The sequence below is a fragment of the Dromiciops gliroides genome, chromosome 2 (genome assembly GCF_019393635.1).
Source record: "Dromiciops gliroides isolate mDroGli1 chromosome 2, mDroGli1.pri, whole genome shotgun sequence".
NCBI lineage: Eukaryota > Metazoa > Chordata > Mammalia > Microbiotheria > Microbiotheriidae > Dromiciops > Dromiciops gliroides.
Genome location: NC_057862.1, coordinates 13,155,635 through 13,227,723, shown reverse-complemented (window position 1 = coordinate 13,227,723; position 72,089 = coordinate 13,155,635). Strand labels below are relative to the sequence as shown.

The 72,089-nt window shown below is 43.5% G+C and overlaps 1 protein-coding gene across 2 annotated transcripts; it reads left to right on the top strand.

Annotated features, from left to right (window-relative positions):
* Positions 1-39,608: 39,608 nt before the first annotated feature.
* MINPP1 (multiple inositol-polyphosphate phosphatase 1) lies at positions 39,609-68,642 on the top strand. 2 transcript variants are annotated; one of them, XM_043983586.1, is made up of 5 exons: positions 39,609-40,203; positions 45,942-46,139; positions 51,956-52,053; positions 54,091-54,224; positions 64,360-68,642. In XM_043983586.1, exons 1-5 carry the CDS (start codon positions 39,609-39,611, stop codon positions 64,754-64,756), a joined length of 1,422 nt encoding a protein of 473 aa, XP_043839521.1. In that variant the 3' UTR covers positions 64,757-68,642. The 2 variants fall into 2 exon arrangements, with proteins under 2 accessions (XP_043839521.1, XP_043839522.1); XM_043983587.1 differs by lacking the exon at positions 39,609-40,203 and adding an exon at positions 40,708-40,864.
* The last annotated feature ends 3,447 nt before the right edge of the window (positions 68,643-72,089 follow it).

The following is a 72,089-nucleotide window of genomic DNA, read 5'->3' as shown; positions in this document are numbered from 1 at the left end:
CTCCCCCCACACTAAATTGTAAGCTCTTTTAAAGTAAGGATCGTTTCATCTTTGTCCTTGTAACCTGCTAAGACTCACAGTAAGTGCTTAATAAAGCCTTTTTGATGAACTGGCCATCTGGTGCTGTAACTGATCATAGGCCCAAGGCTAGCAGAGACTTCAGATGTAATCTTGTCCTACTTCCCCATTTTACAGAGGAGTCAGAGATGCAGAGAGAGGAAGTGGTTTGCTTGAGGTCATACAGGCTATTAGTGGCTGAGCTAAGGTGGAACAGAAGTTCTTTGACTCCAGACAATAGCCCTCTCACCCTATATTTAACTGGACAAATCTCCCCCCTCCTCCGCAGAGTCAGGCCTCTGGGTTCATGTTGGAAGACTTCTCAGAATGAGCTGGTGTCAAGTCAGTACCTGGGATGGGCAAACCCAATAGCTGCTTGTCATTATTGGGTATTCATAGGAACCAGGTGCCTGAGGTTAAGGAGCATCTGAATATATTGGGTGCTTTGGGGCACCATTTCTGGTCAATTAATCAGTCACTAAGCATTTATTAAAACAGGAACAATGCAAAATTCTTGGGTTATAAAGACAATGAAACAGTATCTACCTCCAAAGTACTAGAGAAGACAGCATATACACATCCCAATACACACAAATTATATACAAAATGAATAAAATAATTTGGGGAGAGGGCACTAACAGTTGGGAGATGAGAATCCAGAAGACCTTTCTATAGGACATTATGCTTGAGATGGGTTTTAAAGTAAGCTTGGAGTTCTGAGGTACAGATGAAAAGGGAGTGTATGCCAGGCATGGAGCACTGCCTGTACAAATATACAGCGATGGAAGGTGGAATATTGTATTCAAGGAACAGCAAGGTGGCCGCTTTGGCTAGACCACAGAAGTACTGAAGAAGAGTTGTGTATAATACATTTGGTCTCTCAGGCTGATGGATAAAGGGGAGATGCCAGTTTCTGCTCCTGAGTCTCTGTGGAGAAGCCAAATGGTATCATGGAACAAGTATCATCAGAGACATGGGACTGAATCCTGGCTCCAGTGCACTGGCTGTGGAAGCCTGGGCAGATCATTTCAACTTGTGCCTTCATTTGTTTTCCTTCCAAAGGGCCAAGAGCTGAGAAAGATCACATCACCCAGGACAACTTAAGAGGCTCAAAGAGAGCTTGAAGAAAGTGCAGAGTGGAAAGTGGACCAGCGAGGAAGGGAACAGGGAACTGGTATCATTGACATATGAATCTGAATAGAGACACATGCACATATCTGCCATGCATATTTGATGCCATCTTTAAGGAAAATGCTACCAAGATAGTCCACACCTCTAACAAAGCTAGAACAAGATGAAATTGGCTAAGTCTAAAAATAACAATATTGCCTATATTAATTGCTCATGGGTAGGCCATGCCAATGTAATAAAAATGACAGTGCTACCCAAATTAATATACTTCCTCAGTGCTACATGAATCAAACTACCAAAAGATTTTTAAACAGAATTAGAAAAAAGAATAACAAGATAAATCTGGTGGGAACAAAAGGTCAAGAATCTCAAGGGAAATAATGGGGAAAAAGTGGGAAGGAAGTAGGCCTAGCAGAAGCAGGTGGTCAGCTATACTATAGAGCAGTGATCATCAAAACAATACAGTAATGGTTAAAAATCTGTTCAGTGGAACAGATTAGGTTCACAAGTTATAGAAGCAAATGAACATTGTCACATAGTGATCATTCTAAAGACCCCAAATACTAAGGTAAAGGCTCACTATTGAACAAAAAAATTGTTAGGAAAACTGAAAAGAGGTTGAGCAGAAAGTAAGGTTAGGCCAATGTCTCCCAATCATATATCATAATGAACTCCAAATGGATACATGACTTAGATAAGAAGGTCAAACCATAAACAAATTAAACAAGTAGGGAAGTAGATTCATTTTGCATCTATGGAGAAGCAAAGAATTCTTGACCCAACCACATTGTACCCCTAGACCAAGAATCTTTGAAGAAGACGGACAGCTATGAACTCAATTCCCTATTGGAGATAGGTGAGGGAAGGGGCAAGAGCCCAGCTGTGACTCTCCTGCTCCTTTCTAGCCAGAGAATGGTCTCCCTTAAAGAGAGACAGACCACACTCCAGAGATACCTATTCATGCTACCCATGAACCGTGTGTCTAAACATTTAGACACCTCATACGGTCACATAATATACAGGACCACACATATCTTGCACAAGGAAGGGTTTTTGTGGTGTGTGCTGGCAAAGAGAAGAGACAAAGAGGAAGAGGAAAAGGAGGATGATTGTGATGCTATAAAAAGGAGAAAGAAAAGAATCAATGAAACCCTGAAAGTGCAGAGAAGAGGCCATTCAGAGGAGACACAAACGAGAAGGCCATCTTTGGAACTAACATGTCAAATAGATGATGAACTCAAAACCCAGCTGTCCATGAGAGATACAATTTCACACAAAGTCCTGTTTTTCTGCTCTTTGTTGTTGTTATTTTAGCAAATAAGCTCATTTATCCAAGTCAATAGCAAATAAAAATGGGAAAAGGTTTAAGAGAATTAATAGCGGACAGCACACAAAGTGAATGAACTCTGTTCTTTATCAACGGAAATGTTCCTGCTCATTGATGTGTCAAGTTCATAATAATAAATAAAAAACAATGTAAATAAAAAATAAGCTACTCAATAGTAGGGATTATTTGGTCTGGGACAGGTCGGGGAAAGGACTGCCCATTTGAACACTGAGGGTATTTGAAAAGGAATCCTTCCACCAATATAGATAGGGGAACAGATTAGATCTTATCTTGAGGTTTCTACCAGTCCTTTCTTCTATGGCTAGAAATCTAAAATAGTTAATAGCCCATTGTTAGACAATGTCCCTCCATAACGTAGAGCATCACATGTCATTCCTATACTTCATACTATGTTGTTGAATAGTGTCCAACTCTTTATGATCCTGTGGACCATATGTCCATGGGGTTTTCTTAGCAAGGATACTGGAGTGGTTTGTCATTTCATTCTCCAGTGGATTAAGGCAAACAGAAGTTAAGTGACTTTCCCAGGGTCACACAGCTGGTAAGTGGCTAAGGCTAGATTTGAACTCAGGTCTTCCTGACTCCAGGCTCAGTGCTTTATCTACTGAGTCACCTAGCTGCCTCCATACTATATAACTAGAACTTCCCCTCTGTGACATTTAAAAAAAGGTTCAGGAGATATCGTTTCTGGGTAATTTAATCATTTTATAATGAGGCCAGCAGGTTATCAACAAAAGGATGGTCATTTGGGCATTTCCCTTAGCCCAAAGACAATCTTGGTGGTGGGCTCATGGTGAGGGGCTTCTAGTGACACCATCTCACCCTTGAAAAGTACCTTTCCTCACACCACCTGAAGCCTTGTGCTATCTAGACAAAAGAACATTGAGGGTGTTTGAAAAGGAATCCTTCCACCAATATAGATAGGGGAACAGATTAGATCTTATCTTGAGGTTTCTACCAGTCCTTTCTTCTATGGCTAGAAATCTAAAATAGTCAATGTAGCCCATTTTTGCCAAAGTCACCTACCCTCAATACAAGGCAAGGTATGACTTTAGACACTGGAGAAACAAAGATAAGAACAAAATAATTTCTACTTTTCAAGATGAATTCAATAGAAGGGATACAAATCATGGTCACTAAAGAGATGTGGGACATGGGATGGCAGGAGGATACAGGAAGAGAGAACAGAGAAAAAGGAAGCTGGTGCAGGAAGCAGAACCTTGCCCTCTTCTCCCACTGGTCAGCTTTTGTCATCTTCCCAGCTCTAGTTTCCATCCTGAAAAAAAAAAAGCCATTTGTAAGACTTCAAATGTTGGGCAGCTAGATGGTGCAGTGGATAGAGCACCGGCCCTGGAGTCAGGAGTACCTGAGTTCAAATCTGGCCTCATACATTTGACACTTACTAGCTGTGTGACCCTGGGCAAGTCACTTAACCCCAATTGCCTCACAAAAAACAAAAAAAGAATATATTGGGGCAGCTAGGTGGCGCAGTGGATAGAGCACTGGCCCTGGAGTCAGGAGTACCTGAGTTCAAATCTGGCCTCAGACACTTAACACTTACTAGCTGTGTGACCCTGGGCAAGTCACTTAACCCCAATTGCCTCACTAAAAAAATAAAAATAAAAAAAAAGACTTCAAATGTTGTGTAGCTCTGATGTTGAGGTGTGACTCCTTGCAGATGCCCAAGCTTTTGGAGTGATGGCTAGGCAAGATGCTAACACTCCTTTAACCCCACTGAGGTTACCCTGGTGTACTGCCATCCCACCTCAAGGAGCACAGATGGAGTAGATTGAAATACTCTTTCTTATTCTATTGTTTTATGGTGCCTCAATGACAAGCAGGGCTAAGAAGCTGAAACAAGGACTCATAGCCCATGGTGGTAGTTTGGGAAATGGAAGATGACAGTGTTCAAAGATTGATTCATATGTCTCACTATGTGTCTATATACATATACATATATGTATATATGAAGGGAAATATATTTTGTGTTTAGTATGATATCATATGATGAATTCTGGTTGATCAGGGGGAAGTTCAGGGAGAATGTAACTTCAAGATAGTTTGAGGAGCAAGAGAATATTAACAATCAAGGGGATCATAAGAAGCTCCTCGTAAGAAGTGACAACTTCAATAAGCCAGGAAGGAAGCTAAAGTGTCTGAGAGGAGGAAGTGAGGAGCAAGTCTGACCAAACATTCAGAACAGCCTATGCAAAGGCCCAGAGGTGGGAGATGAGAAGGGTTCTGATTCAGGGAACTTCAAGTAGTCCATCTGGTTAAGGAGTGGAGTATATAGAGGGGGATAAGATGACATCTGTCTGGAGGTTCTCTGAGGAGCATTACTACTGGTCTAGGGGCACCACTTTTAGGCTCAGAATAAAGTCATTTCCCTGGTTACTCTTTTTTGTTTGTTTTTATTTTTTCTTTAGGGCAATGAGGGTTAAGTGACTTGCCCAGGGTCACACAGCTAGTAAGTGTCAAGTGTCTGAGGCTGGATTTGAACTCAGGTTCTCCTGAATCCAGGGCCTGTGCTTTATCCCCTGCACCACCTACCTGCCCCTCCCTGGTCACTCTTAAGGGGAACTTAAATAGCCCTCAGCTTAAACTTGCCATCTTAGCACCTTCCCACCAAATGCTGGTTACACAAATGACTGTCACAAATAGTGAGGAGGGAGTAAACTTATCTAAGAAAACAATAACTAGAAATGAGAGAAATTCTACAGATTAGAAAATCTCCAAATTCCATTCACAACAATGAATTCATTCTCCAACTGAGAGTGAAATGAAATCTGGACTCAAACCAAGAGAGACCCTAGGGGAAATTCTTTCTCCAATGGGGAGGGGGGCGAGGGCAGTGTCAACTGGAAATTAGGAACATGTTGAGAAGCCAGCTTCCTCTGCATGTCTGTAAATACCAAAGTTTTTCTTTGTCTCTTCCTCCTCCCTAGAGTCCGAAAGCAAGCCTGGAACCACTCATGTCTCTTGACATGTGGATAAAATTGTTGGTGCCAGAAGCAATTGAAACCAGAACCCGAAATTTAGAAGCCAAGGCTTTATTGAGTTTGCAGCATGGTGGTGGGGGGGGATGCTGGGGAACTCCATGAAAATAGAGGAACCACAGACAAAATGGGGCTGTTTTGGATTTCCTTCAATGTGTCTTCCTTCCCCCAAGCTCTCACAGCAGCTCCACACGGAAAATGTTCTAGGTTTGGCTAGAAAGCCATGTTAAATACAATTAATTATGTATCCTATGGAGCTCATCCATTAATATTGTTCTTGGGCAAGCTGTAAACGAACAATGACCTAGACCCAGAATTAAACAGGATGAGAACAGGCTGGATTTTATTTGGGAAATGGTTGAGTTCTTTTAATAAATCCCTGCTTCTCTCATCTTTATGCCATGTTCTACATGGGCAGGCATTACCATAGTTTGGGCAAGAGATGAGGAGGACCTGAAAGAGAGCACGGATTGGTCAGGGGAGCAGAGAGCCATTGTAAAGGTACAATCAACCCCATTTAATAACGGATTGGATCTTGGAGGTAAGTGGGAGGGAAGAATCTTCAAGATGGAGGAGACTAAAAGGGTTAACAGATTACCTACCAATAGTGGCTATCAATGGTACCTAAAAGGGTTAACAAAGAAACTTAGGTTTGTGTTCTTACTGTAACCAAGAGGATTTGTCCCTATCAACCCTCATCATCAACAGAGACAGTAACCAAGGACCATTAGCCATTGATATCCATTAATATTCCTAGATGACAGGACACCTAGCAACCAGACTTTAAGTAAAGAGATACCACCGACACAGAGACCCTCTGAGATGGACAAGTTTAAGCATGTCTTTAGGAGCATGAGCAGAAAAGGCCGAATTTGTCCTCAAATTCACCTTATGACCTGTAACCCCCAAACACACCTCCAAGGAAAAAGGTATCCACCCTTGGGGGTTGGCTTAAGCCCCCGGGAACTCCAAATTAGGATAGGCCCTCCCCTGTATCTCCCCAAGGTCGAGATTATGATAATGAGGAGATAATTAATTTCTTTTTTTTTGCTGTAAATATAACCATTTCATCCCCCTATTTGAGACACCTCCCTGGTGTTCTCTCTGTGGCCACTCACAGGATTGCAATAAAACTTGGGAAACTGAGTCACTGAGTCTTGTAATACTTTGGGATGGATGCCTCATGATCAAGCTGATCAATTATACCCACCATTCACATTATTTAGAACCATGAACCTTGTTGAAGGGAAGGATTGTTGCATCATCGATAGGAAAGGGGGACTTTGTAAGGTAAGGGATGAAGCCACTGGATTGATTTCAGAACTCCTTTCTCTTTATGACATGAGGGGCATCTGGAAAGGTCCCCTAGTCCCAGCATCTTGCCCATGACCCTCTGGCCCTGGTATCTTTGCCCAGCAGCTTATCCCTCCTGTCTATCTCCCCAGTTAATCTGTGAACAGAAGGCTTCAATTGGTTGCCTAGTGAAGGGGCCTCATCACTAAAGACTCCGGAGGAAGGGGAAACTGAAGCAACAAGATATGAGTCTGTGGTTGTGGTTGTGGTTGGTGGTGGTGCTTCTTCATGGGGCTGCAGTGCTAAGAAAAAGCAATAGCAGATATGGAACATTTGATCATCCTTGCCCTCTTCCCAATGTTCACCTAAGCTGGGTGGAAGCAGCACCTATTTCTAACCATGTTCTCTTATTCTGTTAAAGGCTGTATCTGACATCTCTTAAACACACACGGTTGAGCATGTCCTTTGGATTTCCTTGTGTCCTTTTGTTCATGGTCTGAGGGCATGGGACAGTTCTGGGAGTCACACAGGAGAGAGTACTCTTTCCTAGCCTACGGCTTGGATCCCAAGCCTCTCCCCTAGCCCATTGTCAGACAATGTCCCTCCATAACTGAGAGCATCACATGCCATTCCTATACTTCATACTATGTTGTTGAATAGTGTCCAACTCTTTAGGATCTTGTGGACCATATGTCCATGGGGTTTTCTTAGCAAGGATACTGGAGTGGTTTGTCATTTCCTTCTCCAGTGGATTAAGGCAAACAGAAGTTAAGTGACTTTCCCAGGGTCACACAGCTGGTAAGTGGCTAAGGCTAGATTTGAACTCAGGTCTTCCTGACCCCAGGCTCAGTGCTTTATCTACTGAGCCACCTAGCTGCCTCCATACTATACAACTACAACCTCCCCTCTGTGACATTTAAAAAAGGTTCAGGAGATATCGTTTCTGGGTAATTTAATCATTTTATAATGAGGCCAGCAGGTTATCAACAAAAGGATGGTCATTTGGGCATTTCCCTTAGACCAAAGACAATCTTGGTGGTGGGCTCATGGTGAGGGGCTTCTAGTGACACCATCTCACCCTTGTAAAGTATCTTTCCTTACACCACCTGAAGTCTTGTGCTATCTAGACAAAAGGATCTGTCTCCATCTAAGATTGAGTAGGCTTCCCCACCCTAGATTAAATTCCTTCCAAGGTTGGGTGGGGTTTGACGGAGGTCAGGGGAGCCAATGCAATCTTCATTATCAGTAATATCCCTCAAGAAGACTTTTTAAATGAGGAATTTAGAAAAAGGGGAGACCTCTGAATCTCCCCAAGATATTGGTTATTAATAATTGGTTTTCACACCTTCAAAGGGTAGGATTACTACAGGTTTGGGCATGTAAATCAGCCTCATCAGACCAAGAGCCTAAACTGGCGTGACCCCTAGTGGTTCCAAAAGTACAAGACTCTTCATCACTAATTTGGCTAACATCTCAGTAAACTCTATCCACAGCATCCCCCTCATCTATTAGTTTAGTGGCTGTCAAAAAAAAAAAAAAAAAAAAGGATTGTCTGCCATGCCCTTCCTTGATGAAGTCATACTGGTTCTTATTATTTACTGTGAGGAAAATGACTCCTACAATAATTTTCTGGAACTCAGCAATGGTTCATTTATTGTCATTCTCTTGAGAATGAGCCACCCAGTGTGCAGCTGGTGAGTGACCAAAAGTGGAGGCTTGAAGGCCCCTTTTATCCCCTAGTCCCTAATGAAAATGGTCCCTCCCCTTTTTCATCATTGGTCTGATTACTCAAGGGTTACAATCTACATGCAAAAACTAGCTAATCTGAATGCAGTATTTCTTAGCCAATGGGGGAGGTGATACAGAGACAATTCTTCAATTCCTCCCTTATATGGACACAGCTCAGGAGTGGACCTAATTGTGACCAGCTCAGGGTTTTCCTGAACCATGTGATTTTGTTTGCTAGGTTGGGGGGGGGGGGCGGAGGGAGAAGGAGACCTTTTTCCTCAAATAGGTCAGGAGGAGTGTAATTTGAATGGTGAATACCTCACATTTACCAATTCCCTTTCTAGACCAACTCTTGAATGATCATTCTGGAATTTTCCCATACCAAGTTCAGTGACTAGAAACTTAGAGTTTACTCTTCCCTTTTGGGATATTTGATATGAAAGCTTAAGAGGTCTTTGTGGAGCATGGAGCTGTCTATACTTCTCTTTTCCTTCCCGACTAGAAAGGGATGGGCTTGAGACTCTCACAGATCACCCCTACTGGGCTGGCCTGGGCTGCCTCAGGATCTTCTCTTCTGCTCTCTCCTCCCGCTTCTCCTTTCTTCTTCCAGTGCCCCAAGGTCTGGGCAGAAGAGGGTTAAGTCCCAGGAACCACCATCAACACCTACTTTCCAGGTGAGCCACACCTAGAGTTCTGAACTGTTCTTTCTGCTGGAGAAAAATCTAAGTGAGTCTTGAATTCAAGTTTTAAGGCTGTACTCTTTAGAAGAGTTACAGGATTGTTCATAAGACCAACCTGTACCTTCATAGCTTGGGGTACGGAAAGTGGGGAGAGATGGGGGAGGGGAAATCTTTTGCTCTTCCTCCACAAGTTAGAACTGGAGGGTTCTAGCTTATATTCTCTGAATTTTTTCTAAAAGCCCCCAGTGCCATCTCTGATGAATATTCTGAATGAAAACGACATCATTCCTGTCGATAATGAGAATAAAGTCATTTATAAAAAGAGAATCAGATTTTAATTTGGAATGGGGTGGGGGGCTATCTAAATGGACACAGGGGAGAAAAAAGGGGATAGGGAGGGAAGGCCCTTCTAAGTGCCGGAATTCCAAGACCAGCAGCCAAGCTTGGGGCTCACTTTTAGGTCTTCTCTTTGCTGCCACCATCTTGGGTGGGGGAGGCTTCTGGCTTCTCTGCCATCTCTTTTCTCTGCTGCTATTACTCCTGGAGACTAGAACCCGGGCTCTCCCCTCTTTTTACAGTGCATGGTCCAAATGTTGTTCAGTTGTGTCTGAACCTGCTTTTCATGACCCCACTTGGAGTCTTCTTGGGAGAGATACTGGAGTGGTTGGCCATTTCCTTCTCTAGCTCGTTTTATAGATGAGGAAAGAAACTGAGGCAAACGGGATGAAGTGACTTGCCCAGGGTCACACAGCTAGTAAGTGTCTGAAGCCAAATTTAAGCTCAGGGAGAGGAGTTCTCCTGACTCCGAGTGTAGCACTCTGTGCACCGGGCGCCACCTAAACTGCCAACTATTGTCCTGCTATTTCCCTCTTCTGGGTTGAGATGGGAAGGGGGGAAAGGTTGAGAAGTGCATCCCTCAGCGGGCCGTCCTTAGATACACATCCCATGAGCCCATCAGCCTGTATCCCCTGGCCCTCTGGTAGAGTGGGCTGCACATGTGAAGTGTTTTGCAAACCTTACAATGCTACATAGATGACAGCTAGAAGGCAAGAAGGCAACTTCTGTTTGAAAATCATCTCGGGCACTGGTTGTGTGACTCTGAGCAAGTCACTTTACATCTCTAAGACTCAGTTTCTGCATCTAAAGCTGCCCACAGTCCCTGCACCTGCCCCCTGTCCCAGAAAAAAGCCTCCCTTTCCCAATTCTCCTTAATGCCGATGCCTTCCTTCTGAGACTGCCCCGTCTTGTTCGTGCCTATTTGTTTGTGAATCATCTCCCCTTGAGACTGTAAGCTCCTCAAGGACAGAGACTGTCTGGTTTTTGTCTTTCTTTGTAGCATAGTGCCTGGCACATAGTAGGTGCTTAATAAATGCTAATTCACTCACAAATAGTATATTGTAAAGTACATGACATAAATACCAAAGATGATTTTTCTTTTTACCTACTGTCAGTTTGGGAATTTATATTTCTAACTGGGAGGGGCTTCCATTTCTAAATGGGAGGGGGAGAAGGGAGGCTTCAGGGCTTCCCAAAGAGGGCTGGGAGGGGAATGAATCATGCTTCCAGGAGGAACTCCCCAATGATTAATTGGATTGAAAGAAGAGGGTGGGGGCAGCTAGGTGGCACAGTGGATAGAACATGGGCCCTGGTGTCAGGAGGACCTGAGTTCAAGTCTGAACTTGACACTTATTAGCTGTGTGACCCTGGGAAAGTCACTTAACCCCAATTGCCCTGCAAAAAAAAGGGGAAAAAAAGAAATAAGGGGGTGGGTGGGTTTTGTAAAAGTCTATCCCAGGGTGAGCAGGTGAGAGGGATGGTAGGAAATAACAGGGGAGGAAGCCCTAGGCAATGAGGGAAGCTCTGGGAAGAGACAGCAGGCAAGGCACAGTTGAAGTCCAGAAAGTCAGGATCAGGGCTTTGAGGTTGTGCCAAAAACTGAGCCAATCCACTGTGGGCTGTGTCAAGTCACGGTCTCCATCCATCCTTTGGAAAACTCAAAGGAAGTACTGCAAAATGGTAATAAAATATGACATAAATAATATATGCAGGAGCATTAGTAAAATAATCATTGTAGGCGTCTGTTTCCCCGTGATCCATGCTTATAATAAATCTGGCATTAAGCCTTTGCTGATATCATCCTAGCTAAGAGAAATGGTGGAAATGGTGAATACAACCAGGGGAGACACCTTTGAGTCAGCATGTTTTTCAGCTCTTGATTTTGATTCTTGATCCTCAAATCAATGTTCCTTAGAAATATTGGTCTATAGTTTTCTTTTTCTGTTCTAATCCTCCTTTGTTTAGGTATCAAGACCATATTTGTGTCATAGAAGGGATTTGGTAGGTAGGATCCCTTCTTTTCCTATGCTTTCAAACAAATTATGAAGTATTGGAACTAATTATTCTTTAAATAGGGCAGTTAGGTGGCACAGTGGATAGAGTGCCAAGCCTGGAGTCAGGAAGACCTGAGTTCCAATCAGGCCTCAGACACCTACTAGCTGGGTGACCCTGGGTAAGTCACTTCACCCTGTTTGCCTCAGTTTCCTCATCTGTAAAATGAGCAGGAAAAGGAAATAGCAAGCCACTCCAGTATCTTTGCCAAGAAAACCCCAAATGGGGTCAAGAAGAGTTGGACACAACTGAATGACAACAAATTCTTCAAATGTTTGGTAGAATTCACTTTTTAAATTTTTTTTTTTGTAGAATTCACTTGTAAATCCATTAGGCCCCAGCTGTTTTTTCTTTTCTTTGAGAATTCATTTATGGCTTTTTCTAGGATCAGGTTATTGAAGTATTCCATTTCCTGTTCTGTTGCACTGTCCTAGGGATTGGTGATGCAATCCAAAAGTAGGGAGCTCCTGCCCTCAGGACTAAAATCAAGACTATATGAGGTCAGAGTTTATAGAAGTACCCCGTAGCTGTCTTACAGGTGGAAGAGAGAAGGGGATGAGAAGGCAGAAGAAAGGGCTGGAGACTAATTCCTGGCTGCCCCATCTGGTGTCTCCTTCCTAGGGCTTGTGCTTCCATTTTAACTTGCAGGCCCAGAGCACTTGCTTTCCTTTCTTGGAAGGACTATAAAAAATTAGCATTAAAAAATTTTAAAAACAAGCATTTTTATTTATAGTTTTGAGTTTCAATTTTTCTCTCTCCTTCCCTCCCTCCCCCCTCTCCTTAAGGCAGTAAGCAATCAGATATGGGTTATACATGTAAAATTATGTAAAACATATTAGTCATTTTGTACAAGAAAACTTGAATAAAAGAAAAAAATGAAAGAAAGTGAAAACCAGCATGATTTAGTCTGCGTTTAATCAATATCGTTCTTTCTTTGGAGGTGGATAGTATACTTCATCATTAGTCCTTTGGGATTGTCTTGCATCATTGTATTGCTGAAAATAGTTGTCATTCACAGTTCATCAAACAATATTGCTGTCTGTGCACAATGTTCTCTTGGTTGTGTGTGCTCAATCTCTCAGAGACATTTCAGATAAGAGTGGAGTACATCTGATACCACTCTCTTACCCCTTCTTCTCTTTATAGATTCTTCCCATTCATCCCATTATAAGAAATACCAGGTTAATTTCTTTTCTACACTAGTGTACTCCTTTTACCCTCCCTTCCCTCTTCAAACTATCAAAACAGAACTAATCCATCCACAGGACTTCTGTTTTTATTATTCAACTCCCTCAATGCCCTTTGAAAACATTAAAGTTCTCTCTGAAAGGACAACAATTTCTTCTCCCCATATTAGAGAGAATGTTAGTACTGCATCATTATATAATTCCTTTCAATTGCTCAAATAAATTTATATATCTAAGTTTCTCTGGATTCATGCTTGTATTTCAAAGTTTCTATTTAGCTCAGGGAGTCCAATGATTCTTAAATCATCTCTCCTTTACCTTTCCCCAGGTCAGTTGTTTTTTTATATCAGTTAAATTTTCTTCTACTTAAAAAATATTTTGCTTTTATTCTAATATTTCTTGATGTTTTATGGAATCTGTTTGGTCCATTCTAATTTTCGAGGATTTGATTTCTTGGGTAAGAGTTACCACTTTTTCTAGTAAGCTATTAAGTTTCTTTCCAATTTTTTTTTTATTACGGAGCTTTAATTTTGTTTTTTAATCTCTTGCTTCATTTGTTCTAGGTATTCAAACGGTCTTTTCAAAAATCTACTTTTTAATTTCAATTGCTACTTGCAGTTGTTAGGGTGTTAGATTTGCAATAATTGTTTATACTGGTTAGTAGCATTCTACTTTGATCGACTCTCTCTTCCAGCTTTAGTTACTGAATTGGGGCTTTAATCCAGTACCCAGCTCCACCTCCTGTTTCACCCTGATCACTTGGGTTCTGGCACTGACTCCTACCTCCTAGGTGGGGGGTGGCTCCACTCCTGGATATTTGAGGTTCAGAATGTTGAATGTTCAAGACCCTCTCTGGCATTCCAAAATTTTAGGAAACTCAGAGCCCCTGGACCCCAGCTGTCACGGTCTAAGGACTGTGGCACTGAAGTACCTTACTGATTGTTGCTGCTCCAAGGTCCTTAGACTAGGGCTTTTTTTGGGGGGGGGGGAATTGGCAATGAAGGTTAAGTGACTTGCCCAGGGTCACACAGCTAGTAAGTGTCAAGTGTCTGAGGCAGGATTTGAACTCAGGTCCTCCTGAATCCAGGGCCGGTGCTTTATCCGCTGCGCCACCCAGCTGTCCCGAACTGGGGCTTTCTTAAGGGAGCCCTCTCCTCTTGCTATCTCTGGACACTGAGTTTTGCAGGCTACACTTGCCCCAACCCTAATTCCATTGTGAGGTCCTGGCTGTGGCTTTGTAGAGGAAGGGGAGGGGGTGCAACAAGGAGAAGGCCCTTTCCTTGTTTGTGTGCAGGCATCTGGATAACTTTTTTTTTTTAATGTATGAGGTATTTTATTTTTTCCATTACATGTAAAGATAGTTCTCAACTTTTGTTTATACATGCTTTACAATTTCAGATTTTTCTCCCTCCCACCCCTCCCTCCCCCCTCCCCTAGACAGCAGGTAATCTGATATAGGTTATATCTATATATCTCTATACATATACATATAGATATATATATACACACACACACACATATATATACACATAATAACATTAATCCTATTTCTGCATTAATCCTGTTACAAGAGAAAGAATCAGAGCAATGATGCAAAACCTCAAAATAGAAAGAAAAGAAAAAAAAAACCAACAGCACCCAAAACAAAAGAAATAATATGGTTCAATCAGCATCTATACTCCACAGTCCTTTCTTTCTTTTTTTTTCTTGGATTTGGAGATCCTCTTCTATCATGAGTTCCCTGGAACTCTTCTGTACCATTGCATTGGTGAGAAGAATATAGTCCATCACAGTAGGTCAACACTCAATGTTGATGATACTGTGTACAATGTTCTTCTGGTTCTGCTCATCTCACTCATCATCAGCTCACGTAAGACCCTCCAGGTTTCTCTGAACTCTTCCTGCTCATCATTTCTTACAGCACAATAGTATTCCATTGTATTCATATACCACAACTTGTCCAGCCATTCATTCCCCAATTGATGGGCACCCCCTCAACTTCCAATTCCTTGCTACCACGTAAAGAGCAGCTATAAATATTTTTGTACATGTGGGTCCCTTTCCCCCTTCCATGATTTCTTTGGGCAAAAGACCCAAAAGTGGGATTGCTGGGTCAAAGGGTATGCACAGCTTTATCGCCCTTTGGGCATAATTCCAAATTGCTCTCCAGAATGGTTGGATCAGCTCACAGCTCCACCAACAATGCATTAGTGTTCCAATTTTCCCACAGCCTCTCCAACATTGATTATCTTCCTTTTTTGTCATTTTAGCCAATCTGATAGGTGTCAGGTGGTACCTCAGAGTTGTTTTAATTTGCATCTCTCTAATCATTAGAGATTTAGAGCATTTTTTCATATGGGAATAGATAGCTTTGGTTTCTTCATCAGAAAACTGCCTGTTCATATCCTTTGACCATTTCTCAATTGGGGAATGACTTGGATTCTTATAAATTTGATTTAATTCCCTATATATTTTAGAGATGAGGCCTTTATCAGAAGCACTGGCCTCAAAAATTGTTTCCCAGCTTTCTGCCTCCCTTCCAATTTTGGATGCATTGCTTCTGTTTGTACAAAAATGTTTTAATTTAATATAATCAAAATCATCCATTTTGCATTTTATAATATACTCTATCTCTTATTTGGTCAAAAACTGTTTTCCTTTCCAAAGATCTGATAGGTAGACTATTCCTTTCTCTCCTAATTTACCTATGGTATCACCTCTTATGTCTAAATAGTGTATCCATTTTGACCTTATTTTAGTATAAGGTGTAAGATGTTGGTCTATGCTTAGTTTTTGCCATACTATCTTCCAGTTTTCCCAGCAGTTTTTGTCAAATACTGAGTTCCTATCCCAGAAGCTGGAGTCTTTGGGTTTATCAAACACCACATTACTAGTGTCATTTACTACTGCATTTCCTGAGCCTAGCCTATTCCATTGATCTACCACTCTATTTTTTAGCCAGTACCAGATAGTTTTGATGACTGCCGCTTTATAGTAAAGCTCCAGGTTTGGTACTGCTAACCCACCTTCCTGTGAATTTTTTTTCATTATTTCCCTGGATATTCTTGATTTTTTGTTTTTCCAGATGAATTTTGTTATTATTTTTTCTAGCTGTATAAAATAATTTTTAGGTAGTCTGATTGGTATGGCACTGAATAAGTAAATTAATTAAGGCAGTATTGTCATTTTTACTATATTAGCTCTGCCTATCCATGAGCAATTGATATCTTTCCAATTATTTAGATCTGATTTGATTTGTGTGAAGAGTGTTTGGTAGTTGTGTTCATAGAGTTCCTGGGTTTGTCTTGGCAAGTAGACTCCCAAGTATTTTATATTATCTACCGTTACTTTAAATGGAATTTCTCTTTCTATCTCTTGCTGCTGGACTTTGTTGGTCATGTATAGAAATGCTGATGATTTATGTGGATTTATTTTATATCCTGCTACTTTACTAAAGTTGTTCATTGTTTCAAGTAATTTTTGACTTGATTCTCGAGGATTCCTTAAGTATACCATCATATCATCTGCAAAGAGTGATAGTTTTGTTTCCTCCTTGCCTATTCTAATTCCTTTAATTCCCTTCTCTTCTCTGATTGCTAAAGCTAACATTTCTAGAACAATATTAAATAATAGGGGTGATAATGGACATCCCTGTTTCACCCGATCTTATTGGGAAGGCCTCTAATTTATCTCCATTGCATATAATACTTGCTGATGGCTTTAGGTAGATACTGTTTATTATTCTCAGGAAAGCTCCACCTATTCCTAAACTCTCTAGTGTTTTTATTAGGAATGGGTGCTGTACTTTGTCAAAAGCTTTCTCTGCATCTATTGAGATAATCATATGATTTTGGTTGGTTTTCTTATTGATGTGGTTGATTATGTTAATAGTTTTCCTAATGTTGAACCAGCCCTGCATTCCTGGTATAAATCCCACCTGGTCATAGTGTATTATCTTGGTGATCACTTGCTGTAATCTCCTTGCTAATATCTTATTTAAGATTTTAGCATCAATATTCATTAGGGAGATTGGTCTATAATTTTCTTTCTCTGTTTTTGCTTTGCCTGGTTTTGGTATCACCACCATATTTGTGTCATAAAACGAATTTGGTAGAACTCCTTCTTCCCCTATTTTTCCAAATAATTTGTATAATATTGGAATTAATTGTTCTTTAAATGTTTGGTAAAATTCACCAGTAAACCCATCTGGCCCTGGGGATTTTTTCTTAGGGAGTTCATTAATAGCTTGTTCAATTTCTTTTTCTAATATGGGTTTATTTAAGGATTTTGTTTCCTCTTCAGTTAACCTGGGCAGTTTGTATCTTTGTAAATATTCATCCATTTCATTTAGATTGTCAAATTTATTGTCATACAGTTGGGCAAAATATTTCCTAATTATTGCTTTAATTTCCACTTCATTGGTGGTAACATCACCCTTTTCATTTTTGATACTGGTAATTTGGTTTTCTTCTTTCTTTTTTTAATCAAATTAACCAATATTTTAACTATTTTATTGGTTTTTTCATAAAACCAGCTCTTAGTTTTATTGATTAATTCTATAGTTTTTTTGCTTTCAATCTTATTAATTTCTCCTTTAATTTTCAGGATCTCTAATTTAGTGTCTAATTGGGGATTTCTAATTTGTTCTTTTTCTAACTTTTTAAGTTGCATGCCCAATTCATTAATCTCCTCTTTCTCTTTTTTATTCATATAAGCATTTAGAGCTATAAATTTTCCCCTAAGCACTGCTTTGGCTGCATCCCATAGATTTTGGGATGTTGTCTCATTATTGTCATTCTCTTGGATAAAGTTATTGATTGTTTCTATGATTTCTTGTTTGGCCCATTCATTCTTTAGAATGAAATTATTTAGTTTCCAATTGATTTTCATTCTACTTTTCCCTGGCTCTTTCTTACATGTAATTTTTATTGCATCATGATCTGAGAAGGATGCATTTACTATTTCTGCCTTTCTACATTTGACTAGGATGTTTTTGTGCCCTAATACATGGTCAATTTTTGAAAATGTGCCATGTACTGCTGAGAAAAAGGTATATTCCTTTCTATCCCCATTCAATTTTCTCCAGACATCTATCATGTCTAACTTTTCTAGTAATCTATTCACCTCTTTCACTTCTTTCTTATTTATTTTTTGGCTAGATTTATCTAATTCTGAGAGGGGGAGATTCAGATCCCCCACTAGTATAGTATTACTATCTAATTCCTCTTGTAACTCATTTAACTTCTCCTCTAAGAACTTGGATGCTATACCACTTGGCGCATACATATTTAATATTGATATTACTTCATTATCTATAGTACCTTTAAGTAAGATGTAATTTCCTTCCTTATCTCTTTTAATGAGATCTATTTTTGCCTGCACTTTGTCTGAGATAAGGATTGCTACCCCTGCCTTTTTTACTTTAGCTGAGGCATAATATATTCTGCTCCAGCCTTTTACCTTTACTCTGTGTGTATCTCTCTGCTTCAAATGTGTTTCTTGTAAACAGCATATTGTAGGGTTCTGGTTTTTAATCCATTCTGCAATTCGCTTCCGTTTTATAGCAGAGTTCATGCCATTCACATTCACAGTTATTATTACTGACTGTCTATTCCCCTCCATTCTATTTACCCCCTTTGTACTTTCCCCCCCTTCTTTCACCCTATTCCTCCTCACCGACGTTTTACTTCTTACCCCTGCCTCCCCCAATCTGCCCTCCCTTTTTATCACCCCCCTCTCTTTTCTTTACCCTTTTCTCCCTTGCTTTTGTCCTCCCTTCTATCAGTCCCCCCCTTTCCGTTCCCCTTTTGTTTCCCTAAAGAATGAGTTAAGTTTCTTTATCCCAATGAACGTATATGTTATTCCCTCTTTGAGTCAAATCTAATGAGAATAGGGTTGAAACCATGTTCCCCCCTCCTTTCTTTCCCTCTATTGTAATAGGTTTTTTTCCACCTCTTCATATGATATAATTCATCCCATTCCACCTCCCCTTTCCTCTCCTCCCCATAGACTCCCTTTTTATCCCCTTAATTCTTTTGTATCATCACATCAAAGACAATTTATATTTATACCCTCTATATAAAGTCCTTCTCTCTGCTCAAATACATTTACAGTTCTTAAGAGTTATGAGTATTATCTTCCTGTGTAGAGATATAAACAGTTTAACCTAATAGGGTAACTTTTTTTTTCCCCTCTGTTTACCTTTTTAAACTTCTCTTGAGTCTTGTATGTTGAGATCAAATTTTCTATTCAGTTCTGGTCTTTTCACCAGGAAAGATTGAAAGTCCCCAATGTCATTAAATGTCCATCTTTTCCCCTGAAAGAAAATGCACATTTTTGCTGGGTAATAGATTCTCGGCTGCAATCCAAGCTCCTTTGCTTTCTGGAATATCATATTCCAAGCCTTGCGGTCCTTTAATGTTGAAGCTGCCAGGTCCTGAGCAATCCTGACTGTGGCTCCATGATATTTAAATTGCTTCTTTCTGGCTGCTTGGAGTATTTTCTCCTTCACCTGATAATTCTGGAATTTGGCTACAATATTCCTTGGAGTTTTCCTTTTGGGGTCTCTTTCAGGAGGTGATCGGTGGATTCTTTCAATGATGATTTTATCCTCTGATTCTATGATATCAGGGCAGTTCTCCTTAATAATTTCCTGGAATATGATGTCTAGATTCTTTTTCTGGTCATGGCTTTCAGGCAGTCCAATAATTCTCAAATTGTCTCTCCTCGATCTGTTTTCCAGATCAGTTGTCTTTCCAATGAGGTATTTCACATTTTCTTCTATTTTTTCATTTTTTTTATTCTGCTTGACTGATTCTTGGTGTCTCATGGATTCCTTATCTTCCAACTGTCCCACTTTAATTTTTAAGGCATTGTTTTCTTCAGTGACATTATGCACCTTTTTTTCCATTTGGCCAAATGAATTTTTTAAGGTATTGTTTTCTTCAGTGAGATTATGCACCTTTTTTTCCATTTGGCCAAATGAATTTTTTAAGGTATTGTTTTCTTCAGTGAGATTATGCAGCTTTTTCCCATTTGGCTAAGTGAATTTTTTAAGGTATTGTTTTCTTCAGTGAGATTATGCACCTTTTTTTCCATTTGGCCAAGTGAATTTTTTAAGGTATTGTTTTCTTCAGTGAGATTATGCAGCTTTTTTTCCATTTGGCCAAATGAATTTTTTAAGGCTTTGTTTTCTTCAGCTTCCTTTTCCAAGCTGCTGATTCTTTTTTCATAGTTTTTTTGTTTTGCTTTCATTTCTCTCCCCATTTTTTCTTCTACTTCTTGCAATTGATTTTTAAAATCCTTTTTGAGCTCTTCCAGGAAGGCTTTTTGTTCTTGCGACCAATTCACCTTCCCTTGTGAGGCTTCAGATGTAGCCAATTTGAGGCTATTGTCCTCATCTGAGTTTGCGTTGGCTTCTTCCCTATTGATACAGAAGCTCTCAATGGAGAGGGCTCTTTTTTGCTTCTTACTCATTATTGCAGCTTATTTATTTATTCTTTAAGTTGAGGTCTGCTCTGGGGGCACCAGGGTCCCTGTTTGGGGCTTCTTGTGCAGGTGTATAGGTGCTGTGTGACCAGGCTTTTACTCTGAGGCCTTTATGGTGTGTGGAGATCCCCCGCCCTGCACTTCCTGTCTGATTGTGCTCGGCCAGCCAGGCGCCAGACCCCAGCGTCTGATCCCGCCATTCGTGGCCCTCTCGGCCGGTGCAGGTAGGTTTTTCCACTGTCCTTCTTGGCCACCAGATTTTTGAACCAGGTTCCGGGAGCCTCAGTTGTTCGGCTGTGGCCCGCAGCTCCTGCTGACTTGCCCCGACCCCCTCGGCGCTGGGTTGCTGCCCTGCGCTGGGCCTCCCTTTTGCCCGAGTCAGACCGACCTTTTCCTGAAGTCTTCTAAATTATCTCTGGTTGGAGGACTGTGTCTCTCTGTCTCTTTGCAGGTTCTGTAGTTTCAGAATCCGTCCAGAGGCTTGATTTAATGTTCGTTTTGAGGGAACAGAAGGAGAGCTCAGGCAGCTTGCTGCTTCCTCTCCGCCATCTTGGCTCCTGGCTAACTTTTTTAATGTACTTCTAGGATGGAATATGTAATTTGCTGTTGTTTCAGTAGATGTGATAACTAGGTGGCACAATGCATAGAGCCTTGGGGAAGACTTGAGTCCAAATCCATCTTCAGACACTTATTAGCTCTGTGACCCTGGACAAGTCTCTTAACCCTTGTTTGCCTCTGTTTCTTCAACTGTAACATGAAGATAATAATAGTACCTACTTTCCAGGGTTGTTGTGAGGATCAAATGAGGTAAAATTTATAAAAACACATGACACAGTTCTTGTCACATAGTAGACACTTAATAAATACCTATTCCTTCCTTTCCCTTCTTATTAGATGTCTTGATTAATATTCAGTCTAGTATAAACTTAGGGTTTTGATGGAGCTGATAGAAAGGAGTGGGACACCTGCTTCCATTCAGGTGGCCAACTTGTCAGGAAGTCCCATAAATAATTCCTTGATGTACTTTTCTGTTCTATTGTGATTATTTAATTTAGGATCAAAGAATTAGAGTTGGAAGGAACCTTAGGGGGCATCTAGTCCAATCCCTTTATTTCACAGATAAGGAAACTGAGGCTCAGGGAGGATAAATAACTGCCCAAGGTCATACAGGTACTAAGTGGCATACCCAGGATGAAAATCTGGGTTGCTATGGGCTAAGCCTAAATAGGTTTTGTCATTGTTTTTATTGTTAGAGTGCAAATAGGCACCAATGAATCCTAAAAATCTAATTAAAACTACTTTAATAATTGAAGTTTAAAAACATATAAGAGTGAAAAGGATATAAAATACAACTGTCCTTCCACAGTTAAGAACGGAAGGAGGTGGGGGCAGCTAGGTGGCGCAGTGGATAGAGCACTGGCCCTGGAGTCAGGAGTACCTGAATTCAAATCCAGCCTCAGACACTTAACAATTACTAGCTGTGTGACTCTGGGCAAATCACTTACCCCAATTGCCTCATCAAAAAACAAACACACAAAAAAAAAAGAAAAGAAAAAATGTTAGGATACCTCCTTCCATTATTTTTTTATTATTATTTTTTAAGTGAGGCAATTGGGGTTAAGTGACTTGCCCAGGGTCACACAGCTAGTAATTGTTAAGTGTCTGAGGCTGGATTTGAATTCAGGTACTCCTGAATCCAGGGCCGGCGCTCTATCCACTGTAGAGTCACCTAACTGACCCCATCCTAACATTTCTGAAGACCTTCCTCTATACCAGGCCAAAACTTTTATAATCCAGACAGGCAGATAACAAGCATTTATTAAGCTCTTCCTATGTGCCAAGTCCTGTGCTAAACACAGGGGATACAAATTACAAGCAAAGAGAAAGACAGTCCCTGCCCTCAGGGAGCTTACATTCCAATGGGGGAAGATAACATATAAAAGGGAGCTGAAAAGTGGCTGAAGGATGAAGGAAAGAAGTTACCCAGAAGGAAGGGCATGGTGGCAAAGTCCAGAGGGACAGAAGCATGGCTTGGAGAGGAATGAAGCATGACTGACCTGGGATCATCTGGAAATGGAGGACCTGGAAGGAACTCACCAATGGGAGAAGTGGGACAGCATGACAGAGGCATGGTCCAGGGTGAGAAGGCTTAAGGAACTGAGTGAAGCTCCAGAAATCACCAAGCTTGAAAGCACAAGGTAGGACTGAGTCAAGGTTCAGGGATGACCACTGCTTGTGCCTACAACAGCTATAAAAGCTCCATTAGCCCATCCAAGTTCCTACCCATTCCTTTGTGACAAGATCCCCAGAGTTTTTCTGAATAAACTTTTACCACAAATTTTTACCAATCTCAAAACAACCCTAAAAAGTAGGGAGGGAGGGGGGTGTGTGGCTAGGTGGTGCAGTGGATAAAGCACCAGCCCTGGATTCAGGAGGACCTGAGTTCAAATCTGGCCTCAGACACTTGACACTTACTAGCCGTGTGACCCTGGGCAAGTCACTTAACCCCCATTGCCCCGTAAAAAAAAAAAAGTAGGGAAGGAGTTTAAAATAAACTATACAATTACACAAATAATCAGTTTAAAATGATGGGAAAATTATACCTGGGGACTTCTTCAAATTGAGGAGAGCGCAAAATAATTGTGATTGCTAGAATCAGTACCTGGAATATCAAGGTGCACCAAACTGATGATCTGTCTGACATGGTTACTGGTTCCCATCACAGATCTAGACCATCTGAATTCTCTTTGATTTGATCTCTCTTCCCTTGTCTCTAGTGAGCCACCATCTCACCACAGTCTCATCTGGTCCAGCCAGCATTACATCATGAATATAATGGCAGACATTAGAGCTCTCTGGAAATGCAGCCTCTTTTAGGCGTCTGCTCATTAAACTGTGACAATAGGAAGGGATAAGCCTGGGGAAGGATGGTAAACAAAGGCTGAACTCCTTCCCAAATAAAAGCAAATTGATCCTAACTGGCTTCAGCCACAAGGATGGGGAAAGAAGCTTTGCTGAGAACAAGCACCCCATAAGACTCACCTGGGGCCTGAACGATAATAGTTGGGCTTCCTTGCTGGCAAGATTAGAGGCAGCTGTGGCAGTTTTCATCATGACTTTATTCAAGGCTCTGGTAATCAACTGTTAATCACCTGGTACCATCTGCCTTCCTTCATTATTAGGAAGGACACTCCCCCTTCCTCTCTCACCCCCACTTTATTAATATTCGCCACACGGGACAGTTCTCCTGACTCCCATTTAGCCCTACCCATAGTAATTGGCAGAGAAGCTACTCAAAGTGCCCCGACAGCTCCTGAGGACTCATAACATCCATGTCCACATGTCCTCCCACTCCCCATCAGCCACCACCACTGAGACCCAAACAAGAACTGTTTCCCCTCCCCACCTCCACCCACAAACTATTCTTTCCCTCAGTGGTTGCCCCCTCTCGATAGAAATGGGGGTATTCCTAAGAAACCATTCAGGGTCCAATGGATGCCAGAATTCAGCACCCCCTCCCCATCCCTTCTTCATACTACAGTAACTCTGGGGGAACCTTGGTTTTCATCAGAGGGGGAATCATCCTCGTGGCTCCTCAAGTCTCAGTTTGGAACAAAGACTGAACAGGTTGGATAGAAATTTTCAGGGATGTGCAAAATTTGGTGAGACTAAAGAATTCTTATTGCCCTGGTCCTTGGCATCCAATACAGTTTTACCGACGTGTTTGTAAGCCATTTATCCTACTTATCTACCACTACCGAAGTTCACAATGGGCGTCTACTCACCTAACACATGGATAGGCATCATGTCTCCAGGGTGCCCGTATGTGTGAACAGTTCTGTTTATCTGAACTGCTACCAGAGCTGCCCCCAACTCTCCATTTCAATTTCCCCAGCTGACCTGCCAAGGCAGGTATGATGATCTGCCAGAAAAGAGATGGAGCTGGCTCCAGATACCACTCATGGGGTGCTCCACCCAAAAGGCATGATCTACCTGGACCTGAAGCGGACTGATCATAAGGGATTGTGGGGAGAGACTCATCTCTTTAAAAACTTTGAAACTGCCCCCTTCCCTTACCTCCATCTAGCAACTTGGTATGGAGGAAATTCATGTCTCTGAGACTAATTAACAGTCCCCCACTTTACCCACCTGAGAAGGAATAAAGAGGGATCCTCATTGAGGCCTCCAATTGATTCACCTGATTTTGCAAGAGCAAATCGTTTATAAGCTCTCCTCATTGAAGATGAATGGATCTCTGCAGTTGACAAATATCAATTTGACAAGTTGACAAGTACCATATCAGTTCCAATTAGTTGTTGTTCAGTCATGTCTGACTCTTTGTGACCCCATTTTGGGTTTTCTTGGCAGAGATCCTGGAGTGGTCTGCCACTTTCTTCTCTAGCTCATTTTACAGATGGGGAAACTAAGGCAAACAAGGTGGAGTGCCTTGTCCAGGGTCATACAGCTAGTCAGTGTCTAAGGACAGATTTGAACTCAGAGAAATGTCTTTCTGACTCCAGGCCTGGTACCCTATGCACTATGGTGTCACCTAGCTGCCCTACCTCTAATTAGGCACCTAGCTCCAGCACTCTGGCTTCAGTGCCCAAACAGACTACCCTGGTTTATTTTGTCCAATTCCAAAGGGCATGATCTGAAGCAGAAAGTGTCCCTTCCTCCTGCAGTCTTAGGAGGGACCTCTTAACCTGATAATTAACAAACTAATTAGGTTGAAGCCTATCTGGCTTCTGTGTCCCATCTTTAAAAATGAAGAGCTCATTTACATCTGCTTCTAATTGCTTGATCTTTAAAGATAAATGTAAAAGCTAACATTTGTAGAGTTAGCACAAAGTGCTTTACAAAAAGGACCTCCTTTGATGGTCTGCAGCCCTGGGAGCTAGGTGCTGTCATTATCTCCATTTTACCAATGAGGAAACTGAGGCAGAGGTTAAATGACTTGCCCAGACACACTGCTAAGGCAAGGATTTGAACTCAGGCCCTTCTGACTCGTTACACTCACAGTACCACCTAGCTGTCTTCTTGCTTTGGCAACAGCTTTTTCCCTAGACAACAGAAGGAAGCAAACAGTGCTGCTGGCATCAATTTCTCCTTTCTTTTGAAAAACTCATTGCATTGGTGAGAACCTTCTTCTTAGTCCAAAATATTCTCTATATCTTCTAAACGAGGTTGGGGAGGGGAGGGGTTGTTAGCCACTGGAAAAAAAGGAATCTCCTAAGTAGCCCATTATGCAAATTTCCCTTTCTTTTCTACCTTTTCCCCATTTTAATTTTTTTGCAGGGCAATGAGGGTTAAGTGACTTGCCCAGGGTCACACAGCTAGTGTCAAGTGTCTGACACAAGATTTGAACTCAGGTCCTAAATCCAGGGCAGGTGCCCCCAACCCCATTTAAGAAATAAATTTACCCAAAGGCCCCTTCCCAAACCAAAATGCGCAGCAAGCTCACTGCCCAATTACTGTAGGTTAAGCATCAATTGGCTTTGTTTGGAAGGTTCAAAATTCTGTTGTTTCAAATAAGCACCGGAGAACCACAAAAATTGAATTCAAACTACTTTAATAATTGCAGTTTTCAAACACGGATCACAAGAATAAAAAGGAAAACACAAAAAGCACAACCCAATTCCCCTTCCACAGTCAGGAGTCCAGGAAGCATCCTGCAGGGCAGTGGACCGTTGCTCTGTTCTTTTTCAGTTCTGCTGCAATGAGGAGTTTATTCACACACATATACATACATACACACACACACACACACACAAGTGCTAAAGCGTGGGGCACACGGTAAAACAACTAACAGGCTTCAGGAAGAGCTACCGTTACAATGCATGGGGAAGGTGATACTGACAACTCCACAGAACATAAGCAGCGTTGCCCGACTGCGATCCATCGGGTGTTTTCCATTTCATCTCAGCCCTTCATGTCCAAGCACTCCTGGCACTAGTGTGCTGGTAACGCGGCCGGGACCTGCAGAAGCTTCCCCTGCTCAGAACCACGGCTGCCTAGGGGCAGAGAGAGCAGCCAGTGGGCCCGGCAGGCCTGCGCCATCTTAGACCGCTGGGAAGCCCCAGGGCCTCGCCCATCCTGGTACATGCATCGCGGGATACGTAGTCGCCTACAACTATGAACATTCACCTAAGATCACAAAACCAAACAGACACACACAGACAGGGACAGCCATTCAAATGGCTGCATGGGGGCCGGGTGGGAGGCGGGGCGTGGCCCCGTCCCCCACCCAACACTGGGGACCAGCTGGAACCAGTCTCCGTGGTTCCCAGCTGGGGAGGTAGAAAGCCCTTGCTTTTGACATCTACTGCGCTCTCATGGCCCAGTAGGGGGGAATCTTTCTTCAATCAACAGGCATTCACTAAGTGCTGACTATGTGCCAGGTATTGTGCCAAGTGCTGGGGAGACCCCAAAAGGTAAAACAAAACGAAACCCAACCGGGCCAGTCCATCCAAACACAGACAACAGAGGGAGTGGGAGGTGGAGGGATCCATCTGGGTAAAGACCTTTCTACAGCCAGAATTACTTCCGCGAGGCTCCTTCGAGGCTCATCCCCGCTGTTACTGAGAATTACAAAGGGCAGGCACCCAGTCTCAGAGCTGAAGGGCACCAAGGCCCCTCCAGGCCAGACCACCTGCTGAGCAGGAAACCCCACTTCTGCTGTACTCAGCAAGTGGCGAGCCAGCCTTTTGGAAGACCCCCCAAGGAGGAGGACAGCTGCTCCTGCCCGTGGGTGGGGTTCACTATGGTAGGAATAAATGAGGGCAGGAAGCTGTGGTGGGAGAGGGGAGGGGTTTGCAGAGTCCCTCCCCATATGAGGAATTTCTATATAGCAGAGGCTCTCAGTAGGGGGTCCACAGCCCCAGGAAGGTGAGTTAGTTTAAATGGAAATTTTACAGTTATCCTGCATTTCTTTCACTAACCTCTAACTGAAATGGAGCAACTTCTTCAATCCTGAATTAAAAAAAACCAACAACACCCATTCTTAAGAAGGCTCCACTCCACTGCCCAAGGGTTAGGGGCTGAGCTGCCACGTCCCTTCTCTAAGCAAGGCCAAGCAGTCTCAGGGGTCTCGGGCAGTGGTTGTGGTGGAGAAAAATGACTTGATGGATTCCAATCTTACTTCGGTTGCTCATTTACTCCCTTTATCGATCTGGGTAAATCACTTAACTGCTTCTGGCTCTCGGTTTCCTCATCTGTAAAACCGGCTTCGCTTAATGGGTCTGGCTAGGAAATGGTGTTATTTGTAGGACCAGATGAGACGTAGGGGCCCCGCCAGCGCCAGACCTTCTGCCTACAGCTTTTCTCAACAACACGGAGGAGGGGAAAGGGGAGGGCACTAAACAATCCCCACACCAAGGAGAGCAGGGACGGGTTCAAATGTTTTCTGTCCCCAGCACCGGGCACATAACAGAAGCACTTAATAGATGCCTGTTGAATTGAATTAAATGGAAAAGGGGGAGGAAATAACACACGTAGGGAACTCTAAATACTAAGGAAGGATAGAGACAGAAAGAAGAGCCTCCTGGCAACCCCACAGAAGGGCAGGAGGGAAAAGGAGAGAATCCTAAAGAGATCTACGCCATCGGCAGGGCGACTCCCTGGGGGGCGGAGAGAGGCCGCTCCCCTGGTCCATTCTGAGAAGCCATCGTCTAGCAGCCGAGAGCCCTGAGCAGACGAGAGGTAAAGAGAAGAGAGAGAAACCCTGCCCCACCCCGAGGACAGGGGAGAAAGGAGGCTGTGCAGTCCGTCAGTCTCGGCACCGGGGCAGCTTCCCCCAGGCAGGTGGACGGCTTGGGTCTGGAAATCCTGGAGCATTCAGGGCCAGGGCGAGGCGTCGGAAGGCCCCCGGGTGGGCTCCCTGCTCCCAGACCGGCAGCGGAGGCTGGAGCCACCGGCAAGGCGCTGGAGAAGGCAGGTGAGATCTTCGGGCCCATCTTGGGCCGACCCGCCTCGGCGGACGCTGGTCACAAGCCACTGACCGGACTGAGGGTGCTGCGCGGCCAGCGAGGGGCCCAGGTGATGGACTTGGGGCCCCAGGATCATTGCAGCGGGGGTGGCGCTGCGGGGGAGGGGGGTAACTGGAGCTTGGAGGGGGAATTGGGGTGGGGACTGCAGCGGGGGCGGCGCTGCAGAGGAGGGGGCGGGCAGCAGCGGGGCGGCGCTGCAGAAGGGGGGGCCCGGGCTCCGGCTTTCAGCGCTAGCAGACAATGGGGGGGCGGGGCCCCGCATCCCCGCAGCACCCCCTCAGACTCCCCACACCCCCCGCCCTTAGATAACCATCCTGGGCCGCCAGGAGGCCGTATAGCCGAAACGTGGCCCCCGCCAGGCTCCTTCTGCATCCAGCAAACTCAGCCCCAGGCCAAGCGCCCCAAAGGACCTGGGGGCGCTGCAGCGGGGGCAGGGGAGGAGGGCAGGGCAGGGGCGTCGGCGGGCAGTTCCCGCGGTGCGGGAGCGGTCAAGGGCACGGATGCGCCCCAGGCCCTGGTGACAGCAGCCCCGAGAGGGTGATGGGGCAGGAAGAGGGACAGGAGATGCAGGAGGGGTCACCGCCCTCCGGACCCGGGACGCGGGAATCCTCCGGCTCCGGCAGCAGGCGCGGCAGCATGGTCCGTCCGGTCCTGTCTGGTCCGGGGCAGCGGCTGGATACTGGAGTGGACCTCTACTTGGGCGGAGCAGGATACCGGACTCGGCTCGGCCGGCCGCCGTCCCGGCAGCGCCCCGGGACAGAGCCCGGGGCAGGGACGACGGCCGGCTCAGACTTCGATGGCGACTGTTCTGGCTCTGGGCGGAGGCTGCGGAGAAAAAGACTGCAGTAAAAGCGGGAGGGGCGCGTCATGTGGGCTCTTAAAGGGACAGGGCTGGTCTGCCGACGTAATCTTCTTTCTCTGGGCCTCTCAGCCCTGACCCTCGACAGCCGCCGTCTCGCTGGGGGCGGGCACGGTCTCCATGGAAATGGGACCGTTGTTCTGAGCCTGTTCTTTGTCCAATCCAGAGATGACAAGCCAGAAGCCCCGAGTTTGGAGTCTGATCAATTACACGCCCCGCCCCCAGGGGCTCTGCCTCTGTTGCCTAGGTTACTCGTTCTGCGTAGGCGCTGGTGAGATGTTTTACGCTATTGCAGGTGCTAGGAGGCCGGCACGGAGGCTGGCCAGCCCCCTGAATGGCAGGGTGTGGATCCAATGGGGGTCTAGACAGGCCACAGCCTCGGGCTGAATATGTCAAGATGAAATGTAATGGCAAAAAAGTGTAAAAAGCCTTTCACCCGGTTTCGAGAAATAGAATCACAGTCAACAAGCATTTATTAAGCATCAACCACGTGCCAGGCACTATATTATCTGAAAAGACCCCGGGGTTGTGCAGGACTGAAAGCCCAGGGTGAGTCAGAATGACCTGGCATCAGACAAAGCTAATGTAATGGTGGGATCCTTGGATTGGGGCATAGCTCCTGGGAAGAAGAAGGCAGTAGGCATGTAGATATATTCACACACACACACACACACACACACACACACACACACACATCCCATCTGCAGCGTTCGGTTCAGGTCTGGGAGCCACAGTTTAGGACATTGACGAGCTGAGTAGTGTTCAGAAAAGAGAAAAAAGATGGTGAAGGCCCTGGAGTCTGTGCCGTAAGAGGATCCACTGAAGGAACTGGAGGTGTTAGTCTGAAAGAGAAGCCCATAGCTCTATTGTAAAATCCATTAAAAACTGGCCTGTTGAAGTGGGATTATATCTGCTATTTGGCCTCTGGGGGCTGAACTAGGGCTGTGGGTGCAAGTTGCAAATATATTCAGGCTTGATGTCAGGAAAGACTTCCTAAAATTAGAGCTCTATGTAAGTGGAATGAAAACACTTTGCAAACTTTAAAGCACAAAATAAATACTAGCAATTATTGTTATTGTTATTTCTTGGGAAGTAGAGGTCTCCCCCCACTGGAAATCTTCGAGAAAAGGCTGAGTGACACTTGTCAGTTGTAATGTTGGGGGGGGGGATTCTTTCTCCAGCATAAATAGAACATTGGGCCTGAAGTATGAAAAACCTGAGCTCAAATCCAACACCAGACACTTACTAGCTGTGTGCCTGTGGGCAAGTCACAACCCCCCCCAAAAAACCACTAATCTCCATTTGCCTCAGTTTCCCTAACTGAAAAATGGGGATATTAATAGCACCTACCCCCTGGGGTAATTGTGAAGCTCAAATGAGATAATATTTGTAAAGTGTTGACACTGTGGTAGGTGCTATAAATGCTTATTCCTTTCCCTTTCCCCTTAGTTCCCTTCTGCCTCTAATATTCTGTGAGAGGCTTTCTCCTTTCACCCTTCCATTATTTTTCTTGGCAGTTATTGTGGCTGGAGGGGGCAACTTCAAAGGACTTTGGAGAAGGCTGTCATAAGTGTTTAATCCTGTGTCCTTATGGAGGTGTGCAAAAGAGGGAGTGAGGGAATTTGGGGGAGCCACCACTGTGTAGGATCAATTTCTTCAGCCTTTGGTCTGATCTGAACCACAGCAGGATTTGGCTCATTAACTGTTCTGAAGAAAAGGAAAGGGGCAGCTAGGTGGCACCATAGTGCACAGAGCTCTGGGCGGGGTCAGGAAGACTCATCTTCAGTTCGAATCTGGCCTCAGACACACTTCCTAGCTTGGCTGGGAGACCATAGCCAAGTCACTTACCCCTGTTTGCCTCAGTTTCTTCATCTGTAAAATGAGCTGGAGAAGAAAATGGCAATCACTCTTTGCCAAGAAAATCTCAAATGGGCTCAGGAAGAGTTAGACAAGACTGAATAACAATGAAGAAAAGTAAACTGTGTAATTTAAGATTCTAAATGTGGATTCTAATCTATTCCTCCAGTTTTGGGGGAAACTGACTAAAATCACTGATAAAACAAGTTTAGGTTTTTAAGGGTTTATTGAAAAATAGAAAGAAAAAGATTGAGAACAGAATTCCAACAGCCTGGCATTCCTATCTTTCCTCAAATTTCCTGTGAAGTCCTCTGCCGCTGCCGCCACCACCACCATCAAGTCAGGAACCCAAAAAAGCGAGAGCGCAGGCTCCCTCTCCTCCTTCCTGTCTCCTCCCAGAAAATAGGAGGCTCCTCAAGTCGATTGGCTGGTAGCCTTGATAGACAGCACCCATGAGCAAACGTCACTTCCTGACGCCAAGGAAAAGCCACATGGCCTTGCCCTCTGAGGCATTTTCCTCACGGCGGAGCTTTCCCACAGCAAGTCTTCAGTAGGTGGCATCATTCCAATCATTACAAAACTGACTCTCTAGTAAATATACTCTATGCAGCAATTTTCCCTCATCAGAAAAGGGTGCAGTTTTTAATCTATATTGTCCCACTGGTTCCACACCTCTCTCAACATAAAATGTAAGATTGTATCTAAATGTCACTTGTATGATACTCCCCAGCTCATCCGTTCTCCCACTCCCACCCCCAAGATTCCCCTTAGTTAATAATTTCTATTGAATACGTTTAATATTTCAGCTATGTAATGGATTAAATAGGTTTGTGTGGACTGGGAATCTAATGATCATTACATAATATTTATAACATTGTTTCTTTCCCCCCCCCTTTTTTTTTGGTGGGGCAATGAGGGTTAAGTGACTTGCCCAGGGTCACACAACTAGTGAGTGTCAAGTGTATGAAGTCATATTTGAAATCAGGTCTTCCTTAATCCAGGGCTGGTGCTTTATCTACTGCGCCACCTAGCTGCCCCTATAACATTGTTTCAAAAGGAAAAGTGATATAACTAGATTCTGTCTTCCCTGAGTTTATCTCCATTCCCAAACCAACTAACCTAAATCTTTCATTTTGCCTGTTTGATTGGTTTGGACTCTGATCCGTTTTGTGATTCTGGCTGCTGGGCTCCCTACCCACCTGGTCTTTGACCAGGCCTTTTCCATTTAGATAGTACTGGGTGAGCATATGACAGGGTATTTCTTCTCTCTATTATTTCCATAATGGGGAAATAAGAGCATAAATGAACAGCTAGTGTTGGAGGGTTAAAAAAAATAAAGTAAATAGGGGCAGCTAGGGGGCGAAGTGGATAGAGCACCGGCCCTCGATTCAGGAGGACCTGAGATCAAATCCGGCCTCAGACACTTGATACTTACTAGCTGTGTGACCCTGGGCAAGTCACTTAATCCCCATTGCCCTGCAAAAAAAAACCAAAAAACAAAACAAAAAAAGTAAATAAAAGACTGTGTGGGGTAGAGACCAAGAGTATGTGGAATTGAGGAGTTGTCTTCATCTTACTCACTGGGCCTTGGTGATAGACATTGGGAGAGATAATGGAGAATCTGGGTGTGTGTGTGTGTGTGTGTGTGTGTGTGTGTGTGTGTGTGTGTGTGTGTATGGGGGTCTGAGGGCGGGGGAGGAGCTGTGTGTGACCGTGATAGCTGTCCTCAAGTAAGTGAAGGACCATCACTCGGATGAGAGATTAGCATATTTGTCTTTTTCCCACTTATATTTAGGCTGTATGTGTCTTGCTTTCTCCATTAGAATATAAGCTTCTTAGGAGGGTTGCATTCTTTGTACTTGTTTCCTCAATGTACTGTATGTAGCCTGGCTCATAGGAGGCACTTGTTGACTGACTGACATGTTCTGCTAGAAGTTGCAAAGAGCAGAATTTATATTTAGAAACAGAATTAGGGCTAGGAGAAGTTTCCTAATAAGTAGAACCGTCCAAAGTGAAAATGGCCATCTCAGGAGGGAGGGAGCTCTCATTAAAGGCCTTCAAGGAAAAGCTGGACACCAACTCATGTCATAGATGGGATTCTAGTCCGCCGTACCTATCTTAACGAAAGGCGACATGGTTCGGGGCAGCTAGGTGGCGCAGTGGATAAAGCACCGGCCCTGGATTCAGGAGAACCTGAGTTCAAATCCAGACCCAGACACTTGACACTTACTAGCTGTGTGACCCTGGGCAAGTCACTTAACCCCCATTGCCCTGCAAAACAAACAAACAAACAAACAAATCTAATCAGAATAAAATCATATTTAAAAAAAAAAAAGAAAGGCAACATGGTTCGATGGAAAGAGAATTGGATCTGGAGTCTGAGGACCGGGTTCAAGTTCTGCTACTGCTGTTTATTACCTCTGTGACCTTGGGTTGAATCACTTGGCTTCCTGAGGCTCACTTTCCTCCACTGTAAAGTGAGAAGGTTGAATCAGATGGACTCTAAAAGTGTTTCCAATCCTAAAACCTATAAACTTATGATAACAGCTGACATTTTCTGAGAGGCTGAAATGAGGTGATGCATAAAAAAAAATTTTGCATTTAAAGAACCAAATGCATTGGTGTCATTGTCACTTAGGGTCAGGTAGGAGTTGGACTGTGTAACCTCAAAGGTTCCTTGTGATTCTGGGAGGGGAAGGAGGGTGATTACACAATTCCCCCCCCCTCCCCCCCCCCCCCCCGCCCTGTCTATTCTTTGTTTCTCCAGTGACTCACGGTCACTTTGTACAAGACACTGACTGTCTCTGACATTCAATTTCTGCCTGTCTAAATTAGGCTAATGATACTTGCCCTACATACTTCATAGGCTGCTTGGAAGGAAAAGATGAGATCATTGATAGCAGAGAACTTTGAATGTAAAGATGGCTCTGAAGCAAAGCCCCTGCCTACTCACCAATTTGGATTCCTTCCTTCCAACACAGTTTTAAGCATTTACCATGGGCAAGGCACTACATTGAGTACTATAGGGCATAGAAACTCGTATGAAACCCCATCCCTACAAACCCTCCGGAAGTTCATAATCTCTTGGATTTGCATAACTTAATGGCAGATGTTTCACCTCTTGGAAAACAGAATTAGACAAGGCAGAGTAGGCTATAGGACAGGAGAGGAAACAAGGTATGGAGACATGTGGAAATGACCCTGTGGCATTGTGTTGAGTGGATGCTATTGGATTGTGAACTAAGCTTCTTAATAAATAATATAGCTAAAGAGGCAATACCAGAGGTATCTGAACACACAGGGCTCCTTCCAGATCTAGTGATCTGGGAGCTGGCAGCTTCTTGGCTTAGTGTCTGATCTATGCTCCAATGCAACTGCTTCCCAACTGGCAATGCCAGAAGACTAGGAGGGCAGGCAGAGAAAGAAGTTCACTGCTCCTTAGCTTTGGCACAAAGTCAAATGCTTAATGTGGCAGCAGTGAGATAATGAAGAAGGCTCTATGCCAGACCGATTAAGATGCTCCTCAAACTCCGAACCTATTTAAAAATGCACTTGCAGAAAAAATGTGATCCCATCTAAGTTCAATATTTCAAATTTGGCATGATGGAGAAAAATGATGATTATGAAAGAGGCTTCTGGTTTGGGATATTAAGAGAACTATATGAAAAAGTCTGAGAATCTGCATCACTTGTTAGTCACTTAATGTACTGCCCTCCCCAGTATACCTCCCTTTTATCAGTGCCCCCTTTCCTTCTAAATTTTTGAAGTTGAATGAGTTATAGGAAGAAATAGATAATAAAACTATACTAATGGGAGACCTTACCTTTCCCCTCTCAGAACTAGATAAATCTAACCAAAAATAAACAAGAAAGAAGTTTAGGAGGTGAATAAAATTCTGGAAAAAAAATATGATAGAGAAAACTGAATAGGAACAGAAAGGAATAGAGCACCGGCCCTGGATTCAGGAGTACCTGAGTTCAAATTCGGCCTCAGACACTTAACACTTACTAGCTGTGTGACCCTGGGCAAGTCACTTAACCCCAATTGCCTCACTAAAAAAAAAGTTAATTGGTGGGGCAGCTAGGGGGCACAGTGGATAAAACACTGGCCCCAGATTCAGGAGGACTTGAGTTACTTAACCCCAATTGCCTCACCAAAAAAAAAAAAGTTAATTGGAAGGACTAATGATGAAGCATACTCTCTGCCTCCAGAGAAAGACCTGATATTGATTGAATACAGACTAAAGCATGCTATTTTCGCTTTCTTTCATTTTTTCTTTTATTTGAATCTTCTTGTAAAATATTAGTAATATGAAAATGTTTTACGTAATTACACTTGTATAACCTATATTTGATTGCTTACAGCCTCAGGGAGAGGGGTGGGAAAGAGGGATAAAATTATGAAATTCAACACTTTACATAAAAATGTTTATTATTTTAAAAATTACCACTTCCCTGAGGGATAGGAAGTAAGCAATAAATTTCTACTTTTCAATAAATTTAACAAAAACAAAACAAAGAAACAACAACAACAACAACAACAACCTTACCCATAGTGTGCATGGGCAGACTATTAGAAAACCTGCTCGCTCGCTCGAGCTCTCTCTCTCTCTCTCTTTCTGGGGGCGGGACAATGAGGGTTAAGTAACTTGTCCAGGGTCACACAGCTAGAAAGTGTCAAGTGTCTGAGTCCGGATTTGAACTCAGGTCCTCCTGAATCCAGGGCTGGTGCTTTATCCACTGCTCCACCTAGCTGCCCCCTGAATGTAAGCTTCTTTCTGTTTCCATTTGTATTTTCAGAACTTAGCCCTGTGCCTGGCACAGGATTGCTGACTTCTCTCTCTGAGTCTCAGCTTCGTCATCTCTGACATGATTGAGGTTGGGATTTAGCGGGTTAGACTAAGCCATCTCTAAGCTCCCTTCCAAATCTAGATCCCATGGGGATTTGGAGCCAGGAGACTTGGATTCGAATTCAGACTCTGTCTTTTAATATTGGTGTAACCTTGCAGAGTTCCTACATTTAGATCCTAAAATATTCTCAGAGGGTATCTAATCCTACTTGTTCACTTTACACTGGAAGAAGCCACGGCCCAGAGATATGAAGTATCTTGCAGAAAGTCACACAAGTAGCAAAGTTAGGATTTGAACACAGGTTTCCTGACTCCCAATGCTAGAGTGCTTTGCATTGTACTATGACACTTCTCTAAGCTTTACCCATTGCTCAGATGAGGTGGAGTACTAGGTAAGTCAGTATGGCAAGATGTTAAGTGGTAAACTTGGAGGTAAGAAGACGTGTGTTTGAATCTGCCACAGACACAGTTATAAGAAACTGGTCAGTCACTTCTCTGAACCTCAGTCTCCTTATCTGTACAACGATGATCATGATGGCCCCTGAAGTTTTCTGAGATGAAATTGTAGAGCAGGTGCTGGTCTTCATGGGTTAAGAGGTTCCTCCTTGGGTGCTGCCCACACAGATGAAACCGCAGGCTCAGTCAGCAGCTACATTCCAGAATTGTGAGAACCAGATGGGATAAAGCAGATGAAGTCCTCTGCACACCTTCGGGAGATAGAGAAACGTCAGATCTTGACAGGTTCCCTTTGATTTCTGCTGCTTTCAGTCCCAGGACTTCCCTCAAGTTCATTTGTACAGCAAACATGGATTGCTGGGGGTCAGGCACTGCAGCAAGCCCGGGCCTACAAAGACAAACTTAGATTGTGTGTGTGTGTGTTGTGGGGAGGGCATAGACAGAGAATACAAACCCCCATCTGCAAGAGTTCTTCTTTCTAAGGTTACTTTTCACCTTGTAAAAATGAGTTGTATTTATTTTGTGTGTTTTCTGCAGATGCACATGTATGGATATTGTGTTCTTGAAAATTAATTGCTATAGACACCAGTTTTGGGTAAGCAAATATTAATTTATCAGTATTATACCAGTAGGGGGCAGCTAGGTGGTGCAATGGATAAAACACCAGCCCTGGATTCAGGAGGACCTGAGTTCAAATTTGAACTCAGACACTTGACACTAGCTGTGTGACCCTGGGCAAGTCACTTAACCCCCATTGCCCTGCCAAAACCAACCAAACAAACATATATACACCTAATTTCTCATGATCCTAGGCCTCCTGGTAAAGGAAGCAGGGAGAGAGCTTCAGTATGCCAAGGAGCAGGAGAGAGAGAGAGAGAGAGAGAGAGAGAGAGAGAGAGAGAGAGAGAGAGAGAGAGAGAGAGAAAATATGTAGTCTCAGAGAACCAAGAGAAGCTAACATGGCTACCTGTCCAGGTTTTTTATCCCTTTTAATAGAGGCGGGTCATTTTACATTGATCAAAACTAATTGGGGTCAAATATAACAAAAATGTAAAATATTGGATGTTGGAGGGGATGTGAGAAAGCTGAGACACTAATCCACTGTTGGTGGAGTTATGAAAAGATCCGACTATTCTGGAGAACAATTTGGAACTATGCCCAAAGGGCTTTAGAACTGTGCATGCCCTTTGATTCAGCAATACCACTGCTAGCTTTATATCCCAAAAACATCCTGAAAAAGAGAAAAAGACCTATTTGTACAAAAATATAGCAGCTCTTTTTATGGTGGCTAAGAATCGGAAATCAAAGGGATACCCATCAATTGGCTAAACAAGCTATGGTATATGATGGTGATGGAATATTATTGTGCTGTAAGAAATTGATGTAGGAGGAAAAAGGGAGAAGACCCAAGCTCTAATTAGATCTGAGCTCTAAAAGGGATTCCAACCCCAGTTAATGGAGAACTTAAGACTTGAGTCTTTATTAATACAAGTCAAGGCCTAGGTTCTCATGTACCCACATAAAGAGGCAGGTCATAGAGACCTTAACCATAACAATGATACACTGACAAATTATAGAAATTCAAACTGGAAATAAATGATAAATGAAGATGTTTTGAAACTAGACATGGGAATCAAAAAGTGACATGCGCAGAAAAGGCCAAATTTGTCCCCAGAGTCACCTTATGACGTGTAAATCCCCAAAACACACCTCCACAGAAAAAGGTACTCACCTTGGGGTTGGCTCAGGACCCCAGGAACTTCAAATTAGGCCCTCCCCTGAACCTCCCTAAGGTGGAGATTATTATAATGAGGCTGATAATCAATTTATCCATAGTATAAATACAACTATCTTTTCTTTCACTATTTGAGAGATACCTTTCCACTTTTGTGGTTCTCTCCCTGTTTTTACTCACAGTATTGCAATAAAACTCGGAAAACTGAATCATTGAGTCTTGTAATTCTTTTGGGACGACTCACCAATTTGACCCTAAATTTCATCCCACATCAAAATGACAAGCAGGATGATTTCAGAAAGGCCTGGAAAGATTTGTATGAACTGATGTCTAGGGACATGAGCAGAAGCAGGAGAATTATTGTGCATAGTGACAGCAATAAAGTTTGATGAAGAATTGTAAATGACTTGACTATTCTCAACAATACAGTGATCCAAGGCAATCCCAAAGGACTACTGATGAAACTGACTATTCACCTCTAAAGAAAGAAATGATGTTGATTGAACACAGACTGAAGCAGGCTACTTCTCACTTTCATTTTTTCTTTTATCCTTCAATTTTTCTTGTACAAAATGACAAATATGGTATTGTTTTACATAATTGTACACGCATAACCCATATTTGATTGCTTACCCCCTCAGCGAGGGGGGAGGGAAGCAGGGATAAAAATTTAGAACTCAAAAGTATAAATTAAAAGATGTTTATTACTTTAAAAAAGCGGAATTGGGCCATTATACATCAAAGAAATCTAATAGATTAGCATCATTCAACTCTATTGGTCATGTGACTCCAAGGTCCAGGGATGACGTCAGAAGACGTAAGGACTCCCCCCCCCCCCCCAGCCATCCTCCAACACTCTAGAGTAGTCTCTGTGTCCATTCTTTTGGTTCACTTGGGTACATCCCAGATGAATTCCTTCAAGGAGACTGGGCTTCCAGGAAGGGGGGGGGAAGGTGAAGGGTTGAGAAATTGATCTCTGGGTCCCCCAAGAAATCGATCATAGGTACTTATTTTCTCACAGTAGAATACTACGAAGATGGGCCTGCGGGGTCTTCCCTTGTCGTCACAGGCCGGGGAGGGGCTCATTCGGGACTATTTACTGCGAGATGAAGTACAAAGGCCGTCTTTTCTGGGGAGGGGGCGCTGGGTGGGAGCCACTAACGTCTCATGCAGGAGCCTCGAGGCCTGGTCCACGTGTGCAAAGCCCTTGGCGCCCGGGACCTCGGCCCCCAGACTGGGCTCGGGAGTGAACAAGGGAGTCCAAGGGGCGGAAGCGAGCAGGGAGAGCGGGGGAGGGCTCAAGAGCCCTTGCCCAAACCGACAGCCTTGCGTCGGGGTCTGGAGTGGGAGCACCAGGAGAGGCCACGGCTCAGCCTCGTCCTCACCTGCCTGCGTCTGCGCAGAAGCGGCCGGAGGGCCCACCCCAGGCCCCGCCCTTGCGCCGGGCCGCCCTCGCGCCTGCGCCCGCAGCCGCGCCTGCGCGGCGCTGGGAGGAAGCCGGTTGGCCCCAGGCCCGGAAAGCCCGCCCCGCGGTGCGGAAGCGACTGTGCGGTGGAATGAGGCCGGCGGCGATGCTCCCCCTGAGGCGGCGGCAGCGGCGGCGCGGGGGCCTCGGGGTCCCGGGCGCCGTCGTCCTGCTGGCCTGCGCGGCGGCCTGCGCCCTGGCGGAGTGGGCGCCCGCGGGCCGGGCGTCGGCGCTGAGCGCGTACTTCGGCACCAAGAGCCGCTACGAGGATGTGGCGAGGCTGGGCCCCGGGCTGTCGGCGGGGCCGCCCCCCGGGCCGTGCGCGCCGCTGCAGCTCGTGGCCCTGGTGCGCCACGGCACCCGCTACCCCACGGCCAAGCAGGTGCGCCGCCTGCGGGCGCTGCAAGGGCTGCTGCTGCGCGCGGGGCCGCCCGGGCCCGGGCTGGCGGGCGCGCTGGCGCGCTGGCCCCTGGCCTACGAGGACTGGATGGACGGGCAGCTGGTGGAGAAGGGCCACCGCGACATGCAGCGGCTGGCCGCCCGCCTGGCCGCGCGCTTCCCGGCGCTGCTGACCCCCCGCGGCCTGGCCCGCGTGCGCTTCGTGTCCAGCTCCAAGCCGCGCTGCGTGGACAGCGCCGAGGCCTTCGCGCGGGGGCTCTGGGCGCACCTGCACCCGGGCCGCCCGGTGCCCGAGCCGGCAGGTAGGGCGGCCGCGCCCCGCCCCTGCCCCTGCCTCCCCTTCTGCAGCCTGGGTCGGGGGGGCCCGCCGGCGAGCTCGGTGACAGGACGCCCCTCCCTCCGCTAAGTGCCCGCGGCTGGCGGGGGGTAGGGGGCGGTCACCTGCGGGGAGGGGGGGCCGGGGGCCGCCCCGGTCACCTGCGGGGGTGGGGGGGGGGGCGGGCGGTGCTGTCCTCCCTTGCGGTCCCAAGCCCGCTGTGGGCAGAGCCCGGGCTGGAGCCCACGGAGACCCTCTAACTGCCCCCCTGAGCCCCCTCCTCAGCCTCGTCCGAGCGAGGGCAGAGGGATGTGCCCGGCGGGAGGACCCGAACTTGGGAAATAACCCGGCCGGGGCGCTCCGGCCCCAGGCCCACCTGAGGCGTTGTCACTCTCCGCAGTGTCAGTCCGTCAGTTACTGCCGCGTTAAAGGAGGGGTTCAAAGGGAGTGACAGACAGACAGACTGACTCCTTCGGCAGTCTGGTGAAGCCTTTGGGGCCCTTCAGGTGGTTCTTTAAGCGAGGGAGACTCGCATGCACTGGGTGACCTCGCACACCTAGGCTTCGTGGGAAATGGTGATGAGTCACTTACATGATGCTTGGAGAAGAGGCTGCTCGAGTCATAAGATTCAAAGGACAGGAACATAGGTAGTTATTAAGGTGATCGCCTCCATTTTACAGGGGAGGTTGTCAGGTTATTAGTAGTAGTAATTAGAGACTTTGGCCAGCGGGGTCCTGGTGATTAGCATTTTACAGGTGAGGAGATTATGATGAGTCTGTGATCTCCACCTGGGCCTTTATCCCACAGACCCATCCTTGCATTTTTATCTTCTTTGACTTTGTCAGTGTCCCATAAATTCTCCATAGAGATTAAGCACTACACATTTCCTTGCTGTTTTACATGAAGATCATCTCTGCTCCTGTGTCTCAGTTGTTATCATGAGGTGGTTACATAGTTTCTGAGGGTTTACAAGGTGCTTTTCCTTGAGCACCACCGATTTATTAAACCAAGAAGCTACCAAACATTTGTGAAAGCCTTACTTTACTTTGGGCCAGATGCTGTATTAAGCATGGGGGATAGAGAGAGAAGGAAAAACAGGTTGCTTGTCCTCAAGGAGCCCTCATCTAAGGTCTCCCTACATTCTGCTGGTGGAGATAACATGCCAGTAAGCAACTGTGCATACGAGGTCTAGTCAGTATAGGTGGAAGGTAATTCTGTGCTTGAGATGCTGGGGATACAAAGAAAGGGAACAGCTGTGCTTAAGGGTCTTACATTCTGTTGTGCGGGGATGGGAAATGAAAAGGGAATTTGAGAAGGAAAGCGCATCACTCGTGGGGGGAACAGAGAATGACTTAGGTTAAGAATGGCTTAGAAAAGAGTGGGGAAGAGAGAGCAGGAGTCTGAGAGGCAGAGGAGGAGGGAGGACAGTCTGCACTAAGCCGGGGCAGTGGGAGGCAGGGGGCCAGCTCTGGGCGCAGCTGGGTAGCTGTTCTGCCTGAAAAGTAAGGGCCTGACAAGAGAGCCATGAATAAGTTCGAGAAGGGGTATTGGAGCCAGCCTGGAGAACTTTCATGTAAGGCTGAGGAGTTTAGTTTGGGTGCTAACCTCATTTTACATATGTAGAAACACCTGCCTCAGGCCACACCATTAAGTGGAGAAGCCAGGATGGAAACCCAGGTCTCCTGATTCTCAGGTTCAGTGCATTTATCCTTGTACTTGAACCAACTTGTTATGTGGCTAATGATTATGCCACCTTCCTCAGCTTTCCTGGATATGTTATATACATGTTTATATATATTATATATGTGTGTACACACACACACACACACACACACACACACACACACACACACACACACACACCCCTACTCCTGACTGTTCTTTGGTGTCTCTTAACACTTTGGCAACTTCTACAGTTTGTCTCTTTACCTTATCTTTCTCGTTCCGCCTTTATGCTCTGCTAGTTTTATTGGCTGTAAGAAGCCCGAATGTAGGATGTTGTGTCTTATCATGCTGTTCCAGTGTTTGGTTCTCCGCCCTGTAGATTCAGAAGCTGCTATTGCCTTGTTTTTGTTTTTCTAGGAGAAGTGGGATAAACTGCTAGGAGGCCAGGGTCATGGGTTCAACCTGCTAACAAGCCTTACCCTTCCTTCCTTCACTTCCTTTCTCTTAGACATCCCTTCTCTCCACTCAGAGCCACCACACCGGTGCAGGACCTTATCACCTCATGCCTGGGCTCCTGCAGTGGCTTTCTGATTGGTCTCTGCCTCAGTGGTCTCGTCCTTAAGTCCATTATCCACCCCACTACTCAATACATTTCAGTGGCTCTCTCTTACTTCCAGGGTTAAATATAAAATCCTCTGGCTTTTAAAGCTTTCACAACCTGCCTCTTTCCTACTTTTCTCCTGATACCTCTTACCATTCTCTCCCCTCAGCCTTCAATCTGTGATCCCAGTGATACTGGCCTCCTTGTTCCTCACACAAGACACTATCCCTCAGCTCCACACTTTTTCGTTGGCTGTCCCTCCTTCTTGGAACACCCTTATCACCACTTCCTGGCTTCCTTTAAGACTTAGGCAGAGGACAGCTAGGTGTCGAAGTGGATAGAGCACCAGCCCTGGATTCAGGAGGACCTGAGTTCAAATCTGGCCTCAGACATTTGATACTTACTAGCTGTGTGACCCTGGGCAAGTCACTTAACCCTCATTGCCCTGCCAAAAAAAAAAACTCAGGCAGAGTGCCACCCTTTCCAAGCAGCCTTACCCAGGCTTCCTCAATTTTAGTATCTCTCTTGTGTGTACATAGTTATTTGCTTGTCGTCTTCCCCATCAAACAGAGCTCTGAATGTTTTTCCCTTTCTTTATAACCCTAGTGTTCAGCACAGGGTTTGGCAGTAACTTTGGGAGAGCAGTTTCAGTTGAATGATAACATTGGAAGCCAGGTGCTGAGAGTTAAGAAAGTGAGAAGAAGTGGAGGCACTGAAGGCCTTTTCAAGGATTTATGGAGAGGAGGGGAGGGGAGAGGAGGCATAAGAAAAAGGCAGTGGTCCGACCCAGAGGTTTTTTTTTAGGTCGGAGGAGACGGGTGTTTTTGTGGGCTTGGGGGAAGCAGCCAGTAGATGGGGAAACGTTGTTTTGTGGAGGGATGATAGAAGACAGGATGGCATGGAATCAAGGGTGCATGGAGAGCGGTTTTCCTTGGAAAGGAGAAGGGGCAAAGCGGGTTCTCATCGGACGGCCTCAGGGCTTTTGGGTGAGGTTATAAGGCCCTTGACTGAAGGGGTGGGGCAGGCGCTGGAGACTTGAGAGATGACAAGGTTTGGTGGTGAGTGGGATAGTTAGCTGCTACTTTGAAGGCCCAGTTGAGATGGCGTTAGGTAATTTGTAGTGGATCCCTCAAGTATAGTTTTGTAATTTTCTCAGCTCTGTTCAGCGGCATGTGAATGGGAAGAAAGGTGGAGAAGGTGGAGAGGCTGGGAGTAACCTAAGGTTTGTGACAAATGAAATCTGAAATAACTGAGGAAACAAAGGTATGAGCTTCAGAGGATATCAGTTTTTTAAGCAATGCGTGCCAGTTGCCAAAACATATCGGGACCAGTCTTCCTCAGTGTGACACTGGGCACCAAATCCAGGGGAAGATAGAACAATTAACAGGATAGAAACCAGGATACAAGAGTAGGTCATTTGATTTTTTTTGTGTGTGTGAGGCAATTGGGGTTAAGTGACTTGCCCAGGGTCACACAGCTAGTAAGTGTTAAGTGTCTGAGGTCGGATTTGAACTCAGGTCCTCCTGACTCCAGGGCCGGTGCTCTATCCACTGTGCCACCTAGCTGCCCCTGGTCATTTGATTTTTAATTGAGAGAAAGATTAGGGACTTTAAAAGTTGGGAGGGGGAGAGTGAACAGGTGCAATTCCCTGAAAAAGAGGTGTCCCCCTTTCCCCAAGTGTCAGAGGAACATGGAAAGAGTAAGTGATTGACCTGTATGGGCCAGTTTTCAGATAAGCTATATGGGTTGCTTGAGATGTGCAATTGTTAGAAAACTCACACCAATCTTTGGATCTGACCTAGGTGCTTGGTTAAGGGTCTCTAAGCAGCAGGTAGCAGTGGTCCAGTTCCTCAGTCACCCAGGGCTACTTTCATGCAATGCAATACCCAAAATTGAATAAAGTTTTCTCACAAGACAGAAGTTGGACTCTACTTGAAATCGAAAGGGATCTGAGCTGGAGTCAGTGGGGTTCACTCGATTCCCACAATTCCCACAGGTCAGTTTAGTAAGGCATGATCAGCAGGACAAGCGGGGGACAGCGACTTGAGTCTCTAAGCATTTTTTTCTGCTTATCTTTCTATCATAGAAGCTTATCCGATGTCTGGCACATAAGAAGCATTCATTAACTGACAGACTCTCGGGGTTAATTTCCTAATCTGTAAAGTGGGAGTGTTGCACTTGGTGGCCTCTGAGATCCCTTCTAGCACTAAATGGTGCACCCATTTTGACCCTATTTTGGTGGACGGTGTATGTGGAACATTGGTCTGTGCCTAGTTTCTGCCACATCCTTTTCCGGTTTTCCCAGATAGCGAGTTCTTGTCCCCAACGCTTTGATCTTTGGGTTTATTAAGCGCCATAACTCTGGCTGTCACCTACTATCATCTATTCCACTCATCCTCCACTCTATTTCTTAGGACCAAATTGTTTTGATGACTACCACTTTAATACAGTTTGAGATCTGGATCTGGATCTGGATGCCTAGGCCACCTTCCTTCACTTTTTTCCCCCTTAACCCTGATTGAAAAAGAAGTCCTCTTAAGAAAGATCTGGTTATCTTTATTGAAAGAAACCTGTTATTTCTTGAGAATTACACAGCAAACTTGTAGCAGTTAAAGGTCTGAGATCTTTCTGTGTTGCCAGAATTGAAGACGATGTTAATCTTAGCTGGAATGAATTAATATTTTTATAGCACCCTCATCTTTGAGGCCATCAATAATGGCCAGTTGCTGCCTTAGAATCCCTGGCAACTAGGAAACGAAATGGTGAATCATCTCTGGTGATGGTGCCCATGTGGAGTGCCCCAGAATCCTTGGGGCTGCAACCTCCCTGCTTCAACAGCCTGCCCTAGTACAGTCGGCCCTGCCCCGCGCATACAGAGGGGTAGAACCTGCCAGGGCTTGAGATCCTGTCATACCCTTCAACATTGCATCTCCATGCCATGCTTAGCCACTGAGATGAGATTTGTATGGAAGTGTCTGTGGAAAAAGAGCACATATCTTATGTGATCTTACTACTGCGCTCCAGAAACACCGTACTTTACTGTCTTTTGTACCAGATTAATAAATAAATCACAGCGATTGCAAATGGAGGGAGAGTTTAAGTTTCCTATCTTTCTTGAGCTCTTTCATCATCACTGAATATTTTTTCATCAGTGAATATTTAATCCAAGTATTAAATGAATAGATTATTGGCTTTCACTGTCTACACTGAAACTAAATATTATTTGAATGTTGCTTCCCAAATTATTATTTTACGTGTCAGTACCTTGCTTTTTTTTTTTTTAGTGAGGCAGTTGGGGTTAAGTGACTTGCCCAGGGTCACACAGTTATTAAGTGTAAGTGGTCTGAGGCCGATTTGAACTCAGGTACTCCTGAATCCAAGGCCAGTGCTCTATCCACTGCACCACCTAGCTGCCCCAGTACCTTGCTTAAGACTTGCCTTTTTATTTTCTCTTGCAGATATGGAATTTGGACCACCTAATATAGATGATAAACTCATGAGGTTCTTTGATCATTGTGAAAAGTTCCTAGCTGAGGTGGAAAAGAATGATTCAGCTCTTTATCAGGTAGAAGCCTTCAAAAATGGACCAGAAATGCAGAAAATTATTAAAAAAGTTGCAGGTATTTTACAGGTGCCAACAAGTGATTTAAATGCAGGTCAGGTACCTATTCATGTTTATTTGTATTTTAAATAGCAACTATTGTTACTTCCTTGCAATGAGCAAGGAGGTCTGCAAGGCTTTTTTTTTTTTAAAGACTTGCATTTCCCTGTCTGTCTATTCCCAGGTTGGAAGTTCAGGAGCTACTTTCCAGAGATCTCAGTACTGATTATCACTGAGTTGGTTCATTTTCATCCTCAGGGCTACCCCATACCCCTAGCCCTTGAGTATATTAATGTCAAACTGCTGAACTTTGTGCTGGCTCCATTGGTGTGTCCCATTCTTAGCTCAGTAACTCCCAAGGTCAAGAGATCCTTTAGCCTGAGCTTTCCTTGGTACCACAAGATTACGGGGGGGGGTGCAGGATGGATCCTATTCAAGAACCTGAAAGTAGATACATTTTGTGTCCTGAAGATTCAGTTATGTGCCTCATGGATAGATCTTAATTTTTGTAGACATTTATATTTATGGAAGATACTTTTTGAAAGCAAATAGCCTTGGAAAGAGCATTTTTCCATTCCATTAACAAACATTTATTGAACCTTTCTTTATATAGTGCACTGTTGTGGGTACCCAGGGAGGTACAAATAAGATGGCCTTTGCCCTGAAGGAGACAAATTCTATAAGGGAGATAATGGATACTATATGTATCCATTGTGAACGTCTCCATGAGCGCCACACTAAGCCATTTAGTCTCTATTTTGTAAGCATTGCAGTGGTGTGTTGGATGAATTGATGTGGGAAGAGACCAGAGGCAGAGACATCTATTAAGAGACTTTTGAAATAGTTTACGTGGGAGGTGCTGAACACCTGAACTGTGGCGATATCAGTGGGTTCCCAAAACCAGGGGTGGAGAGAAAGAGGGTCTTGATGAGCGATTTGGGAAATAGAATTTGGTAATTGGTTGGGCAGGTGGATCCAAGTGGAGGGAGAAGTCAAGGGTGACGAGGTTATGAGCAGGTATAAGTAGTTAAATGGTAGGGCCAACCTCGATAGGGAGAGAATTATAGAGATATGACATGAGGGGGGTTTATGCTAAGTGCAGGGGCGAGGTCCCTGCTATGAGAAAAATGAGGAGGGAGAGGGTGACTTCCCAGCAGGGGGAAGGTGGGAAGGTTGTCTGGAGGTGGTGGCACCTGAGCCAGGCTTGGCGAAAGGAAAGATTGCACTAGTCAGAGATGGCGAGGGTGCTCCATGTGTGAAGGAAGGCTTAGAACAGTCAGCTGTTTATAAGGTGTTCATGCTTTGATTGGTAATAAGACGTAATGACAGGTTGTGGAGTCGAGAAACATGATCCGAGTGATAGATTAAGACAGTGCTTTGAGCAGGAGCAGACAGTTTGGGATGGACAAGGGAGGAACCAGAGGCAGAAAGACCAGTTAGGAAGTTATGAGATGAGAGAAGCTGAGCAGCGAGGAGGAGCTGGGGTGGTGAAGTGAACAGGAGTGGGGATGGGTGGGAGAGATTTGGGAAGTAGAATGGATAGGACTTGGCAGCTGATTTAGAAATGAGGGGCTGAGGGAGGAGTCAGAAATGATGCCTGCATCTCTAGGGAATCCACTGAACTCTAGAGGCTGGGGGAGGGGCAGGTATGGGGACAGGAGCCCAGATGAATTCACTCTTGGACTGGTTTGTTTAAAATGCCAGTGGGGCCTGTAGCAGGAGGTCATTGGCGGATACATCGATCTGTATGTTGGTGACAATTCAATCCACAGAAGTAGATGAGGTCTCCAAGAGATCAAACAAGGGGAGCTGGGATAGATACAGAGCCTTGAAGGGGGAGAGGGAGAGGGAGAGGGAGAGAGTCGTCAGCAAAGGACGTAGAAATGGGTCAGAGAAAGTGAGGTCTCTTGGAAGGAAGAAAATGGAGAGGGTCAAAGAAAAGACAGCCGTCAGTCCAGCCAGACACTTCAGAAATGACTAGGAGGGTGAGAGCCAACCAAATGGTCACTGGCCTTGGACAATGTCAGCAGCTCAGAAGGCCAGGGTGGGAGGAGGGATTGGAGAAGTTGGTGGGGGGTGATTTGGGGAGGAATAGAGGAGAATCAAGTTTGGACTAACCAAGCTGGCCTCGGAGGGCCTTTCTGTCATGACTCTGAAGAGTAACTTGAGGAAACTGGTTTTCTCTCTGAGCTACAAATGAATTCCCAAACTACAAATGATTATTTGGCAATCAGTATATTTATTCTCATTGGTTCAGACCCTCTCATTTGGAATTTGTTATAGGGATGGAATTTTAGGTCTGCTAAGCAAAGGGTACAAAATAAAAACCTTAGGGGAGGGATCTGTTTGCCTTTAAGAAAATAAAATATTTTGCAGTCGCTTTCCTGAGGCAATCATTTGCACATCAGTGATATGACTCTTACTGAGTAGTTCAGTCAAGGAATTTCTGGAGCGCCTAGCACCCCTTTCTGTCAGCTGCTGCCTGATCCCGCCATGCTGTGCCTTCTTTCCCAAGCCACCTCCTTCCTTACCACCAGCATGCCCTCGTCCTGCACGAATAATTTTGAGAACTCCTATGCTTGGTTCCTAATCTTCTTGCCCCTTCCATTAAGGGTTTTTTATTTATTTATTTATTTATTTTTGTGAGACAATTGGGGTTAAGTGACTTGCCTAGGGTCACACAGCTAGTAAGTGTTAAGTGTCTGAGGCCGGATTTGAACTCAGGTCCTCCTGACTCCAGGGCCGGTGCTCTATCCACTGCGACACCTAGCTGCCCCCCATTAAGTTTTTGTTTTTGTTTTTGTTTTTGGTGGGGCAGTGGGGGTTAAGTGACTTGCCCAGGGTCACACAACTAGTAAGTGTCAAGTGTCTGAGGCCAGATTTGAACTCAGGTACTCCTGAATCCAGGGCCGGTGCTTTATCCACTTCGCCACCTAGCCACCCCCACCCCCATTAAGTTTTGTATTCTTTCAGACCTTGGGACCTTCCTCAATCTCACTGGAATCAATTCTGAGCTTGGTTTGGGAAAGTCTGTCTGTGTGTGAGCTATTATTATTTGATACTCTTACTCCTATGCAGTGTCAGCCACCCGGGGTGTTTCAGAGACAGGACATGAATCCCTGTCTTTCTGACTCGTAGGCTGGTATTCCAGCTACTGCACCACACTGGCTGTGTGACATTGGACAGGTTAACCTCTGAGTGTCTCAGGCACCTCTCTGAGGCTAGAAATTACAGAATGGGGCCAGCCAGCATTTGTTGAGGGTGTTTCTTCACTAGAATTTCTCTGTACTGATGAAATCGTCACAGTGGTCCACATATAAAACCAAAACCCAAAGTACTATTCTTTATTATGTTCTGCAGACCTATGGTCTCATTGGAGTGGGGGATTCCTCCAGTAATGAGAATAATAGTTATTACACTTCTCCATTAAAGTCATGCTCCAGGGCCTCATTGTGGTACAGCAGCCTGGGATTCTCAAAGCCTGTCCTAGGAGGGTGTGAACCACCCCTTCAGGGCTCCCCAACAGAAATAGTGACCCCCAGACAATCCGGTTGTCCAAGGACCAGCCTAACTAAACTGGGTCATCAAGAGAGGAGTTCTTTTGGCCACAGGGACTTATGAAGTCATTAGCTGAAGTGTGAGGCTCTCTGGGACTACAAACGACATTTCAGATATAGAAGGGCAATGTCCCATAATGCCCTGCTACCTGTAGTGGTAGTAGAATTCTGTCACCTGCATCAGGTCTTTCGAACACTCAGCCTGCAGCGCTCCTGAACCAGCTCACAGTGGGATTGAGAAGTGTTTCATGAGGGGGCAGCTAGGTGCCCCCCCCCCCAAATCATAGCAAAGCAGTATTAATTTTAACCATAGCCTAGTAAATGGAGAAATCTTTATTCTATGCTATCATTGCCTTTATTATTATTATTTTTTTTTTTAGTGAGGCAATTGGGGTCAAGTGACTTGCCCAGGGTCACACAGCTAGTAAGTGTCAAGGGTCTGAGGCTGGTTTTGAACTCAGGTCCTCCTGACTCCAGGGCCGGTGCTCTATCCACTGCGCCACCTAGCCGTCCCTTATCATTGCGTTTAGATAAAAGTGCTTTATTAGAGATCTACGCTATCATTACCTTTACATAGAAGTGGATACCTATGCCATCGACCTTTAGATAGAAGTACTCCAGTGTAAATATAAAAATGGGCATCCTTTTGAGGGAAAGGAACATGTTTAACTGTAAAAAGAGCCCTTGTGAGAGCCAACACTTAAGTGTAAAGTGGTATAAGGTTCCTTAGCACTTTGATGACGTCATCTCCCTTGAGGGTAAATTGAATACATCTCCAGCTGGATAAATAAAAAGCTTTATTACGTGAAGAAGTACCTGAGATGAATCTACATCTTCATCGGTCATAGAATTTTAGAACTAGAATCATCCTTGGAAATGACCTAGGGAATTGGCTCCCATTTACTTTGGTTTAGTCCTCAAAGTGAAGGGGATTTGGTAAATATGAACGAAAGGAAGTTCGAGTTAGGATGTGATCATTACATATCTACTTTAGGTCTCCCCAGAATCCATTTAAAAATGAGGAACCGGGGCGGGGGGGGGGGAGTTAGGTAGCACAGTGGATAAAACACTGGCCCTGGATTCAGGAGGACCTGAGTTCAAATCCGGCTTCAGACACTTGACACTTACTAGCTGTGTGAGCCTGGGCAAGTCACTTAACCTTCATTGCCCTGCCCCCCCAAATGAGGAACCCGAGGCCCAGAGATGTTACAGTTTGTCTAAAGTAGATTCCAGATATAGTGATATTCTGTCATCAATCTCAATAACTTAGATTTGCATATGTTGGTACTTCGATTTTATTTTCTCAGAATATAATCACATATAATAAAAACCTCATATAGCACAGTCTGTTAACTGGAGTGTTGCTCTTTTTCCTCCTAAACTGTATTTTATACTAATTAAATAAGTCGTCAGTTTATTCAACAGTTTAGAAACAAACCAAAAATAAACCAGAATAGGGTGTTCAATATTAGAACTTCCTTAGTAATAGAATACTAATACTAAGTAATAGGATTTTTTACTTTCATTCCTGATGACCGTTTCACCATTTTCTTAATCATCCCTGCCCTTCATCTTGGTAGATAGTTGTATTGGATTCCTTTTCTCTTCTCATCTTTTTTTCCCACTTCTACCTTTGAGGACTGTCAGATCCATCTTTGAAATAACTATTTTTGGGGGCAGCTAGGTGGCACAGTGGATAGAGCACCGACCCTGGATTCAGGAGGACCTGAGTTCACATCCAGCCTCAGACTACTGGTACTTATGAGCTGTGTGGCCCTGGCAAGTCACTTAACTCTCATTTGCCCTTAAAAAAAGAAAAAAAAAGATTATTGGAGACTCATTTATATGTCTGAAAATACTTAAAAAAACAAACAAACAAAAAACTATTTTTGCAATCCCATCTTGATTCAAGTTCTCACCTAAGCTAGAACTGTTGTTGTAAGAGCCTCTCAGCTGGTCTCTCCCTCCTCCCTCCCCCACCTTTTTTTTTTCTTTTTTCTCTCTCTGTATACATGTATATGTATAATTTTAATGAAAAACAAACCTAAATATTACCTAGATTAAACTGTGGTGTGTTTTTGTTTTTAGCCTTGAATTTGATCCTTAATTTAACTTTCCATTTTTGTTTTTATTGATTCCTGGTAGGAAAAAAGGTCTTGCTTTAGTGCAGCTTATAAAATCATAGAATTTCAGAGCTGGAAGGAACCTTAGCGATCTAGTCTAGCCCTTTTAATTTACAAAGGATTATTGACATCCCACTTTTTTTTTAATAGCAGAAAATCATAACTCAGAACACTTTGCTTTCTTTCACCAGATTTAATCCAAGTCGCTTTTTTTTCCTGCTCATTTGACCTGGCTATTAGAGATATTCAGTCCCCCTGGTGCAATGTCTTTGACACAGAGGATGCTAAGGTGAGTGTAAACTTTGCAGTTGTGTTAGCTGCTCAGCATTTACTCAGGCACAGGTTCTAAAGTGAGAGGCACTGTGGGAAACCATTGCTTAGTGCTGGTGACCTTGCATTCGGTGTTCTGGTAAGGGGATTAGAATGAACAGTAATATGTCATTTACTCTTCACAATTGGATAAATTAATTATTAAATGAAACTTGAGTTCATTTTTTTTACTTTTTTTTTTTAAGTGAGGCAATTGGGGTTAAGTGACTTGCCCAAGGTCACACAGCTAGTAAGTGTCAAGTGTCTGAGGCCGGATTTGAACTCAGGTCCTCCTGAATCCAGGGCCGGTGCTCAATCCACTATGCCACCTAACTGCCCCTCATTTTTTTTTTAATTAACAGAAATCAACAGAAATTTCTCTTCCATTTCTCCATTGAAGAAACCCTTGTAACAAATCTGCATAGTCAGGCAAAACAGCCCATTTGCCATGTCCCCAAAATGTGTCACATTCTACAATGAGCCCTTCACCTCGGTGCCAAGTGGTGGGCAGCAGCCTTTATCATCTGTCTTCTGGCATCACTTTGATTGTCGTGCTGATGAACATTTTTAAGTATTTCCAAGTTTTAAAAAATCTTTACAATGGTATTTATAAATTGTATTGTTGCTTTCGCCCACTTTTTTCTGTATCAGTGGATACCGGTCTTCCCTGGTTACTCTGAAACCGTCCCCTTTGTCGTTTCTTACAGCACAAGAGTATCCCATCGCATCCATAGGTCATAGTTTGTTCAGCCATTCCGCAGTTGATGGATAAACACCTTTCTTCCTCCCCCTTAGTTTCTCGTTCTTTACAACTACAAAAAGAGCTACCACAAATATTTTTGTACACACGGATCCTTTTCTTTTGTTCATCAGTAAAATGATTATCTGGGACTTAAAGCATAGTTTCCAGTAGAAACAATGTTAGAAAGGGTTTTTTGGTTTTTCAAGATTGACCATGAAAGCCCATCTAACCTATAACATCATTTTACTGGTTCACCACTAGGTGGCGAATTGTTTTTGGCCACAGCAATTCATGAAGATGGACTGTTGTTAGGGGCTTTCGGGGCTTTTGGTTTCTGTAAGTGTCAGGGAGCCTTGACATATTGAAGGCAAATATAGCTGGATTGCATTAAGAGACTGGAAGTGAGAGGCAGCATGGGGGAGTGGATGAGAAAGTGCAGAGAATATGCTGAAGGAGTCTGCTCCTGAGAAGAACCTTATACAGATGAAATCACAGGTTCCCTTCTCAAGGACAAATAACTCAGTCTCATAACTACTTTGCATCTGGATCTTAGCTGTAGGTAAGACAACTTCTCATGGCAAGTCACAGCTACCTCAGCCAGGAAGACCAAATCACTCTCTAAGAATTGCCTCTCTTCTTCAGTGTACAGCTAGTTTTCTCACGGAGGAATCGAGGTTTCTGGCATTGCCAACTTTCCCATGCTTGTGATGCCTTGAAATGTTCTTGGCTGTACTGGCTCTGTCAGTCTGGCTTTGCAGATGGTTGTTGCTTCACTGTATACACAAGGCTGCACCAGAGATGATTGTACAGCACTGAAGTCTCCTCCTGCGGGGCAGCTGACGTAACTTACTGGGACTGGGGGGTTTGGGATGGAACGTGCTGCACACTGGATTTTGCCAAATTTTGGACCTTGAATTGGATTGGCACGGTTTAGTGAGAGTATTTTTAATATTGTTTCAATTCCAAGTCCAGTTTGACTCCTGAACTGTAATTCATAGGGTATCTCCTTATTCTCCTTGAAGAGTATGCTTGGTGGTCAGGCCTGAGGTTAAGCAGATAGGAGCTGGCCCTTTCCAGGGGGTCTTTAGAAGAGCTTTGTCCCCGTCTTGGTGAGGCAACAGCTCCTGACCTCAGCACTCCTCTGTACCTTAGTCATGTCTGTGAACGTGCCTCTCAGGAAGCCTTTCATCGCCCCAGGAAGGAGCCTGCCGACCGCTGTTCTGTTAGGGAGTGTGTTACTGTCACTATGCAGCTTTGAAAAATGTACCTTTTCAGGTGCTGGAATACTTGAATGACCTGAAGCAGTATTGGAAAAGAGGGTATGGCTATGCCATCAACAGCCGGTCCAGCTGCGGCCTGCTTCAGAACATATTTCAGCATTTGGACAGAGCTGTTGAGCAGAGACAAAGGTAAGTCAGTCTGAAAAACAAGGAGTGCCCCAGTCACTGTCAGTAGTACTCTGGCCTTAGCATGAGATTTTGTTTCAGGTTTGTGATTTTTTTTTTTTGAGGTGCCCATCGCAATAAACCTTAACCACGTGTGCTTGTGACCTCTTATTTTAAATTTAGATACCTCTGAACTTTCTTAGGTAATGCTCTGGGATCACTCCGTTGTCATCATAAATGAAGTGTACTCCACCCCTAAGGGTTATTATGTGATCACATACTAACATCAGTAGGGAGGAAGTTCAGACTATAAATATAAAGCCAGAGAGAGACAGAGACTGGGGTGGGGGGATGGGGAAATGGAAAGGAACAGAGGGAGAGAGAGACACTGGAGGGGCAAGAGGATGGAGAAGGAGAGAGACAAACAGACTTGAGAGATCCCTTAGGTCCCTCCTTGAGGAGCAAACTCACAGGCCTAGAGCTGGGAGGGATTCCAAGAGGTCACCAGGTCCTAGGGAGGTTAGGGGATGAGACCCAAGATCACACAGAGAGTGAGCAGCCAAGGAAGGGCTCAGTTCTGGAGCCTGATTCACAGTTCTTTTTTTCTTTGAAATTAATAATAAATAATTGCATCTAGCACCCACCTTATATATGAGGGAATGCCTTATAGAAACAGGTAAAAACCCACATTTTCTCGTCTCTGTTATGTTTTTCTGTGATGACCTTTTGCTAAGCAGCCTGGAGATTTTATGAAGTTTGGTAGGTTTGTCACCTCTCCAGCATATGGCTTCCCCCAGGCTTGGTAGAGGAGGGTCTCTGCTCTTTGTCCCCTTCTCAGAGAGTCCTTGAAATGGGTGGGAAAGTCTTTCCTCCCTGTTGTATCCTCTCCGGCTGTGTCTAGTGCTGGTGGACAAGATCCTTCCCAACTCAGCCTCTAAATAGAACTCTGCCCTCCAGGGGCAAGGGTCCCCTGCCCAAGCCCAGCTCCAGCTTCAGTGTTCTCTGTTTGGCAGGGGATTGGCTAAATCCGGAGACTGTGTGTGATGAGGGTTGGTCTGTTGGTGACCTAGAAATAAATCCCTTGTCTTTGAGCAGTGAGTCAAAACTGCCTCATTGAATTACTCTGAGAAAGAGTGACTCAGCTTTATTCTGCTCCAATTTGTAAATGCTGTATGTCTAGTTTGTTGAAATAAAGATAAGAGTAATCTGGCTTGAAGGCGTGTAGGGAATTTAGGGGCATGAAATCCTATGAGCACATTTTGTAAGATCAGTTTTTTACATGAAAATGACTTAAAAAATCTAAGCCTGATGTGTTTCATCATTGATATTTAAAACTATAAAATAGCTGCATTTGTGAAAAATTAAAAGAAACAACTTTTTAACTCAACAAAAATGCTCCTTGGAAAAATAGGTTAAAATAATTAGAAGTACCACAACACCGTAATTAGCCTGCCTGGATCTCAGTTTTATCATCTGTCAAAAGGAAGCCCCTTCGATGAATTATATCATATGAAGAGGTGGGGGAAAAAAAAAAACTTATTACAATAGAGGGAAAGAAAGGAGGGGTGAACATTGTTTCAACCCTATTCTCATTAGATTTGATTCAAAGAGGGAATAACATACGTTCATTGGGATAAAGAAACTTAACTCATTCTTTAGGGAAGCAAAAGGAGAAGGGAAAGGGGGGAACTGATAGAAGGGAGGACAAAAGCAAGGGAGAAAAGGGTAAAGAAAAGAGAGGGGGGGGTGATAAAAAGGGAGGGCAGATTGGGGGAGACAGGGGTAAGAAGTAAAACCTTGGTAAGGAGGAATAGGGTGAAAGAAGGGGGGAAAAGTACAAAGCGGGTAAATAGAATGGAGGGGAATAGACAGTCAGTAATAATAACTGTGAATGTGAATGGGATGAACTCTGCTATAAAACGGAAGCGAATTGCAGAGTGGATTAAAAACCAGAACCCTACAATATGCTGTTTACAAGAAACACATTTGAAGCAGAGAGATACACACAGAGCAAAGGTAAAAGTCTGGAGCAGAATATATGCTTCAGCTAAAGTAAAAAAAGCAGGGGTAGCAATCCTTATCTCAGACAAAGTGCAGGCAAAAATAGATCTCATTAAAAGAGATAAGGAAGGAAATTACATCTTAACTTAAAGGTACTATAGATAATGAAGTAATATCAATATTAAATATGTATGCGCCAAGTGGTATAGCATCCAAGTTCTTAGAGGAGAAGTTAAATGAGTTACAAGAGGAATTAGACAGTAATACTATACTAGTGGGGGATCTGAATCTCTCCCTCTCAGAATTAGATAAATCTAGCTGAAAAATAAATAGGAAAGAAGTGAAAGAGGTGAATAGATTACTAGAAAAGTTAGACATGATAGATGTCTGGAAAAAATTGAATGGGGATAGAAAGGAATATACCTTTTTCTCAGCAGTACATGGCACATTTTCAAAAATTGACCATGTATTAGGGCACAAAAACATCATAGTTAAATGTAGAAAGGCAGAAATAGTAAATGCATCCTTTTCAGATCATTATGCAATAAAAATTACATGTAAGAAAGAGCCAGGGAAAAGTAGAATGAAAATCAATTGGAAACTAAATAATTTCATTCTAAAGAATGAATGGGCCAAACAAGAAATCATAGAAACAATCAATAACTTTATCCAAGAGAATGACAATAATGAGACAACATCCCAAAATCTATGGGATGCAGCCAAAGCAGTGCTTAGGGGAAAATTTATAGCTCTAAATGCTTACATGAATAAAAAAGAGAAAGAGGAGATTAATGAATTGGGCATGCAACTTAAAAAGCTAGAAAAAGAACAAATTAGAAATCCCCAATTAGATACTAAATTAGAGATCCTGAAAATCAAAGGAGAAATTAATAAGATTGAAAGCAAAAAAACTATAGAATTAATAAAACTAAGAGCTGGTTTTATGAAAAAACCAATAAAATAGATAAAATATTGGTTAATTTGATTAAAAAAAAGAAAACCAGATTACCAGTATCAAAAATGAAAAAGGTGATGTTATCACCAACGAAGTGGAAATTAAATCAATAATTAGGAATTATTTTGTCCAACTGTATGCCAATAAATTTGACAATCTAAATGAAATGGATGAATATTTACAAAAACACAAACTGCCCAGGTTAACTGAAGAGGAAATAAAATCCTTAAATAAACCCATATTAGAAAAAGAAATTGAACAAGCCATTAATGAACTCCCTAAGAAAAAATCCCCAGGGCCAGATGGGTTTACGGGTGAATTTTACCAAACATTTAAAGAACAATTAATTCCAATATTATACAAATTATTTGGAAAAATAGCTGAAGAAGGAGTTCTACCAAATTCATTTTATGACACAAATATGGTGGTGATACCAAAACCAGGTAAAGCAAAAACAGAGAAAGAAAATTACAAACCAATTTCCCTAATGAATATTGATGCTAAAATCTTAAATAAGATATTAGCGAGGAGATTACAGCAAGTGATCACCAAGATAATACACTATGACCAGGTGGGATTTATACTAGGAATGCAGGGCTGGTTCAACATTAGGAAAACTATTAACATAATCAATCACATCAATAAGAAAACCAACCAAAATCATATGATTATCTCAATAGATGCAGAGAAAGCTTTTGACAAAGTACAACATCCATTCCTAATAAAAACACTAGAGAGTTTAGGAATAGGTGGAGCTTTCCTGAGAATAATAAACAGTATCTACCTAAAGCCATCAGCAAGTATTATATGCAATGGAGATAAATTAGAGGCCTTCCCAATAAGATCGGGTGAAACAGGGATGTCCATTATCACCCCTATTATTTAATATTGTCCTAGAAATGTTAGCTTTAGCAATCAGAGAAGAGAAAGGAATTAAAGGAATTAGAATAGGCAAGGAGGAAACAAAACTATCACTCTTTGCAGATGATATGGTATACTTAAAGAATCCTAGAGAATCAACTCAAAAATTACTTGAAACAATGAACAACTTTAGCAAAGTAGCAGGATATAAAATAAATCCACATAAATCATCAGCATTTCTATACATGACCAACAAAGCCCAGCAGCAAGAGATAGAAAGAGAAATTCTATTTAAAGTAACGGTAGATAATATAAAATACTCGGGAGTCTACTTGCCAAGACAAACCCAGGAATTCTATGAACACAACTACCAAACACTCTTCACACAAATCAAATCAGATCTAAATAATTGGAAAGATATCAATTGCTCATGGATAGGCAGAGCTAATATAGTAAAAATAACAATACTGCCTAAATTAATTTACTTATTCAGTGCCATACCAATCAGACTACCTAAAAATTATTTTATAGAGCTAGAAAAAATAATACCAAAATTCATCTGGAAAAACAAAAAATCAAGAATATCCAGGGAAATAATGAAAAAAAATTCACAGGAAGGTGGGTTAGCGGTACCAAACCTGGAGCTTTACTATAAAGCGGCAGTCATCAAAACTATCTGGTACTGGCTAAAAAATAGAGTGGTAGATCAATGGAATAGGCTAGGCTCAGGAAATGCAGTAGTAAATGACGCTAGTAATGTAGTGTTTGATAAACCCAAAGACTCCAGCTTCTGGGATAGGAACTCAGTATTTGACAAAAACTGCTGGGAAAACTGGAAGATAGTATGGCAAAAACTAAGCATAGACCAACATCTTACACCTTATACTAAAATAAGGTCAAAATGGATACACTATTTAGACATAAGAGGTGATACCATAGGTAAATTAGGAGAGAAAGGAATAGTCTACCTATCAGATCTTTGGAAAGGAAAACAGTTTTTGACCAAACAAGAGATAGAGTATATTATAAAATGCAAAATGGATGATTTTGATTATATTAAATTAAAACATTTTTGTACAAACAGAAGCAATGCATCCAAAATTGGAAGGGAGGCAGAAAGCTGGGAAACAATTTTTGAGGCCAGTGCTTCTGATAAAGGCCTCATCTCTAAAATATATAGGGAACTAAATCAAATTTATAAGAATCCAAGTCATTCCCCAATTGAGAAATGGTCAAAGGATATGAACAGGCAGTTTTCTGATGAAGAAACCAAAGCTATCTATTCCCATATGAAAAAATGCTCTAAATCTCTAATGATTAGAGAGATGCAAATTAAAACAACTCTGAGGTACCACCTGACACCTATCAGTTTGGCTAAAATGACAGAAAAGGAAAATGATCAATGTTGGAGAAGCTGTGGGAAAATTGGAACACTAATGCATTGTTGGTGGAGCTGTGAGCTGACCCAACCATTCTGGAGAGCAATTTGGAATTATGCCCAAAGGGCAATAAAGCTGTGCATACCCTTTGACCCAGCAATTCCACTTTTGGGTCTTTTTCCCAAAGAAATCATGGAAAGGGGAAAGGGACCCACATGTACAAAAATATTTATAGCTGCTCTTTACGTGGTAGCAAGGAATTGGAAGTTGAGGGGGTGCCCATCAATTGGGGAATGGCTGGACAAGTTGGGGTATATGAATACAATGGAATACTATTGTGCTGTAAGAAATGATGAGCAGGAGGAGTTCAGAGAAACCTGGAGGGTCTTGCGTGGGCTGATGATGAGTGAGATGAGCAGAACCAGAAGAACATTGTACACAGTATCATCAACATTGAGTGTTGACCTACTGTGATGGACTAGATTCTTCTCACCAATGCAATGGTACAGAAGAGTTCCAGGGAACTCGTGATGGAAGAGGATCTCCAAATCCAGGAAAAAAAAAAAAAAAGAAAGAACTGTGGAGTATAGATGCTGAATGAACCATACTATTTCTTTTGTTTTTGGTGCTGTTGGTTTTTTTTTTCTATTTTGAGGTTTTGCATCATTGCTCTGATTTTTTTCTCTTATAACATGACTAATGCAGAAATAGGATTAATGTTATTGTGTGTGTGTGTGTGTGTATATATATATATATATATAACCTCTATCAGATTACCTGCTGTCTAGGGGAGGGGGAGGGAGGGGAGGAAGGGAGAAAAATCTGAAATTGGAAAGCTTGTATAAACAAAAGTTGAGAACTATCTTTACATGTAATGGAAAAAATAAAATATCTTATATGTAAAAAAAGAAAAAAAAAAGCCCCTTCTAAGCCCAAGTCTACTGTCCCATGATTGAGGTAGAGGATTGGGCTTTATGAGGTTTGGTTTTAGCACTGTGCTTGTGCATAGTAGGGTCTTTAAAAATGTTAATTGATCGACTGACTGATTTCATTGGTCAGGGCAGCTCCTCTCTTGGTGCAGATCAGGGACTACAGTGTTCTACAATTGAGAGTTTTAGCTACATTGCTACCTGGGGGCACTGAGCACTTCCAGGACCTTCCCCAGGTCTTGCAGCCAATCTGTGTCAGAGGGAGCCTTAGATGGCACTAGCATTAGGGATTATTGGGAATGAGCCAGAAGTAGCTATGATGCCTGGAAGAAGCATAATCCTGGGGCTGGCCTCAAAGGTTGTCTTGTCCAAACTCCTCCTTTTGCAGATGAGGAAATGCAATCCCCAGAGGCCCACCTTATCCTGAAGGTGCACAGACAGTTGTCTGAGAACCAGGATTTGAACCCAGCTCTTCTGGCTCCAAACCCAGTGTTCTTTGCGCTGTCTGCTGAGAGCTATAGCAATAGGAAAGCTGGCCTCATTTGTCACTTTTAACATGTTTGATTTATAAAAATTATTTTTTTAAATCATAAAAGTATTTTACATGTAAAGATAGTTTTCGGCATTTGTTTTCATAAGATGGCTGTTAATTTTTCTCCCTCCTCCCTTCACTTCCCCACCCCAAGACAGAAAGCAATCTGATGTAGGTTATATATGTACAATCACATTAAACATATTTCAGAGTTAGTCATGTTGTGAAAGAAGAATCAGAGCACAAGGGAAAACCTCAAAAAAGAAAAAAGAAAAAAAACAGCCAAAAGGTAGAAACAGTTCTGGTTTGATCTGCATTCAGAATGCACAGTTCTTTTTCCTGGGTGTGGACAACATTTTCCATCATGAGTTCTTTGAAATTGTCTTGGGTCATTGCCCTGCTGAGAAGGGCCAAGTCTATCACTGTTGATCCTCATGCAATGTGGCTGTTACTGCATACAATGATCTCCTGGTTCTGCCCACTTCACTCAGCATCAGTCCACTTAAGTCTTTCCAGGTTTCTCTGAACTCCACCTGCTCATCGTTTCTTACAGCACAATAGTATCCGTTACATTCATACACCACAACTTGTTCAGCCATTCCCCAATGGATGGGCATTCCCTCAATTTCCAATTCTTTGCCATCACAGAGAGAGCTGCTTGATTTATAAAGATTATAAAAAATTTTTAAAACCACTAAGGGGTCAAGGAAACAGGGTTAGGACGAGGGGGTGGGACAGATGTGATGAACAGTAAGGTTCAAAACAGCTGTTTTTTAATAGGACAAGACTTAGGTGAGTAAGAGGTAACTTTGGAACATGGAGCCCCTGAGAGTGAGGGCCTCCAGGATGGCTGCTAGATGCAGTTGTTATGGACCAGTAGAGGGGGCAACTTGAGGACAGGGCCCATTCAGGGGATAGAGTGAAGGGGCCAGTCACTCCGTCTGCAGCCATTCATCAGAACTTCAGGAGGGGGAGAGGCATCCAGACAGGGAGGTCCACAAAGGCACATCGTGGCTGCTCAGAAAATTTGGCCTGAGGTTTCCCTGCACTAAGAGTGAAATGGGGACCTGGAGAGAAGAACCAAGTGTTGTGACTTGTCCAAAGTGGGCTTGAAAACAAGCTGGATTCCTTAAGTGGGGGGGAAGGGTGGGGGGGGGGGGGAGAAATTGCCTACTTAGCTATTAGTTTGCACATGACCTACTTAGAGGCACCTGAGAGAGTTATGAGAGTGTTCTTAGTCAGATTTTAATACTCCAGTTGAGAGATTCTGTACCATTCCCTTAAAATAAAAAGCTGGGGGCAGCTAGGTGGCGGAGTGGATAGAGCACCGGCCCTGGATTCAGGAGGACCTGAGTTCAAATCTGGCCTCAGACACTTGACACTTGCTAGCTGCGTGACCCTGGGCAAGTCACTTAACCCCCACTGCCCTGCAAAAAAACAAATAAATAAAAAGTAATGAAATAATCCTCTCCTAGGAAGTTGTGTTGAGACTTTGAGATTTCACAGTTTATATACCCCTAACCACATTCTAGGCCCGGTTTTATTTAAGGAAATGGTTTCGACTACACTTTGGTATCATAGGTTCTGTGGTGACCACCCTGTGAAGTCAGCAGAACAATTTACATTGACATCAATATTCTTAAAATGACCAGTTTGGAGGACTTTTCTAAACTGACGGAGAATGAATTGAGCAGAACCAGGAGAATAGTTTATGCTGGAGCCGCCGCACCGTGAAAACAAACATCTCTGAAAGCTGTAAGAGGCGTGATCAAGTCCAGAGGACCCATGGCAGAGAGATGATGGATTGAGGTGCTGGAGGAGAAAGATTTTTGTATACCCTCTGTATGGGAGGGGAAGACTGTATTATATACCCTTTGCCTGGTAAAGTGCTTTACAGATTGCTCTTTTTATCTTTTACAACAACACTGGGAAGTAGGGGCTGTTATTATCCCCATTTTACAGACGAGGAAACTGAGGCACACGGGTTATCAGGATTGCACAACTAGTGTTAGAGGCCACTTTGAACTTAGGCTCCCAGCTGCCTAATTTGTTCTGCTTGACTGCATATTTTTTGCAAGAAAATTGTTTTTCTTTTCTTTTTCAGTGGGGCGAGGGGTGGGAGAGAAAATAGATGGCTGTTAATTAACAAAGTAGAGGGGATGCTGCACTTCCGGGTGAGGTGATTGTTAGTTACAACAGACCTCAGAAAGTAGAGGTGAACTCTGCATGTTTGTACGGTACAAACACATCAGTAAGCTTAAAGAAAAAAATGCATTTCCATGAGAGCATCGAGAGTCCAGGTCAAAGGAAGTGTAACTGTGAAGGACATGTTTGTTGTAGGAATGAGTTGCTGGAAGTCCTTCCCTTTCCGGAGGTCCTTTCTCAAAAGAGATAACGTGATAAGCACTTTGCAAATCTTAAAATGCTAGCTCTTATCATTATTGTAGATGATGGTAATAATGGTGACAATAATAATAATATCCCTGTGAAGGTCCCCCCTTCTGCTACCCCATGGCAAGTGTGGAATCATCCAGCCTTTGGGAGGTTACATGGCCTTCCTCTCCTGGGACAGAAGCAGCCCCCAGGGAGCTTCCCCCTCAGGGACTTGGCTGGTCTGAGCTCACTCGTCCAGGCTGTGGCGTCTGCATCCAAACAGGTTGCTCTTTTATGTCTTCTCCACCAAAGCCATTATGCCACCCGGGTATTAGTATCCTGACATTTCTGGGTAAGATAGTCTGAAGGAAGGTCTGGGCTGTCTGGCTTGTAGGCTCATAGTTCTGCTGTGCCACCAAAGATGTCTTTAGCCTGGAATGTTGAAGAGCCTCACGTGGAGGACTCATGCATTTGTTACCTTCTGTGATCCTCTGCTAGTAGGGTTTTGTTCGTTGGAGTGAAACATGCTTTTGCTCTTTAAGTTGAAGGAAGATAACCTTTGGCCCCATGCCCACTCTCCAGAATTTGTTCTCATCCTCTCCAGTGGCTTCAGCTCTGACTCTTAGTTCTGCTGGTTCTGTCTAGGCAGCCCTGAGCTCTTGAGTCCCATTCCGATATCAGCAGCAGTCTGCCTGTGGGCATTCTGAACGGGATCCGTTACTATCGGTGAAGCACTTTACAGATCTAGATTGGCTCTGCTTGGCACCAAAGAGAAGAGCTAGTTGTAGTGCTGGAAGTTAGAGAGACAGATCTCAACGCCAAGTCAGGAGTTGCTTCCTGGTGCTTAGTGCCCACTCCAGGGGTGAGGGTGACTTCAAAAGGTCCCGGGAAGTTTTCCTGCCAAGGCTGGACAGCCACTTGTTGGGAATATGGTGGGAGGGATTCTTGTTCTTGCTGGCTGCAGTGCTGGGCCTGGGATTCCTGTATAGCTTGACTCTGTCTCTGCCACATACCACCTCCATTTGAGTGTCAGTGGCCAGAGAGCCTCAAGTCGCAGTAAGAGAAAAGACATGAGGAGTCCTCTTCACGGGCTGAGCTTTTTTAATCGTTTGTCATGTTGTTTCCCCAGGTCTCAGCCCATCTCTACTCCAGCCATCTTCCACTTTGGACACGCAGAGACGCTGCTGCCACTGCTGTCTCTCATGGGCTATTTTAAGGACAAGGAGCCCCTCACTGCGTACAATTACAGGGAGCAGATGAGCCGTCAGTTCCGGAGCGGCCACATCGTGCCCTACGCATCCAATCTCATATTTGTGCTTTACCACTGTGAGCACGCCGAGACGCCTGCCAGGCAGTATCAGGTGCAGCTGCTGCTGAATGAAGAGCCGCTGCCTTTTGTTTACTCGCCAGAAACCTTTGCTGTGTATCAGGAGCTAAAGGACCACTATGGTGACATTCTGCAGGGCTGCCACTCGGACCAAGAGTGCGTCTTGCCAAATATCAACATCACGTCTGATGAGCTGTGAGTGTCATGATTCTAGGGGGAAGGGTTCTGTGTCGGCATGCCAGGCGTGCTCGGCACTACCCTGGGGACAGAAAGCCCGAGTATTTCTGACTTCACAGAGAATCTGCTTATGGAGCGGGGATTTGTGTGTGTTTGGAGAATAATTGTGTATCAAGGTAGTGCAAAGAAAATGCTTTTTAAAAATCATCCTTTGTGGCCCGGGCCACACCTGATGCTGAAAATGTTTACAGAAATGACTTAAGATTTTATTAGTAATCCAGTACTGGCTTATAAAATTGATTTCAAAATGATACTTGAAGATACCAGAGTAATCAAATGGTCTCTCTAGGACCAGATGCAATAAAGCCTAGGAATTCAACTCCTCTGAGTTTGTGGATATCCTCATGCCACAAGCAGGGAGCAGGGAGCAGGGAGAGTTATCCTGGCATAAGGAGCCCTTTAATCAAAAAAAAGTTAATAACTGGAATTATAACTTTCCATGGAAGATAGCTAACTTCTCGAATTGAGAGCTGCTAAAATGTTAAACATTTGCTTGACGTCTGACTTAAGAAGGCATTTCGACTGACATAAAAGGAGAAATAAGCATTGTTTGTTACTAGTATCCCTCTAGCTTGCTGATGATTTGGAAATGAAATACTCTGTGGCTTCTTAGTAAGGCTTTATGTTAATGGGATGCTAGTTTTCCATTTATAATCATGGAGGAATTGGACAGTCAGAATCAAGTCAATCTCCTCAGTTCTTTGATTTGCTTTCTTCTGTTCTCTGTTTTTCACTTCTTAAACAAGTATTTATCGTTGTTATCATCATCATAACTAACAGCAGCAATTTATTTGAAATAATGGGTTTATCCTGCCTGGCCAAGCTTCTTTCCTTGGAATGCTAACAATGCTAAGTGCCACAAGTGTTTGTCTCTGTAATGATGATGATGCTTATAATAATAAGGCCGATAATGACTTGCACACTAAGAGAAGAGTTATCAAGTCGCCTAATTCTGTGTGGTTTTCTGCTGCCTAGATGCCAGTGTTCCTCTCCTTTGATATATACACTGTAGGGATGGAAGGAGGAAGACAGTGGGGAAATCGTGAAGTAAGAGAGAGTTAGACACCACACTGTTGTATTATAAGATCAGTTTTCTTTTCTTTTCTTTTCTTTTTTGGCGGGGCAATGAGGGTTAAGTGACTTCCCCAGGGTCACACAGCTAGTAAGTGTTAAGTGTCTGAGGTCAGATTTGAACTCGGATCCTCCTGAATCCAGGGCTGGTGCTTTATCCACTACACCACCTAGCTGCCCCGATCAGTTTTCTTAAATGGAGTTAGATCTTACATATTAAATTTTTCATGACATTAGAGATGAACTCTTTTCAAGTGAGAAACAGTTTTTGTGTGAACATTTTGTTAACATTGGATTGGGTACAGAAAGCCATGATTAATTTAAACCATCAGTTAATTAAAATCTTTCGTTTTTATGAGAGAGCGAACAAATCAAAAGAAATCCCTATCACAGATACGTGCGTATACACATAAACATGCACTTAACTCGGGCAGATCACCTGACTTCTCAGTTCTCTGAGCAGTTGTCAGTCAGGTCTCCATGAAGCCAGATCCTGCCAGGCCAGATATGCCAAGAGAAAGTACAACTGTCCCTCCTTAGAATGGACATACATTCTCCTGGGGGAACATGCTAAAAGAGAATTGTGGCTTGGCCTTCGCGGAGGGTATTTCCACGCTGCATCTTCCCTACTCTAATGAAATAAAAAATCCAGATCATGTGTGTACATGTGCATTTGTGTACACACGTGTGTCACCCACTGAAGAGCCACTTCAGGCTAATTCAATATACATTTGATAGTGACTCTGTGCCTCGCATACCAAGTTTTCCTTTCCAAGCATTAGCTCAGTTTACCTATGGGAAAATACTCATAGAGTTGCATGTGGAACATAGCCAGTTTGTAAATTGAGATCGGGTGTGTATCTGTGTGTGTAAAATCTCTACACCCCCTCCTCACCCCTGTCCTGGGTCAGGGCACTGCCATCTCGTTCAGGGACGAGGATGCTCAGGATTTGGGGGAAAGGAGCAGCCTCAGGCGTCACCAGGAAATCCTGTTATGTTGAAGTACATTTTACTCAGTAAAGCAGGATTGTTTTCAGTAGCAAGGGCCAAAGCAAAAATGTTTTTTCATTATCCTCAGTTAACTAAACATTCTATTCCCAGAGTATTCTGTTCAAAGGGAATGTTATTGGATACTGACTTGGGGAACAGGTGCACCTGCTCCTGCACTGACTTTTACGTGCTCGTGGTGAGCAGCACCTCCTAAAACATGTCCTGATGAGAGGTGGGTTTTTATTTACTTGGGTGCTAACTGCTTTTAAAAAAATTAGTTTCAGAAGAAAGTAATGTATTTTGCAAAGTAAATAAATTATAGGATGATTTAGTTGAGCATCTCAGTGGTATAGAAAGCACCGAACCTCAAGTCTACCCTCGGCCTGGGTGCTGGCTCTCACCCTAACTTGTGTGACCCTGTGCAGGTCACAACCCTTCTCTGAGCTTCAGTGTGCTCAGATGTCAGAGGGGCATTCTACCACCTACCTCCTTGCACGCTTGTTATGGGAGAAGCACCGTGCAGCCTTTAAAGCTTGAGAGAAAAGGGAATGGCGGTGGTCGTGATTGTCGATAAGCTTCCAGGTGGGCAGGGGTTGGCACAGCTTAGAAATGGTAGATGAAATAGGACTTAAGGATGACATTTTCAAGCATGACCTGAAAGTTTTCTGACGATGACGATTATCCAGATTATTCATGAAAACAATCCGCTCTGTCTGATGTGCCTGTTTTGTAATTAGGAGGGATGATTAAAAATCCAGGTGAATTTTGTACTCGACAGTAAGTTTAATCAAATTGAAAAATGATGAAAGGCGATATGAATATAATTTTGTTTTAAAATACATATGGACTACTTTGGATCCAACTGGATTTTATTTAATGGAACTTTTCCAGAAGATCTGGCTTTTTCTAAAATCCTTGGATCAAGTATGAAGTTAGGGCTTTACAATGATCCTGACTAGATGGAATGACTTGGGAGGGTTTGACTGGATCAGTTCCTTTAAAGTGGACTTAGAAATGCTTACTTTAGAAAATAGGTTAAAAAATGTAAACTTTTTGGATGAGTTGTTTGGCCTTAGGGTCCGGTAGGACAGCATAGTTAGCATGCTTGCATTCCTTAGCACTTGAGATACTTTTGGGGAGAATGGTGAGATAGTCATTGTTAGTGTAGCTATTCTTATTCTAGGAAACTTGGGAGCTTCTTGGCTGTGGTGCTATTTCTCCTTCCTGTGTTGCAAATGACTGAAACAAAATCATTTTGTGATGAAAGTTAGTGGTGATAAAAAAAGAGTGATCTCTGGGGTTGGCAGAAGGCATGCTATTGCCTCGCTGCATCAAAGTGACCCAAGAAGAACTGTGCAAACTCACCATTGTGCTTTTGGAAATGACATTGGGACTATTAATGCCTTGTGGTCATTTATCCTCATCTCTGTCTAATGCAAGCCTCAGAAGTGAGCTGGAGTCCGTTATAGTGAATACAGTGTACTGTTTACCTAAAATGCAAAGCTTGGGGATTTTTCCACGTGTTTTATACTTTGAATTTGTTGTGCAGATAACAATCGTTTGATGTTTACTTTGTGTTTAAGCTTTAAGTTTAGCCTTCAAAATAAAATGGAAGGATGTATTTTAGAGCAACTTAGTATTTGGGACTTTGCCCAGATCCAAATCACCTTACAGATCTGGAAGGTTTCAGAGCACTTGCCGGAATTTATATGTCATTTGTAGTGATTGGAATTTATAGCTTTTTATAAAATGTAAGCTTGAAAATAAATGTTTCATGTTTGACTGTGTTTCTTTTTCTTCATTTGAATTGTTTTCCTTTATGTCTTCAGAATTTCATCCTTAAACATTTCCCATTTCTCCTAGGCAGACTTTCCCTAGAGAATTTTGGCCCATGGGATCCAATCTTCCTTCCTCTGAACACTTTGAAATCGGAGAAAAAGTGGAAAAATGGATTTTTGAGGAGTAGGGAAGAAGCTGGATGGCTTCTCTCTTTTCAGTTCCTCTGTTGAAAGGGAGGGGGTGCTCATGGGTAGGCTGAGTCAATATACAGTACAAATGACAATTCTACCTAAATGAATCTACTTATTCAATACCATACCAATCAAATTACCAAAAAGTTATTTTATAGAGCTAGAAAAATAACAATTCATTTGGTCAAGAATATCAAGGAAATTAATGAAAAAAAAAATGAAGGAGGGTGGCCCAGTCATCCCAGATCTCAGACTGTTTTATAAAGTGGCAATCATCAATACAATCTGGTCCTGGCTAAGAAATAGAGTGGAAGGTCAGTGAGATAGACTAGGTACACAATACACAGTAGGTAATGGCCATTGTAATAGAGTTTTTGATAAATCCAAAGGTCAAAGGTTTTGGGAAAAGAACTTGTTCTCTGACAAAAACCGATGGGAAACCAGGAAAGCTGTTTGGCAGAAATTAGATACAGACCAACATCTCACACACACCCCAGCCACCAAGATATGGTCACCGTGGGTGCCTAATTTAGACATAAAGCAGGATACCTTAAATAAATGAGGAGAACATGGAATAGTTTACCTGTTTCTTGCCTCTGAACTTTTCTCCCCTCTCTGTGTATATTCTCCTGCCTTTCAAACGCCAGGACAAGCACTCCAAGAACCTTTCTCTCGATATGTGCTTTCGAGAGTGTCTACTCTGCTTGATCACAGATTGTTTTGTGAGCATGTATGGGTGTGGGGGGAGGGTGTCTACTTACAAGGTCACACTCTGGTCCTTGCCTTTACAAAAGAAGGTTGAAGGGAAAAGAAGATGACTACTTCCCTGGACACATGTAGAAGAAGAAATGCAGTTGCTACCATCTTGTTTTTTGACATTTAAGTCTGGTTGTACGCTACTGTTGTGGTGTTGCGAAACGGAATTTGGACAAGCACACCAGTGAAAGTGCTTCACCCTGGGCCAGGGCATTTTTAAAAAATGCGGCTTTTGTGGAATTTCTGGAATGGTAAAGATGGGGAAAGTCGAATGGTGAAAACCAGTGGATTTTCTCTGCTTTTAATTTGGGGTAATTAAGTTTAGCCTCAGCAGAGCTGCCAGGTGACTGAGAGAAGAATGCAGCTCCTTGGCCTAGAGGGAGAGCCTGAGAGAAGACAGGACCGCACATCGCAGGGCATGGGCAAACACAGCAAGATTTGGATCTAGACCCAAGGCTGAAGGCTTCGGGCATCCGTTAAAGTCAGAACAAAGGGGAGAGGAGGGGGAGGGGGAGGGGGAGCGGAGAGCTCCTCGTGCCTGAAAATGCCCTTCTGAGTTCATCGACAGGGCTGTAAAGCTGTCCAAAGCGTGCTCAGATTCTTCTGTTTTCTTTATAAGTACCACCCAGAGGTATGGGACAAAAAGGTAGCGTGCATTTCTGGTCCTGCTACTGTTAGGGGACCCCTTGGGATAGACCAGAATGGCGACAGATTTCTGGTGATGCTTCAAAGGGATTACTTTCTTGGGCAGATCTTTGTCCTTTTTTGGTGATGAAGACTGAGGCAACTAGATGGTGCAGTGGTTCAAGTGCTCGGCCTGGAGTCAGGAAAAACCTGAGTTCTAATATGACCTCAGACAGTTCCAGCTGTGTTACCTTGGCTAAGTCACTTAACCTCTGCCTCAATTTCTTCATCTGTAAAATGGCGATAATAGCAGCACCCACCTCCCAGAATTGTTGTGAGGATCAAATGAGATCGTTGTAAACACAGTGTCTGGCACATGGTAAGTGCCACGTAAGTGTTGTTATTATTTGTATATAAAGTCCAGAGGTGTCAAACATGCAGCGCATGGGCAGCATGGGGCCCACAACACTTAAATAGAATAAAGTAAAAAATAGAAGAAAATATAGATATGTGGTTTCCTAAGTCAATATGTGACCCACGGGGATCCTTATGTGGGACCCCCTATTTCTAGTTGAGCTTGACATCCCTGATGTAGGCCCACCCTCCATTTTCTCCCAAAGAACAAGAAGAGATAATATATCCAAAGCTTTGCTAAAACCAAGGCAGCCTAGAACTGTAGCCTCCTCATTTACTAGTTTAGTAATCTGGTCAAAAAGGGAAATGTTAATTTGGCATGACCTCTTCTTTATAAAGCCATTTGCCAACCACTTGTTTTTGTCATAATTTTTTTTTCAAGTTTTACTGATTTTTAAAAAAATATTACATTTAGAGATCACTACTATTTTGTGAAAGACTTCTTGTGTCAATCAGGTAAAACTATTAATGCAGTGATCACACCTGATAGTGCACACATCTCATAATGGAGTAACCTCTCCTTCCGATCTCTATTAAAAAAATGTAGCATGTATAACCCATATCTGATTACTTACTGCTTCAGGGAGGGGGGAGAGGAGGGAGGGAAGGAGGGATAAAATTGGAACCCCAAACTATAAGTAAAAATGTTTATTTTTTAAAAATTAGAAGAAATGCATATATTATTCCCCTTTCATTCCCCCAGCCCATTGGGACAAAAAGAAAAAAAAAATTCTTGTAACATAAGCATAGTTGAGCAAAACAAATTCCCTCAGTAGATTTACACACCCACACTTATGTATGTATGTATGTGTGTATGACCATATTTTTAAAAATTATTTATTTTTTATTTTTTCCGTTTAACTATCTTTAGATAGTTCTCAACTTTTGTTTACACAGGCTTTCCAATTTCAGATTTTTCTCCCTCCCTCCCCTCCCTCCCCCTCCCCTAGACAGCAGGTAATCTGATAGAGGTTATATATATATATATATATACACACACACATAATAACATTAATCCTATTTCTGCATTAGTCATGTTATAAGAGAAAAATCAGAGCAATGAGGAAAAACCTCAAAATAGAAAAAACAACAGCACCAAAAACAAAAGAAATAGTATGGTTCATTCAGCATCTATACTCCACAGTTCTTTTTTTTTTTTTCCCTTGGATTTGGAGATCCTCTTCTATCATGAGTTCCCTGGAACTCTTCTGTACCATTGCATTGGTGAGAAGAATCTAGTCCATCACAGTAGATCAACACTCAATGTTGATGATACTGTGTACAATGTTCTTCTGGTTCTGCTCATCTCACTCATCATCAGCCCACGCAAGACCCTCCAGGTTTCTCTGAACTCCTCCTGCTCATCATTTCTTACAGCACAATAGTATTCCATTGTATTCATATACCCCAACTTGTCCAGCCATTCCCCAATTGATGGGCACCCCCTCAACTTCCAATTCCTTGCTACCA

Coding starts and splice junctions, on each gene's coding strand:
- MINPP1 (XM_043983586.1), top strand. CDS start 39,609: ATGCTCCCCCTGAGGCGGCGGCAGCGGCGGCGCGGGGGCCTCGGGGTC. Junction 46,140..51,955: donor AACAAGTGATTTAAATGCAG/GTCAGGTACCTA, acceptor TTCTTTCACCAG/ATTTAATCCAAGTCGCTTTT. Junction 52,054..54,090: donor TTGACACAGAGGATGCTAAG/GTGAGTGTAAAC, acceptor GTACCTTTTCAG/GTGCTGGAATACTTGAATGA.